Below are 72,089 nucleotides of genomic sequence, written 5' to 3'. Positions count from 1 at the left end.
AGACGAGATGAGAACCTCCTCCTTTTTTCAAAGTCGGTTAAAATAACCGACTTTGAAAAAATTGCCTCCACGCTAGGTTGACGTGCCTGCCAAGAGAAATCAAGGTATTTATGTATTGTGAACTATAATAAACATAACATCTTTAACCTAACCAAACCTGCGACATTGAACACAAAATAATTCGCATAACATTTGAATGGATAAGCCGATTTTGATAAAATATGGCTAAGGACACTTGGGGTAACATTACCTATTAATTCTTTATTTTATATCGTATTGAAATCACCTAGGTATTCACTTGAATAAGGCAAAACGTACCATGTCTATATTCCATGTCGACACTTTATTACCTACCAAAAACATACACAGACAAAAGTATTTTTGTCTGTGTATGTGAACTAAATTTTCTTCACATACACAGATAAAAATACTTCTTAATTAAGAAAATTTAGTTCACAATGGCGGGCTTATTGCCAAAAAGCAATTTCTTCCAGCCAACCTTAGTTGCACGTCAAATCTCGTTGGTTCGTTTTTCGCAAGTAGGTACACAGTAACCCTACTGTACTCGGGAGTGTGGGCAGACGAAATTTAGATGTCGCGGACGCTACTCCCGACTATCTAATGGCCGCAGCAATAGTAGTTCGTTAAACCACTACCAACGTTACCGGACTAAATTTAAGGTACTACCAACATGATAATGGGAGATTTTCTTTTGACGTTTAAAGGTTCCAAAATCGTCCGATAGATGGCATCCGGAATGTCGTTTTTTATGCGCTGCATTCTTCTGAGGGGACGGAAGATGTCATAAATGGTACAAAGCTGTCTTAAACTAGTTAACGTTTAATAGTATGCATAATATAACAGCTAGTAATCGCATATGGTTGAATTCACATCCATTGGATTTTTGTATTGGCTGAAAGAACTGGAATCCATGCCGGCTAAAAAAAATGCAGTGCTGATATATATTATGTGTTTGAAGTTTTAATAGCGCCATCTATAATCGGTTTTTGTCTATGGTTGTTGTCTATAGTTTTTGTCTATGGTTGTTGTCTATGGTTGTTGTCTATGGTTGTTGTCTATGGTTGAAAATCTCCCATTCTGCGGATCTTGCGTGGCTGGAGATTGCTTTTTGGACGTGGAAATATCGCGATTGCGGATGTGGATACCGACCGTGTTTAATTGAGTGGATGAATATCAAACTGCCATATGTCACGTCCACGCAAAATTTGGGAAATGGAGGTTTTTGTTTTCTCTATTATTTATTGGTCATAGAACTTGCCCCATGATTTAATCAGTTGACTTGTGACCTTAAGAATGTATTTTAATAAACAAATCCATTATAACACTCATAGAAAGGCGTAAAAGTTAATAAACAGTTTGGACTTATAGCAGTTTGATATGCCCATACAAGACTTATGCTGTTTTGATATGAGTCATAAGGACTTATAGTTGTTTGTAAAATACTAATATCATGGGCCGGACTCAGTAAGACTAATATAGTCTATATTCTATTAAATACAATGAAGTTAATCAACCAAAATTTATCGGTAGAAAAGTACCTACCTACCGTATTATATTCTACCCGATACGGCCCTGTGTTTACTACGAAAATGCTTTGTGATTGACACGTGGGTTGGAAAAAAAGGGGTTTTAAACTTACTTCGACATAGTTTTCTGTCGTTTTTTTTGCTACACTCTTCAATCTGTTCCTTTTCCGAGCTTTATCAGGGTCCACAATCACAATTTCTTCAACATATTCATTCATATTCGTTATAAAACACTGGGAGCACACACCATAGGCTCGAAATTCTCACCAAGACTGACGCCATGTTGAAAAAATTACGCTCTGTGATTGGCCGAAATGGACTTGTGAAAATTTGTAATGCGAAACGGTTAGACTTAAAAGGATTTGAAAAAAACTTACTTTTTTAACGGCTTTTTTCTCATGGATGCCTTGCACTTATTGGAACTTGAAGGGCATAGGCAAACTGACATTTTAACGGAGAACACGACCAAATCAAAAAGTCAATTTTTCGGGTAGGTGGACATATGGCAGTTTGATATTCATCCACTCAATTGTGCCATTGGCGTAATTTTCGTTTTGTATGTATTTCGAGTGTGTCATAGAAAACGTTACACCTGTGTTACTTGTCTTGTCCAATGTACGGGTATGTATTAGACTAGAGTAAAAAACAATAAGCAGAGAGGTTAAAAGCCAAAAACATTTGCAAGTAGTTAATATTATATTCTATACTTACCAGAAAAAGGAGGTCAATAAAAAATGCCCCATTTTCTGCTCCTCAAGATTCAATATAGATTTACGACTAGGATATTGCAATCCGATATAAGAAAGAACTCAATAAAACTCTCATAAGACCGGCGAATGACCGAACCAATAGAGAGGCCGTAAACAAATTATAGTGAAAATCGCTTTGCCCGATCCACCCTCGATTTGGCATAGAATATACAGTATGATCTATTAAATATGAACTGATAATATAGTTAGATTTTGGAAGCCTGAAGCATCATAAGATACATCCAGCAATTCTGAACAATGGTCGGTAGGATATTCACATACTTCAACATCATCATCAGCCCTTAATCGTTCACTACTGGACATACGCCTCTCCTAAGGAGAGCCACAACACTATGTCCTCGGCCTTCCTCATCCAGCCACTACCGACCACCTGTCTCGCCGTCGGTCCAGCGGGCCGGATGGTATCCCACGCTACGCTTGCCTGTTCGTGGGCTCCACTCAAGAACTCCTACTATTACTTATGGATAACAAACATCTCACCCCCTGTATACAGCCCCAAACAGGATGCCGAAATGTCCAACCGTAATAAAGAAACGCGATAAACCGCACAAAAAATGGTAGCCATGAATTCATTGATATGACATTTGGGGTTTTTCGCGAACAGCCGTTTATGGCGGAAAATATCTGAACGCATATTTCCTCCTTACAGTTTTATGGGATCATCGCCATCTTTTATTGGTCATTCGAATTCTTGTCAATCTTATTAGTGGGGTAGTTTTTTATCCGATCGCCGTTTAGGGTTATGGCTTTTGGCCGCTGGGTGTTCTAAAGTTTCGATGGCATTTTTTTTTGTCTTTCTGCTGCCGCTTCACGGGTTGGATATTGATGTACCTAAACGTCACTATACCTATCGTGATTAGCCATTAGCCATAAATAGTATAAAAAGGGCGCTAGGTATAAGCTATGAGAAAGTTAGTCGACGTCGATAACAAGTAAGTTAAGTTTAAGTATTAATAATAATTATAAGTAGGTAGATAGGTGTAAGTATGTTATTTTTCGTGAGCATTTATTTGTGTATGTTTTCACTAACCCGTCATTATCACACTACTACAATACGAAGGGGAGGACAGGGACACTTGAATTACAATAAGACAAAACTGATGTCTACAAAGAGAACATTAAAAACTGAAGGGTGTATTCAATAGGTTTTCATAAAGTTTGACTAACTTTTATTGGTATGGTATTGAGGGCGCTACTAGGTGTATAATATGCTTATATCACATTCGACGGTGGTTAACAAGAAAAGCAAGAGCCAAAGTTTTTCATGAGGTAGGTAGGTACCTTAGCATTTGATTGGTTAAATTGTTATTTAATTAGGTACTGATTTATATGTTTGTGCTAAAACATGGATTATTTGGTTTCATATTGTGTAGTGAAGAAGATTGTTATATTCTAATAAGATTCTTATATTTCATGTAATCATTAAAATGTTAATATTACACAAAAGTTTCACTTCATTGCCACAAGCTCAGATCTGTTGGTCAGACTGCAGTGCTTTTTAGACCAATGCTGTACATCCATTAGGTATTATTGAAAATTTTAATATCAGAAATTGCCTCGCCAGGATGGCAAATACGAGTATTTCGTAGAATTTTATTCTTTGAACCAATTCTTTTGTTTCGCCGCTGCTCGCGCGGTACTGTGGAGTGAGTGTCGCTTTTTGTCTTTTTTTAACGAAATTGGATTGCTTTTTAATAAATAGATTGGCTGAATGGATGATCATATTTTATTTGAATAATATGAATGAATGATTAGATCATACACTCGCGAGCATCGAAAAAACCCAATTCCAGCACATCTAAGTGGTATTTTTATTTGTATTTAGGTACCTATCTAGTCATCATTGGATAAGTTAAAACGATCATAAAATTTTATAAAATTCCTAATACATACTTAAGTATACCAATAATGTCATTATGAGACAACTGAACAAGTCATGATGTTCGATATTGTATTTTTTTGCATACTTATAACATTTTTAATTACTTACAACAACCCTTTCGATAATATTTATCCTTTAAAAAAAAACTCAAAAACGATCGCGATCCACAGGTTGTGTTCAGACCCTGTCAGGGTTGTCAATCATCGGCCGGCCCCGCCCGCAGCCCGCAGGTTGACAGCCCTACAATTTATTTATTATTATACTATGAATCGTCGTGTTTATTTTATTGGCCACCTGTCAATGCTCTTTTGTTTTGATTTTGGAGTCTGTAAGTAGGGCTATTAGATTGTATGGGATTTTTGATACCTAGATACCTACTCGTATGTATAGAAAAAATAAGGATCATAGTGTAAACGGTAACAAACTGATGTTAAACCTATTATTTAAACTCAAGATCTAATGCCAAATACTTTACTGTGTTTTCTCTGTCTGTCGGTTGAATGAATGAATTCACGAAATTCTCACTTAAAGATATTAAATAAAATAAAAATCTAAGTATGTACCTACATATTATATCCGCAGGGAAAAGTATTTTCATGGTAGGTATATACACTATTATTATTAATTTAATTCAGATAACATAATCCATATAATGTGTAAGTAACAATATTTCCTTATAAACTAGTATAGTACTTAATATTAACACATTTATTCATATTTACACATTCTACATAAATATTATTAATTAAATTGGTACATTTAGTTATTATTGTTGGTACAATGTTTATCTTAGAAACTATATTAGTGCTTATGCTACTTTTATTTACACAGAAGGCTAGGTATATTCCCTCCAATAATAACTACCTATGTGCAATCTAAATGTTATATAGCATTTAGGTATGATACAATTTTATCTTCTATAATATTCGGTACCTACTTTTTCCATCGGCATTTTGACCTCTCAAAGTTAAAGTTCCCAATAACTATTTCAAATGTCAAAGCGATTTCACACACCTGTCAAAAATCTAAGCCGAAATAGACACGTGACGTCAAAATTGACGTGCATAGATATTTTTGACAGCTAAAGTTAGATTTCAACGTTATGGTTAATTACATATTAACAAGTCATCAATCAAAACTAATTATTGAATCGTGTTTTGATTGTATTTAAAATACTCGCATCATCATATTTTTTTAATGTTATTCGAAAGTTTTTTACCTTAGTATATCAAAATACCGTTTGAGGTAAATATTATGCTAAAACATTGAACTAATATTACAGTGAAACCTGGTTAAGTGGGACCTGGATAAGTGAGAAACCTCCATAGCTGGAACTCATGCTGAGGTCCCAACACTTTGACACTGAATTACCTCTGTTAGTGGGACGAGGTAAGCCTCTATAACTGGGATTTGTTCTTTCGATTTATCATCATAGTTACCTCTATAACTGAGACAGCGAGTAAATTTTATATGCATAAACCTCTGTAACTGAGATAACATTGTTTGTTTTACTCATTCTTATTCTACCCACAAATTCCACACGTAATTCCAAGTACGTAAGTACAAATTTTGAGCTTCAGTTCAGTTCAGTTCAATGTATTTATTAATCAATTACCTTCAGTTTTAGTTTCGCTTTCCTATCATACAGATTTTTTAATTTGAAAAATGCCAAAACGAAAGCTACAATCGTTATCAAAAACTGAATTTAATATCCTTTTATGAAAGTGGGAAGACACGCGAAGAAGTTTGTGCTGAATTTTGATTAATAAATAAAAAATATTTATTAAATTAATTTTATTTAATGATCGATCCTGTATTACTGAAATAACCTTTATTCTCACCTCTATAAATGGAACCCTCTGTAATTGAAACGATATTGCAGGACCCTTGAAGTCTCACTTAACCAGGTTTCACTGTATATTCATGATATCAATTTTTATATAGATGTATAATTTATCTCCTCTGAAGTAGTCTAGAAGTTAGAGCTACGGTGTAATCTTCGTAAACAAATCCTTGTCATTCTTGTTAGGTCTTTCTTTTTCAAACGTAGGTAAGTTAAAAATATCCTCACTCACTTCTTCTTCTTCTTCTTCTTCAGGTGCCATCTACTATCGTAGGTCGGCTATCATTATGGCCACTTGGGCCCGGGAAGTCGCAGCTCGGAATAGCTCTATGGTGGACATATTGAACCATTCGGCGAGGTTCTGTAGCCAGTGGGTTTTTCTACGGCCAGGTCTTCTTCACTCACACGCTTTCAAATATCAACAACCGCAAATCTGATAAAAACCTTTAAAAAATTCGAGTGTCACCGTTCAAATCGATTCCAGAATCAACGTCTTTTCGCCAAAGCCGCCATGTTTTTTATGCGTTCGTTTTTTGAAATTCAAAAAAATCGAACACTTGCTCACGATTCGACGGCGGAACGACATCAATTGATATGGGTTTATCTCTGCGGGTTATCCTTATTTAATCCGAGTTTTTATTTTATTTGTAATAATGCATCGGAGAGTTAACTGTGCGATACGCGGCGATGTGTGAATGACAGAGGACGACCGCGTCTGTTGTTGGGGTAGTGAGGATGAGACGTCTCTTGATGGAAATTTTGCTTTTATATAATTTACTAAAAACATTACCAATAACCGTATTATACAGTATTCAAACTTTGTCTAATTTTTGAAAATTTAGGAAACATTTGGCTATTTTTTTGAATTTTATAACTGAGCACTATTTAAATTATTCATACTTCAACCTGTTCCATATTGGCAAAAAGTATTTTTCAGGTAACGTCTATCACAAAGTACGGTAGCTGCTCATCAAAAAATTTATGTTTCAACGCGTAGGGTATGTTTCTTTGAAAAACATGTTCAGTATGAGTAGTAGATAACATTTAATTGTGTTAGTAACATTTCCATATACACCGTGTATGTTTTAAATCCATATTAATTCATTAAAACTTGACTAATTTGACAAGCGGATGCTGTAGGCGTATCTACACTTACCTTACTTTAGCCTAACATCGTATTGTAGAAGGCTCTGCTGGTGGCCAAGGATTATATCCAACTGCCTCCACAACTTGTTTACAGCTGCTTGTGTCTACTATCCTGTATCCTTCAGGTACCAGCTCCAATCAGTATAGGGTTATCGAGAAAAGGATTATTTGGATATTTTGAACAGTATTGTGGTAGATAGGTTGTTTTCTGGGCGCTTCTTGTTTCGGACGGCACGTTAACCCGTGGGTGCTATTTTCGTCAGTGGATAAAGTTTTAGTAAGATTTTGCTTCATAACGCACATGATCATAAAAGAAATTCGGTAATTTATTGGAGGCAACAAGGATAATACTTAATGAAGACACATAGTCTTGAATTTATTTTATCACAGTCAATAATACCTACTCAGAGGTTTACGTTGGCAGTTTATTAGAAATATTGAATAAATAAATTTTGGTATCGATAGCGCTACATTTAGAAATGGTACCTTCAGAATACTTACCATTGTTGCCTTGTTTTTAAATAAAAAAAACATAACATTATTAACATGACAAACATTTATTAACATTTGAAAATAAGAAGCCAATACGTAGGTAATAACGTGAACCTTGTGCGTACATTAAACCTACTCATACCAGCTTACAACAATCTATATAAGTCCATAACTTATTTACAGATCGAATACCTTACATTTTGTATTTTATTTGCCTCATGATAATCTTAAGGGCATGTCAGAATTCACGTCAAACGTCAAGAGTTTGACAGCCCTTTCGCTTTTTGATACGGTTCGTTATTAAGCTTCGCCTTAAGATGTTATTTTCGATATGCAATTTAGATCTGTACTACTTTGTGCGAAAGTTGTATTTTGCTTGAAAGGTTGACTTTGTTAAGGGGATGCGATTCTCCGATATGTTCGAATGTATTTCAGTTTGGCAGCGAGGAGTGGAGGCCAATTATAAGGTGATGGTTTTGATATTACACGTTTTAGACTTTGATTTTCAATCGTTTTGTAAATGCATCTTTGATGTGATCCTCGGATGTTTATAATTAAAATGGAGATCTGTTTTTTATTATTTTGCTGATTCGATCAGTGGCTAGGGATTAAATTATCGTGCTTTGTGATTATGATTCGTGTTTAATTTTAGATTGGCGAAGTCGTGGGAATTTGTGATCAGACTTTCAGCTGTTGGTCTCTGAATTGTTTTACGAAAAAAAACATATATATTTTTTTTTAAATATGGCTTTTGTAAAGTAGTTCTTGTAGTTTAAAAAGACTTCAAGAAATGTACTTTAAATCAGTCCAATTTTTAAAGTTTATGTTTTGAGTTTAAACGCTACAATATTAATAAATAAAAACTACAGCAGAAATCGAATTTTTTACTGTAAACTACTCCAGATCAATGCAAATTTGCTATAAAATTAAAATTCGAACTACAAAAAACAACAACAAATGATAAATGCATTTATATTTTGAAGATGACAATACAATCTATGAATACTCCCGAACAATCGATACGTATGCAAAACGGTCCGAAAATGCATAATCAATTCTCAATGAAGGAGATGATACTTTTCTTTGGAATTGTATCTGGGGGGGTCACTCTCTTATCTAAATTGACGAACGAACGAACGATAATTGTCACGCAAAAAACTTAGTGACCCTGACTGCTATGCCAAAGGTCCCGGGTTCGATTCCCGGCTGGGGCAGATATTTGTTGAAAGACAGATATTTGTACTCGGGTCTTGGGTGTTGATATTTATATTTAGTATCTATCTATGTATTTGTGTAGATATATCACCTGTCCGACACCCATAACACAGGTTCTGCCTAGCTTGGGCTCGGATGGCCGTATTTCCCCACATATTTATTTATTTATTATTAATTGACGCTCAATACAACGAGATAGACTCGTGGTTAGCACTGCAGTTTTGTTCTTCCGAAGCTTTGGACCCACCACTCTATCTCGTTGCATTAAGCGTGTCGATTGCGTGACAATTCTCGTTCGTTTGTTTTAAGATTAAGAGAGTGACCCCGCTGGACTTTTTGTCGTCCAATTATGGACCAATAGCTTCTCTTAACTTATGCAAAGTACTAACTGTTGTTTATTGTATTGGAATATCGAATCGTACGGTTGTGCGAAAACCTTCCTACTGAGGAGAACTGGTGCCTCAAGCGGCATTGCTTATCTGTGAAATCTAAAGTAAATTGCATAGATCTGATCTGACCATTCGTTTATTATTTCTATGGATTTGACAGACGTTTGAAGGATAGCTTTAGAAAATGGTTAAAATTAACAGTTAATTTAACAATTACTTAATTAACAATTAATCACTACCTGTACCTACATACACAGTGCGCTACATTTAGTGAGAAACATTAATATTGTTTGGATTCTTAACTTCTTGAGATGAACTGTTTCTACCACAGCAGGTACCTACATATCTATACTACGATTATGAATACAATGCATAATTATATACAATACAATACACTTTATTTGCAACAAGAACTAAAACTTAAAAAATAAACAGTACCTAGATACAAAGAGACTTTTTACTTACAGCAATGTCTACCAGACAACCTTTACCTACAATAAAGTCATTTCAAAATATCTTTTCATGTACGTACCACGCACAGTATAGGGCGGGCACACACATGGCGTAGGGAAATGAGTTGTGCTACACGGCGACCCGGCTGCCGATACCTGTGCGGTCGCCCTTATTTTCATATTTGTCTTGCGTATTATTGTTTATTACATCGATTGTTAGGGTTGCCGCGAGGTTTTTGAGACAAAAATATTCGACGCATGTTTTAAATTTAAGTAAATTTACCAACATTCTTAAATTAGCACAGTTAAATAGCTAAGTACTTGCTATAAACTTTAATTCTAAAAACAACTTTACTTCTTTTATCAGGTCAAACAACTATAATTTAAGAACTAATTTAAATAACTTTTATTTATCACTACCTAATGAAATCTGTTGAATTGAAAATTGCCCAACTTCTTAGCAATTTTCATCCTCCAGTGTCTCATATTATCCCGATCAATTCAGTCTATGCTACTTACTTTAAATCCGGCTATTTCGATCCACATGATTTGCCCGCATTTATTCCAACATAAACCATAACTAATTTGACAGCCCTAGCTACCGTTTGACGTTGCAAAGTTTATCGTCCATATTTTTTGCTCTGCAGATTTTGTCCCATAAGCATGGTATTCAAATTAGACGGGCCCATTGTCCGAGCTACATGTAAATATTCTTCGACGACGCAAGCTTAGGGCCTGTGCACATGCCTCTTTGTATATTCAGTTAAAAACGAATGATTTTGAATAAGTAAGAGATGCACTAAAAAAGTCATCATGAGGGACGAATGAGTGGCCCGAAGTCTGCTAAATTTTATTGACTGACCAATCCATTCATGGCCTTACCTAAAGTCTGCTTAATTTTATACATGCCCGACTGACAATGCGACAATATTCTGACTAGCCAACCATTTATTTTCACCATGGTGACAAATCCTAGACCCTCTTATTTTTTTTATTTCCTACAAGCTAACAGGAAGTGAACAGCAGTATTCGTAATACTGAGTTCAGTTCCATATATTTATACTCTTATTATTAACAAGGTTTTTGATTTATGACCTTCGATCGAATTTATACATAATTCCATATTTAAACTGTTTTTATTTCAAAATCATAAAGTTTCAAACCATATAGGTAGGTTCTTACTATTTTTTACTGGAAAAGACAGGACAATGTAAACGAGCCTTAATAATATCTCATTGAATAATTATCCTATTAGGAAATGTATCTTTGGAAGATAGCTCTATTTGTGAGGGTAGATATTACTCTATTGCTATTGTATTTTTATGCAAGACTAATCTATTTATGCGAATTATAAATACAATCACATTTTGTATCTACTCCTCCTTAAGTAGGTGCAGAAGATTTTGAATGGTAATTCCTGGATTGTCTTTGCATGATAGTTTTTTTTGTCGTTAGATATAAATTAACGATTAAATAACAATTGTACACTGTAATTATGAATTTATTTAGCCATAGAAACTCTATGTAATTATTGCAAATAATGTTCATTTTTACATTATTTTCTACTCAAAAGATCAATTCAATCACATCCACCTTAGTATCATGCGATAGGTGGATGTGTTTGAATCGACATTTTAGAATGAGTACAATACACTGTACACATCTAGAATATAGTCTAGATGACTGAGTAGATTTCCACAATCACAATTTTTACCTTCAAGTGGTATATTTAATTGTAAATATACTGTTACCTGTGGAATACATGCATATTTTTATAAAACACTGTGCTCTACTTTTACTTGTAGGATAGGTACACAACGTTACTCACATTACTCATTAAAAAAGTATCAAATAATAAGTAAACAGACGCTGCCGCTCAAAGCGATCTTTTCTTACCACAAAAAAAAAGTTAGTAGAGGGCCAACCGGGCATTTTTCCCCATTTCCTTCAAACAGACCACAGCAAAAAAAAGTTGGCAACACTTTCTGTGAACAAAAGGGTATTTTTATTTTCCAAATATTAAGGGACATCGTTAGCGGTCACTGTTTGTTAAATATCCGAAATATTCGCGAGCTTTCAACTGAGTTTTTTTTACAAACGAGTTTGTTCTGTGTAAGTGGAGGGGGGAGGGGTTGAATTTTTAAAGTTTTTTCGTTGTGCCGTTTTTTGAGGTTTGCGCCCCGTTCTGTTATATATATATTATAATATAACATTATTTGTCATAGCTCTTGCCTGTGAGCTTTGCTTTGTCTTTAAAAGTATTCGTTTGAGAATTCTGTTTTTTATTTATTATTATTAAACTATCATCCCACTTAAGTTTTCGATTATAACTGTTGCTGCGTGGCTACGTTATTGATTGACATACCTACTTACAAACAAATAAACAGAGAGTTGATTCTATACATAGATAAAATATTATTCGATTCATCTTTCTTCCACCCATAAATTCCAACTGGATCCAAATTGTTTGCACTATGGTGCATACCTTCCTCTTTTTCTGACTGTAAGTATAATTCGTCAGAATTTTCTTCAAGTACCTAATACCGAAATCAAAGGCAGTCGTTAATTCATTAATCCAAATCGGTTCAGCTCTAAATAACTAATATTACAGTAGGACGTCAATGTTAATGACAGATTCAAACGAAAACATTTTATTGAATGGAAAAAATCTCCTAACATTAAAGGAATAAAGTTAAGTTTTCGGCGTGAAAGATAAAGGGTGGGTTGCATCAACATCCCGGTTATCGTAATAGTTAAGGTTAAACTTAGCAATGACAGAGTCGTTACAGTTAACATTTTACTGCAACGTGTTGCACCATCACTTCGTTCGTCATTGTTAATGTTATTAGGGTTGCTAATCGTTTGAGACATAATTATCCCCAAAGTTATTGTGGGAAACGTTTTTATGTAGGGCAATACCAAATCTAGCTGTCGGACTCACAGGGGTATAATCGTGACAGTTCTGACATTGCGAAAAAGAGACGCTTAGCTACATTAAGCGTGAGAAAGAAACGTTAAGCTGTAAATGTTTTTTGTCCTTTTTGCTGTGGCGCCTGTTTACGTCAGTTCTCTGTGCCAAACAATGAAACAAATGAAAAATCTGTGCCAAACAAAGGCTGACAGTTACAACAAAATTTTCTAAATGCTATTTATTTTTGATTTGCTAGTGATTTGTGGGTGTTTATTAAGTTTATTAGACTATTATCATCACTTAACGAGTGTGTGACATGGGTGGGTGGATTTTGTTCGGTTGTATAGAGCATAATGAACGAAAACACGATGGAATGATGGATGAGATATATTTTCCCATGTAAGTAGATACTATCAAGTTTAACAAGCTTACATTCATCATAGTACTATCTATTGGCTCGATTTTAATATAAAACGATACTAATTTTAATACTGTAAGGTCTTTTAGTATCAGTTTTAAGTAAAAATTACGAGGTACCATATCATAACAAATCACATGGTGTTGCAAGTTATTGAAAATTTATTTTACCCACAAATATTATAGTATGCAAAGAAAATACTAGAAATTGTAACGGACTCGGGTTGGGTTTACAAATGGGGCGCACGAATTCGGTTTTTGTGAAGATTGTATTTTGTAGAAGTCATTCTCCTCTTTCAAATGAGGTGCCTCTCATTGTGAGGAAACGTTCGTTTCGTTTTTTTCTTCTATGTGTGATTTCTTCTGTATAATATAAAGTTTATTGTATTGATACGAAATACGTGTTTCCTTTAAAAAAAACCCCATCACATATTTGGCCCACGATTATAATGCTCATGCTCATCCATTTATCTCTTTCATAGGTTTCCGACAGAAAAAAAAATATCAAGAAAATGGATAGACATTACCGGTCGCACAAATTGGGAACCAAGGAAACATACAAAAATTGTGTTCGGCACATTTTGAAGAGGATTGTTTCGATTGGACGAAGACAATGAATTATACAATCCACTCAGTTTGTGTATATTAAATAATTATATTGAAATCAAATAAGTATGAGTAAAGTTTTTTTTCTTATATCGTCGGTTGACAGGAAAAACTCACTAAGGCTGATTTTTCAATATTCAGATAAATGTTATCTGGGTAATACAAACATTGAGAAACATTGAGACGCAACAGCATCAAAATTATTTCCCAGCAAAACTTTTGTCTGGCTATTGAAAAATTAGCCTTTAGTGACTTTTTCCTATCAACCGACGATATACTCAAGTTTTGTTTTTGTTATTATGATAAGTTAAATTTCCCCATATTTAGGTTTTATTTTTTTGTCGGCAACATCTATGGTTTGAGTGAGAAAGAGAATAGTGCACACGGCGATTGCGAATCTATTTGTAGTTGATCTGAGGTCGGACTGAAGCCGTCACAGAGTACATTGTAGCCGTCATTCTCTGTCAAAGCACTCAAAGTCAACATGTCATAGGACCTAAGTCTGTTATTCCTCCAAATATTGACCAAAAGATTATCATCAATAAAACCCGCGACAAAGTAGACTCAGGTTTATTATTAATTAATTCTTAACAAGTTGAAACGAGCAGGTAAACGCAGCGTGGGACGCCCTCCTGCCCGCTGGACTGATGACCTTAGGCGGGTGGCGGGTAGTGGTTGGATGAGGAAGGCCGAGGACCGAGTGTTGTGGCGCTCCTTGGGAGAGGCCTACGTCCAGCAGTGGATGATTATTGGCTGATGATGATGATGATGATGAAGTTGAAATTAAACAAAATTAAAACTAACGATGTAATCTGTTGAAATATTTTATTTTTATTAACATTCCTGTTAACTGCATAGACAGGTTCCTCTTCATCAGATGATGAATCATCATTAAAAAAACCGGCCAAGTGCGAGTCGGGCTCGCGCACAAAGGGTTCCGTAGCTTAAATCAACCTATCTCAAAAACTATAAGAGATACTTTGATCAAACCAAAAATCGTTGAAAGAGTTAATTAGCATGCATCACCTCTATTTTTTTTAGAATTTTATACCCCGTAGTTATAAAAATAGAGGGGGGGGGACATACTTTTTACGACTTTGAGAGCTGATATCTCAAAAACCGTTCACTTTAAGAAAAATGTTTTTTTAGAAAACTTTATATCATTTTAAAAGACCTTTCCATTGATACCCCACACGGGTATGTACATCGAAAAAAAAATTTCATCCCTCAGTTACATGTATGGGGGGCCCCACCCCCAATTCTTTTTTTTACTATTTAGTGTCATATTTTTGTAGCGGTTCATACAACACATATTCCCATCAAATTTCATCACTGTAGTACTTATAGTTTCCGAGTAAATCGGCTGTGACAGACGGACAGACGGACAGACGGACATGACGAAACTATAAGGGTTCCGTTTTTGCCATTTTGGCTACGGAACCCTAAAAACCTAGCTGGTGGTACAGGGTCTCTCATTTTGTTACATAATATATGTATTATGCAGCTATGGCGTAGCCACTATAATGGGCTGCACTCTTCTTAGTTCTGTCCTTATTTTCATTGATAAATTGCTGTATTTGAGAGATTTCTGAAAACAAGGTTATTCAATTAAAGAGTTACGTAGGTTACTTTGATATTAGATTGCTGCGCTGGACCAGCAGCCGGCCGGTAGCTGGTAGTGGCTGGATAAGGAAGGCCGAGGGCACAGTGTTATTTCGCTCCTTGGGAGAGCCCATGGCTAGAAATGGACGCTTATTTGGTGGTGAAGATGATCATTACACCTACAACATAATAATAGGTGCATTGGTACTTACTTCGTCGTTGGAGGCAGTAAGAAAGGTTCTAGTTTTAAAGCCAACACACGAGCCACATTTTTGAGACCTGGAACCTATCCAAGAACGAGTTCTCATCCCAAGTTGCGAATCTATCAGTTCTCTGAAAGTACACCTTTCTCTTAATATTTCGTAAGTTCCGTACTTACTCCACCTCAATCTCAATTTCTGAGGAACTTGTTTCAAGCTCTATTTCACATAGAAGCGACATGATAAGAATTATTTAATATTAATATTTGTACGTAATACTGTTACTTTGAGGTTATACAATGCGTTTGACAGCTACCTGACTTTAACAAAAGCAGTAACCGGCCAACATTGGGTGGTTATGGTTATCGTTAAAGTTATGACGTCATTTTAACCATAGTTGAATGGTGCAACCAATTTTTCGCTTAACCGATGCTTTGACAGGCGATGTGACGTTTGTAATAGTTAAAGTTAAATGGTGCAACGCACCCAAAGCATTTTGTTTTAAACGCAAGTGTAAGAAAATCATAGAGACGGTACAGAATACTCAATCATTAATGGGAAAAAAATACACGAATATCATTTTTATCTGCACCTTATGTACACATGGTATTCATTAGCACTTATTGGGTCTAGTAGTTAAAGTGTTGGTTTAACAACAATGACACTTGGATTCAGTAAAAAGAAGAGATTAACATTTCTTTTACAAGACTACTACGCCATTAAGTATAGTTCTTACAACCTGCCCCGGCCGGGGATTGAGTCCAGGACCTTCAGCATAGCAGTCAGGGTCTAACCACTATACCATTCGGTCGTCAACTCGTCACACCACTGTACCTCCGCTACACGCAACGTAGAGACAGCAGCACAATCTAATGAGTATTTAATAACTAGTGTGCGTTTTTTTCGCTCTTCTCTTCGATAGTTACCAGTTCGAGTCCGGTACGGGCCATCACTCCGTACGATTCGTATGCGCTGCTTGCGGCTATCTCTTTGTTTTGTAGGTTTCCTGCAGTATAGTGGGTTACGGCAGGCAAGGAATATTACATATACCCCGATTTACCTACCTACAAAAATAAACCAAAAAAGCAACCATATTTTATATACTGAATAATTTTTCAGTGAATTTTCTTACAATAGAGAGTTCATCATCATCTACATCAACAGCCAATAATCATCTGCTCCTGGACATAGGCCTCTCCCTAGGAGCGCCAGTAGAAAGTTACCTTCTTATTAAATGTATAAAGGAGTTCTGACAATTCCAAAAAAAGATAGGTGACCATTAAGATGTGTGTCACTTCACTATTGTATTGGTGCATAACTGTCAGAATAAAAGTGTGTGTTGAAATAAATAAATAAATGAAAATAAACTTCAAAGTTTCTCCAAAGCGTGGTAAAACACTGCAAAATCACATCTAAATTTCTCGTACACTGCACACTAAAGTGAAGACCTTTCAATCATTATTCGTTTACGGCATATAATTATTTAGATATGCTCCTTCGAAGACAAATTCCGTCTGATGAGGCCTAAAGGCATGACGTCCCTTTTTTACCCACTTTTTTACTAGAAAAAAGGTTATTTTAATTGCTGAATAAGATTTATTAATTTGCTCGCAAGAGGCGTGCTGCGGTGGACTTTGATGTTTTTCTGTGTTTTTAGGTTAGGTTTGATGTTTTTGACGTGTGCAATGTGTTGAGAATTGAGATTATTTCGAGTTTGACAGGTGGATTTTTCAACCTGCTGAGCATATTTTTAATATCTAACTATTATTAAAGTATTAAACTTCATTAAGTAACTGTTACTAGTAACTTTACTCGCGAGCAATGAAAAAAATCTAATAGTGATATGGCACCACATAACTCCAACCTTAAAGTCTGTTTTTTTTAATCTCAGGTACTAAATTAACAGGTTCTGAACTGCTCATCAACAGTCGATTGTCCCGCCAATAGAACGATACACGTTGTCACTTAATCGCGGGACAATCGACTGTTGATGAACCGTTCAGAATCTGTTAATTTAGTATCTGAGATTAAAAAAACAGTCTTTAATCATGTGTGTACTCACACAAAAATGTCTATTAACCTGCTTGCCAATCGAACCAAATTTCTTTCCCCGGCTCGCCGGCAGTCCAAGCCCCAAGCCCAACTAAAACGGTTAGAAACATGTAAAAAACCCGCGTTACAAATCCGATAATGTCCGGACAAAGTTGCACGAGTCGTTTGCCGCGGTGTAGCCACGAAAAACCCATTTTGACGCTCGATATACCCGCCGTATCAAGATGAGAGCAATTAAAGGTTGGATGTAGCAGATGGATGTAGGGATGAAGTTTCTGGAGACTGTGGATGTGGTATCTTTGTGCGAATCACGAATATTGTCGACTCTAGTCGATATGTAATTCGATAGCAATTTGTATGATATCTTGATCAGCGTCCTTGTCGATAAATAAAAACCATAGAAACTCCAGTGAACCGCTTATCGGATTACTGTCTGCTAGAGTCGAGAATATTCGTGACTTTAGAATTGGTGATATGGTATCTAAACATACTATAAAATTTCCCCTAATACATAGGAACTGAAATAGATTCATACTGATACGTATAACCTGATGATGAAGTATATCATTACCTACTGGAATAAAAATCATTTATTCAATCCAAGGAAATTGCGACACGGCTCATCGACGCCTCCGGCGACCAAAGGGCTGGCTGGCACATACCTAGGACAAAGGATAAGCCTCGCCATTCAGCGGGGCAATGCGGCCAGCCTCTTGGGAACCTTGCCAAACGACGGCGGTGACCTAGAAAATATTTTTTATCTTTTAAGGTAGGTAGTTTTATAACATCTATTAATATTTTACTTCGTATCTAAGTTATCCAAGTGTCAATCTTTGAAAGAATAGGGAGTGCGTTAGTTTTACCAGGTACTAAAGTGTATTTTTTCTGCCAACTTCAGAACGACCAAGTTATTTGTTCCCAAACTATAGGTACCGTCCACACAAACACCACATCCAATCCCCACTGGCATCCAGCCCGAATCCGCCACCAAAACAGAATTGCGCATAACGTTTTTACGGTATTCGGCGGGAGCGTATGACTAGACGCGCTGCGCCATTAATCCGGGCTTCGGGATGCGAGCGCCGATAAAAATTACAACGACATGTTACGCTACATGTGCTAGAGGTTGAGGAGGGTAGGAATTAGGGCATGCAATACCGGAACTATTTTCAATACCGGTATTGAGTTCCGGTATTGCAACTCAATACCGGGATCCCGGTATTAATACCGGTATTAGATTTCCTTGTAATAAACGGCATATATTGTGATTAAAGGTCGTATAGGTCAAAATAAAACGAGAAAAAGCAATGAAATTCAGTATTTTGTAATAGATTTACGAAAATTGAGTATTAGAGTTAAAATTTTACAATAAATTATTATTTTTACATCCAGTGTCCGTTTACGCATGGACAACAGTAGATATCAAACGGCCGAAAACTGCATCAAACGGTTGGAAAAAAGTGCGCTTTCACAGTACATAAGAATACTATATCTTAATCGCTTTATTATAGTCTATAAAAGTCCGATTCCGGTATTACTTCAATACCGGTATTAACTTTCAATACCGGTATTGAAAAAAGCGTGAATTTGGTCCCTGATACCGGTATTACGAAAACCGGTATTGCGGTATTGCATGCCCTAGTAGGAATCTGATAGATCAGGGGTAAGGGGTAAAGGGGGTTTCTGAATCGTGCCACTAAAGTTTTATGTAGGAATTTGAAAGCTTGTAATTGTGCTTTTTTAGTCGAAGAGGCGTTAATAGTAAGGACGTCTATTGTGTGCAATATTTCTGAATCCTGCAACTAAAGTTTTATGGAGCTCTACAAAATTTAGCACCCTACTATACTAATCCAGCTACCGTACCACCAGCAGCGACACATTAGCATGTTGTAGAGTAATTGCTAGTGTTCGATGGTGATAACCCCACTGGTCTAGTTCTAGCGTTTGTCACCTTCACTCTATAGTAACATACTTAGTACATTTATGTAGTAAATTTGTATAGCTACTTACACTAATGATTCTGCTATAATCTGAGCTATAATATGTGAACCCTAATCACACATTTCTGCACGTCAAGAAAAAACCTTAAACCACACAAAGAGTCTCAATAAAATTAAACGCTCAATGCTTCGGGCATTTTGAAGACAAAATCATAAAATTACCAAGAAAAGTCACACTGTCAATCGGACCGATCAAGCGGAAAGCGGTGCGTCTCTTTCTGGCCGGCTCACCTAACGCGATGCCGGCTATGAGAGAACGAGACGGGTGTAGCAAAAAAGGATGTTAAGTTAGCCACGCCCCTTTTATCGATCAGATAGTGAAAAGTCGTGGAACTTGTTTGCTCTCGCGCATGCGATTTTGATCTCGTCATGGCCTCATGTTATATCCGCGATAGTACGTGCTTCAAAATAATCTTTATTGCTTTTTCCGTGGGAGCTCTAAATCTTCTTTTAAATGTTTATGGACTCATGACTCATAATTACTTGAGAGCTAAAATTAAACTTTCATTGTGCGGATTGTTTGTTGCGATTTCAGATGTGAATGTCGGATGTTTTCTTGATGACGTTTTTATAATTGTTTTTGTATAATCTTGTCGCTTGTTTGCTATAAAAAAAAAAACAACGGATATAATTTATTATTATGTCTATACTTAGGTATACCAAAATTGTTAAGTATTTCCTTTTTTTAAAGTACTCAAATATATTATTTTAATTTTAATTTGATCATGTTAAACTATGATACATCAAAGTAATTCATGAATTCAGGGGTGCTTAGTTACAAACATTTATTCGCACCTCTAATAATATTAAATTTATCACCAAACTTTCTAATAATTCCGCTACCGCCCCAGAGATGGCGCCACATGTATCTCAAACTCTAATTTCTGCGCCGGCGCATCCGTTCTCACTGCCATCTACTGGCAGTAGAACTAGCGTTCAACGTAAAATGAACGAAAGCCATTTTCGATGACCTGTTGCTTCTCACGAATTCATTATTGAACAACGGTCAACATTATATGGTTGGTATAATTCGATTATAATAGCAATGCCTTGATAGGTGAGCTTTATTGATGCCAGTGCCATGATTATGGAAGATACATACTTTATGATAACTGATCGCCATAAATGATGCTAAAGTGTGGGTAAATTATATTCGATGATGCTTCGGTCTTTTGAGGATACATTTTATACATAAGTAGGTACTTCTCACAGGAATGGCAAGGAGAGGACGCGAAAAAAAACTTTTACCTACGCCTACCAACCGACATAATAATATGCGTAAAATAGTAATAGGTACCTAATAAAAATAAATAATGTTATCACGGACATTTTCCCAAATAGGATGATTGCTTGCTTGATTTTGATATGTGTAATTTTTATTCCCACTTTGTTTTCAAAATCAGAAAATTACTATCTCATCTTGAAGCTAAAGCTCGAAAGCCTATTGGCGTGGTCTTCCATCATCAAGAAGTTAGACCATTAAGTAATATTTCACAGACGAAGCTACTTTTCACTTTGTATCTTGATCTTGACCCGTTCATCCGTCCAAGAACTATCATCAGACCATACTGATCTGCTTCATAACTAAAAATTACACAATAATGCCACCAATTTATTTATCTAATCCAACTCTCGTTATCTGCAGTACTCGAGGGGTCACTCTATAATAAATGAACGAACGAACGAATGAACAACGAGATAAGATTTAAGTAAAGTATAAGGTTTCTATATGTGAAAACCTTTAACTGGCATGTTTGTTACTATTAACTTAACTATTCCTAGTTCTATAATTCCATGCTGTTGGTTTTCCATGCTTCATTAATAAATAAATAAATAAATAAATAAAATAGAGCCGTGAGATCAGTAGCGGTTCAGTTTTATTTTTTACCTATTATTTCAAAAAGAAGGTTGCACCGATCAGAACATTTTGCCTATGGAAAATGTCACTCGCGCGCTGGCCCCAATTCAAACATAATATATATTATGACAGATGATTAATAATGATTATGTTACGTCCACCAACCCGCACTAGGCCAGCGTGGTGGACTAGGCCTAAAACCCTTCCTTCATTGGAAGGAGACCCGTGCCCCAGCAGTGGGGACGTAATGGGTCGTGATGAGGATATTACGAGGTTTTAGGGCCAGCGCGAAGGTGCCATTTTCTTGAGCGGTAGGGCCTGTCCTTACCCTAGTAATATATAAAATGTTTCTTACTAACTACAGATGAATCTCTCTGTATTAAGCATGCTGATTGTGTGACAATTCTCGTTCGTTCGTTCGTCTATTTAGAAAGTGACCCCCCAGTACCTGGTAATTCACGAATGCGCATTTCTTTAGATGTGCTGTATAAGTTGTTCACTTAAAGAGCGGAATCGGTTATAAACACATTCAATGCCGTGAAGAGGCAACTTAGATAAATAGAATATGACGACCGAATGGCGTAGTGGTTAGTGACCCTGACTACTGAGCCGATGGTCCCGGGTTCGATTCCCGGCCGGGGCAGATATTTGTTTAAACACAGATATTTGTTCTGGGGTCTTGGATGTGCCCGTAAAATGGCAATAGGCCCGCCCCCTATTACATTGGGACTAACATACACTCTGGCGAAAAGTGGGTGCAGCAATGCACCTCTGCCTACCCCGCAAGGGAGTACATTAGTACAAGGCGTGAGTGCGTGTTTTTTTTTTTTTTTTAGATAAATAGATAGGTAGCATTTTTCTTGTACCTCTTTGGTTACTACCTATATTCTTATTATATGCGTAAGTATACATATTATTTATCCGTATATTTAATTAGTATTTAGTTGTATATTATACGTATTCCTATAATTTTATTTAGTTAATTATCAAGTGACTAGTTTGTTTTGAGTTATTTCTTCTTGCACCTCCTGTTGGTTGGCTTGTAGAAAATATTTTCAGCACTAAGCACACCTTCTAATTGTCACAAATATCTGTCATATGTCTTAAATTTGTGCACTGAAGAATATTATTATTATTATTATAAATTCTTTATTGCACATAAAAACATTGTACGAAGGCGAACTTAATGCTAGTAGCATTCTCATGAATAAATAAATAAAACTCAATAAATAAAATAAAGGTGAGACCGTTGTGAGACGCACCAGTATCTTGACGATATCATGCTCTAAAGATACCACTTACATATCCACATCACGAATCGATTTAAGTCTGATTATTATTAGGTGCGTTTAAAATCGAATTTGTGATCGTATGGAGATGATATTAATACCTGCGTCTGATGATCTTGCTTGATGGTGGGATTATTGCTTTAGTTATATCAACTGACTAGCTCGCCTCAGGATAGGCTAGATTATGTTTCTCTCTGGTTGATAAATTAAATAACAATAGGTTACTTAAGTAACGCATAAATTCTGACGCTTAAATACTGGTGTATATAATAACGCGGACTCGGTTGTACCCTCATATACAAATATACATTTTCCCACCAATGAAAAAATCGATGCAAAAAAATTTGTGATTCATAGAACAGCTATCAAAAGATACACAAAGATATTTAAACCTGAAATGGGATAGTGACATCATAAAGGTTTACATATACTGTCAAAACATTAAATAAAAAATACAGTTACATTTATAAAACCCTAATCAAAAGAGCTCTTAAATAACAAATTATGCAATTACGATGCAATTTCTTACTCAAAACTCGGAAACAAAAAGCCGAATCCACGTTTTTTGCTACTTAATCCCCGTCGATCGAAGGGAGAAATTGTGGGCGTACCAATTCTCACATTAGGCAGGATTCGAACCTGGAACCAAAAAAATATACTAAATCAAACGCTCTGCTGGTGTTTTGACATCTTTTGTACTTGGAACACAGGTTAAGCAGTTCAGCGGTTTTGTGTTGTAACAGTTTTGAAGAAGAACCGTTTATGAACACCAAATGTGATTTATATGATTACACTGGAAGAGATTTATAGTTTTCTGGTGAATTAAAACTGTGACAGCTGGACCAATCTTGAGGAAGGTTTTCGAATATGGACAGAGGTAGCAATTTGTTGGCCTTCATCTTATTAATAAGGGTGGATTCCACAATTATATTTATATAAATAAGTGGTAAGTGTATTTTAATATTCACCAAAAAAGGATCGTGTGTAAGTACAGAAAATTTCCCTTATTTCCAATCAATACTGTTAACACAGAACCATTCTTATTAATTTAATAAGTAAGAAAAACCAATCAAATTCCAAACTGCAATTTAAAATAAGAACAATATTAAAACTAAAACAGTCACTAACAGAAGCCGACAATGACACAGCCAGACCTCCGTGGGTATAAAAAAAAGTAAAAAGGTCGGTTGAAGCTGTCATTTGGATCAATAAAAGATTAATTTTTACTGCAGTCAAATCATCGGCTTCGCTCCAAGAGGATTGCTCGCTACTGGTTGTGAGGATTGTAGAGATTGAAACTTTTTGGGTAGAAGTGGCATTTGTGAAATCATTATAAATTTACAGGCAACAATGAAAAAATTTTTATTAAAGACAACAAACAAGTAAACAGATGATTAAATTGAAACTTATGTAAGTAGTGAACTTACCTATACCTAGATTCTTCTACAATAAAAGAATTAAATCCTTGCAGACTACAAATAAGATCCTTTATCATCCGATTATACCTACATTATTATATGGTAAAACATCATCATCATCACGACTCATCAAGTCATCACGTCCCCACTGCTGGGGCTCGGGCCTCCTTCCAATGAATGAAGGGTTTAAGGGCTAGTTCACCACGCTGGCCCAGTGCGGAAACATAAATAAAATTTAATATAGGTAAAAACGAATAAGTATAGTGTTTATCAAAATAGTAAATATTAGGTACATTTGAATTGAATTACCTTTAGTTTCTGCTTTGATTATTAAAAGTGAACAACTCTATTCAAGTTCTAAAGACAACAAACCATAATCCTTCCATCCATAATAATTCATTTTAAAGTTGTTATTTGATTTAGGTGTTTCACAGTGGCACGACTTAACGTCCCAATTTTTATTGATTTATTTTTAATTAATATAAATACCGATCACCATCGAAATCCTTTAACGGTCTTACTGTCTTAGGAACGCAATATTATAATGCACTTGGTATTGGGTTCCTTTGGTGAAAAATTTATGAAAACATGATATGATTTGACAAAAATTTGATACCATTATTTAAAAATAAGAATCTCTAGGCGTTTACAGTATACAAATAGTTATCATAGTTCATAAAACAGACGTAAAGGCTTTCCAAACGACTTTCACTTTAAAACAATTAAAAGCCGGTCCACATACATTACAGCTAAACAGGACACAAGTATCGCTATCTCCATTAATCCAACTGTTATTACAACGAGGCTAGACAAACAGTGGCAATTCAACACTATTCCAAGTCCACAAAAGTCAATAGCAGGCGACATTACAAAAAGTTACATTGATCATACTCTTCCGCTAGCGTGGGCAGCTACGGCATCGGATTAAATTAACAAGATTAGATTGGACCTAATGGCTGTGAGACAAGTAAGGCGTCGAAGTAAATAATTAGTGAGTCAGATGCATGATAACGCGACCAATTCTCTATTGAGAGGAAGACGTTAATAGGACGGAGGTCATAGACCGTAATTTTATACCGTCTCTCTATGAGCAACTATCGTAAAAATTTGTTTGCGCTTAAGCGTATGACTGACTCAATTTGAGTTTAGTTGTTGTGCTCTTTGTGTACTGACTGTAATGTTGTTAATTTAAGTATTATCGCCGGTATGGGACCATTTACTTCAATAAAGGGTTTAACGTGTAATTTTTATGATTTCACTTTAAAAATATTGTATTGTAGTTCCACAAGGCTCTGTATGGGGTCCTGTATTATTGCATATGTATTCATTTGAAATTTTGTATTGCAGTGTGATCTTTTTAATATAATTTTGTTGATAGATTTATTAGAGAAAAACTTAATCATATTTACAAGTTTATAAAAAACTTAGTAATAAATAAAATTTTATTTCTGCATCCATGCAATGGAGTCTTATTCTTGATAGTCATCCCACACCTTCTCGATTTATCACGACAAAATTAATAGATCGACATTTTCTGACTCGCATCCAATCATTATGTCGTCGTGCACGTCCTGACTTATGCAAATGGGCCATCAATACATCTTGGAGATAACCCGGCCTGTATGTCAGATCAATTTGGTGTCTCATTGTATGTTAAATCGTTGGACGTTAGTGTGACAAAGGCCTCGGAGGAGAGGAAATTGGACTGAGATGCGTCCTTTCTGTCGACACTCCCATTCTTAATTGTTCGCTGATAATTTATTCGGTTGGGCTCAGCTTCTTGATGAATTGAATTATGTTTGTGCATTATGTTGAGTGTTGTGTAATTATGCAGCAGTTTTGTCATATCATGTTGTCTACATTTTATTTATAGACATTGTAATTACGACGAATAACCTATCAATATTATAATAATTGATTAAAAAAAATTTAAAAAATATGAAGCAGTGAATTTCATCAGGATAATAACCGATACAGTCAACAGAATAATACAATAAATATTATAAAGCATTGAATAGGATTCTCCTCTGCAGCTTTTCTTTTCACACAAAGCGTGTTAAGACCAGTACCTCCATGGCTGTTGAGGGTATTATTCGCGGTGAAATAATAAATCAATCCGAGCTAAAGCTCTTAGTGGCACCACCTACATTGTGGAAACAAAATGTGTCGCCGTCTCTAATCCTTTAAGTGTATTCTTATTACGACTTTTTTCGATAGATTTAGGAAATTTTAGAAGTGACAAGCTTCTTCCTTCCTAGATAAGCAAAAATTTAAGAAAAGCGGTAGCAAGACGTATTACAAAAATATGTGTTGCTCATGGCTCTATTTTTGAGAAAGCTGTGTGGTGATGACATCGAACATAACTATTATCCGTCAGATTGATTAGTACTTAGTGTAACTATAATAATAACTAATAGTTTATGAATTAAGTACAATAGCCTGCATAGCTTATTTATTATAAAAAGAAAAAAATAACAATTCATAGGTTAGGTACCTACTTATCCATTCAGATTAGAATTCAGCTTATCGACCTTTTTTTTGCCTACCATTAGTGGCCACTCTGTAAAATATCCTAACTCTACATTGATTGTAATGATGCCTAGACCGGATCATTCGATTCATTCTTCATCATTGACAATAACGTCTCTTTCAGTATCGATTTAGATAAATATCATCATCATTTTCCCGCAAAGTACTTACCTTACGCACTATGGCTAGATAGGAAGCTTTTTTATCTAACTCCCTTATATCCTAAAGAGATTGTAATAACGTCACATTTTTATGTTTCATTTTTGATATTTTCTAAATCATGAAATACCTATCAGCGTACTAAATTATATAAAAAAACAGTTACTTACCAGTGTTTTAAGATAATAACAATGTATAAAATTAATACACTATTGTGTCAAGTGTTTAACCTATAAAGTGGTAATGATTAATATTTTATATGTAGGTAGGTATCTACCAACACGATTTCAGTGGACCACTAAAGCCTTATATCAAAGCATGCCTTTTAATTTATAAACGACCAGCGAACGTTTAAAAGAAGATTTTATTAATACTATTAGTCAAAATAAAAATTGTATGCGTTGACAAATTATACTCTGGTTTTGTCATTCAATTTTGAAAAAGATAGTTAGGCAGATTAATTGAGTGTTTATTTTATTTGTGTTTGCATTGCTCTCGTTTGATTTAAGCCACACCATTTTTAAATATATTAGCTCTTATAAATAGGTGGGTACTCTTGATTTTTAATCATACTTAGCTTGATCCTTTGTATTGAGACAAAAAAGTTTAATTTATTATTATGTTTCTATACAGGGTGTGTCTTTTGAAGAGCTATGTCCCCTACTTTTAGATGTGCATCTACGAAAGACTCACCCTGTATATTTAATATGTACTTAACTGAAAATGTATAAGGATTTTACATGTCTATAATTTATTATATGTTAGGAAATATCACTTGTAGTAGATTTCCTTACAATTGGTTGATATTATCCATATCTATTTTTTAAATACCCAATGTAATTTAAATTCCATCCAGAATAATAAGATCATAAAACCTGTTCCGATCAATTGGAAAGCATAATGTATTTTCAATTTACAATCTGTACAGCGCCTCAACCCTGCAATGTGAGTAGGTGTCAAAACTGCTCTCATAAAGCATACATATTTGCATTTAAAGATGCACATGTATTTGTGTGATATTGCATTGTTGCTGCCACAATGGAGTTCTGAATCAAAGCGTATAGTTGAGGGTTAAAAATATCGCAGAATACGCCCGGGACATCCGTGATATATTCCAGTGTAATGTTTGGAAGGTAGGGGTGTGCAACCTTTTTTCCAATAAGTAGGTTACTTAGAACCATATATTTATGATTTCATAAAAAAAAATATCCTCCATTAGCAATAATTGTAATTACTCTACACAATGATACAATTATAATAACTAAGTATATAGAGAGAGACTGAGTTCCATAGACACTGACACGGCCTTCATAGCGAAATAATCAATGTACGAGGCCGGGTTATGGTAGGTATAGTAAATCGTCTCATAATTCTTAGGAATTTTACTACTTCCACCTCCTTAAGGAGAGGTGTAATTAAGTAAATTACATACTGCATAATTATTATGTATTTAATTAAAAATTTCTAAGGATGGACTTACTAACTTACTAAAAGCATTCCCTTCCAGTTAACCCACGGTAGGCACAGGAAAATTATGGTTACACCTAATTGAATATTACAACATAAATTGGTGACCCCGACCAAAGTTCCCATGTCCCTGCAATCTGCGCGCGCGCACGCGTAGGCGCTCGGCGTCACACCGCCGGTCATTAGCTCCCTCTCACTCTCTCGCCGGTGGAAATGTAGAATGCCTACTATCACTAGACACTGAGATCGAAGATCTTGTTTATTTGGATGATATCCTTGTTGGCGTAGATAGCGCTGTCTATGAAGAAGTTGTATCCCATGGCATTAATTTAGGTCTAATATTGTTTAATTTATATTTTTTATAACTAGGACTAATTCTACGCTGGTATACATGATACTGTATAAATAAGTGATACAATTAAGAAACTACCATACATCACTGGACTTCACTGGAGATAGACTTGCAGACAAAACAAAATAAAAAAATCAGAGAAGGTCATTATTATATTGACGTTTGTTGAGATCGTTTTTTTTGTAACCCACAACAGTATGTCGCAAACCATTGTGCCGTCTCTAAAGCAAATGACACGGCTCTTGATTAATGAGATAAATTTATAAAGACTGAATTAGAATTCTAATCCGTTGATACTGAAGCACTTTCAAAAGAAATTAATTAATAATTTTGAGGAGTGTGTGACAGTGTTTATAATAATACTGGCTGAATCATACCCACCTGGGTTGTTGACAAAAAGAATTAAACGACTGTCAACGCCCCCGCATTCGATGTTTGAATTCGAATGATACGTTCGAAAACACTGGCTGAAATTAAAGTGCAATGCGTACTATTGAATATGTTTGTGACGAGGGAAGCGTGCGTACCGACGGATGTCAAATTTATTTAACAGTTAACAGCTTTCCGACCTCAATGCTTAAATAACGTACTGTCCAATCGAATCGCAATCAACTTTCAACTTTATTCAAACCTAGTTATTATTCCAATTCTAGTGTTGGCTGAAGTTGTAATGTTGTCTTTGCATTCTGAATGGGGTATTGATGATTGGAGTCATTCTTACGAGGATCATCTGCTCCAGGAGCCAATTAGGCAGTTTAGTGACGATGATCGAGCAATTAATATTAATAAACGGCTCAAAGTGTTCGCCTTAACTGTTTGAGAGAAGAACTTCTTTTAATATACTTCCATACAATGAGGTGAATGATCTTAGTCTTTAGATTGGTTTAATTTGTATAAAAAATCTATAAAAATATTTTACTAATTAGGTACTCTAGTGAGATGACATTTTGAATTTGAATGTACATGAAAGTTATTTAATTTTGAAAACAATACATAATATTAGGTAGTATAAAAGCCAGTTGATCTCTTTGAAAATACTGCATAACTCAATTAACCCTAAAGTTGCTGCAGAATTACAAATTTTATCATAATTTCCAAACCCTTTTTAATTACAAGTCAATCTTTCGATCAACGTCTGTTGACTTGATCTTACATCAACGTTATTTGACATTTAGACAGCTCGACGAGGCTGGTATGATAAAGCGAGACAGTTCTATGCAAAACCTCAAATGAAAGAGAAGGACGAATGAAGATAATCGATACGGATTAAGAAAGTTAATAAGTTAATAGCAGGTGCTGTTACAAATTATTGGATGAGCAGATGTCGTTTAAAATTGCCATTAATTTTAATATTTATTTTAGATTACTACGCCATCGTAATAGAATTTATTAATCGAGATATTGTCGCACAAAAAGTTTCTATCACTTACTTATGACGTACCGAGGTATAAGAAAAGAAAAGCAATCTAACAAGAGGAAAACAGGCAATAATATTTCGATGACACAAATACCAAAGTTATTGTTCCAACTCAAATATTCGCAATAAACGAGATTGAATTTTTTGACAACAATCAGATTAGGTTATTTTTTTCTCCCTCTATTTATCATGTCGCTTGTTTTCCTTCGATGTTATTTATACGTTTGTATGCGAATCTTTGGATACCGAATCAAAAGTTTTTTTTGGAGCTCATCTCAATCAAACTTTTTAAATCGTTGTTTCGCATCTTCTGCCGGCCCCTGATGTTGAAGTGTCATGTTTTGAGTTCGTCACGTCTTCGGTCCAATATTGTGTGTTTGCGATTTGGATGATTAGGTATAAGTAGTAATATTTTATTAGTTATTTCACAAATAACGTAATAATGATCACCTACCTGTAAGGTGGAATATATCAGTACATAAAATTTATCTCAGATAGCTATACTTTATGAAAGTTTTATAAATTAAGTACCTTCCCAGATTATAATTATGTACCTAGCTGCTACAATTATACTTTACATATTTTTCTGTTCTCTCAGTACTCTTTTCTTGTTCTTCTAGCCCGCAAGGCCTGTTTTTTCAAATATCCCACCCCTGAAGGGTTGAAGTAAAGAGACATAATTTCATCTTCTCATCACAACTTTTCATGCTTCGAATTTTGTTCGAGCTCACTAAATTATTCTTTGCCAGTATCAAGTTTGGATATTTTCATTAAAAACTTAAAATAAGTTGTGTCTTAGATTCTATGTAGAGGTGGGTGGGGTTGACAAAGTTAGATTGGGTGGCATCGAGTGATGGCTTCAGTCTGACAGATATGTCGTAAAAATACGAACGAAGGGTTAAGGATTGTGGTACAGGGAGAGTAAATATACACAGACAGTTGGCGCATCATAGAACGTCCGTAGTCGTGCCAGCTTCGGTGATCAGAACTGATCATTGTTAAGCAACGCGTGCCACAATCACTTATTGAATGGGTGACCGATTTTAAATGATTCGCTTCCGTGCTTCGGACTGCACGCTAAGCCGTAGGTCCCGGTTGCTGTTTCGGCAGCAGTTGTAAAGCCTAGTCAGAGGCCTTCGGGCAGATCTATCCGTGGACTTACCACAGATTCAATAGTTACTCTCGCCTGAACAAAATTTCAAAGTTTAACCCACTTGTTGCGAGAAAAGCATCCCATTTAGTATTCTTTGTTTACTTAAATACAATCACACAAGTGTGTCCACTTCATCGGCAATTCCGACGCCGTTTCTCTATACATTTATGACAATTCTTTTGATGCGATACGTACGATTTCTATATGTGGACGCTAACCTTAAATGACCATTAGTAAGAATAAACGCTCTGACTGTGCTACCTTCTGAACGCTGTCGCCATTCTGTACAATGTAATCTACCGTCGAACCTCGAGTAATGAGATTTTTAGAACAAATACAGACTAGACTTGGAGATAGATTTATTTTTATCTGTCTCATAGAAAAACATATAACTCGTTGGCTCGTTCGGTTGTGATTGCTGTCATTTTTTTCAAGAACAACATAAGTAAATGTTGTTGTTTTTTCATAATTTTAAATCGTAATCAGTTCAGATAAATGCATTACGTAGTCAATTCACTCATTAGCCATCACAGTAGGGATTATCAACGTCAGTCAAACATTTCAATGGACAGTAAAAAGAATGGCAATGCCGATATAAAATCCAAATACCATAAAATCAAACGCAAAAAGTATGATGCACCTGTTGAAGAAAAAAGTAAAAATTGCAATCCATCCTTTTTTTATTTTTTTGTCCACCACCGGGGTGCCTCAAGGACCGAAATGACAATAAAGAAATAAGGACAAAAAAAACGTGGATCGAAGAAGACATACATTACAACAACGATAATTATAATTCAAGTCGGACACTTTTTTTAAAGGACAATACAAATTGACGATTATTGCTTGGGAGCGATATGTTTGCGTCGTAACGGTATGTTCTCTTTTTAAATAATTCACGATGTTTCTCTCTTGTTTCTTAATTCTTGTGTGTATGTGCCAGTTTTTTTTTATTATAATAATATAGATAATGTCAAACGAATTCAGAATGCACATTTTTTCGAATGTTTACTAAATGTCTAATCTGCAGTACACCACCATCCTAATCCTAACTATCCTAACTAATATTTTAAATGCGAAAGTAACTGTGTCTGTCTATCTGTTACTCTTTCACGCCAAAACTACTGAACGGATTTGAATGAAATTTGGTATACATATGGTCTAGACCCAGAGAAAGAACATAGATTACTTTTTATCCCGGAATTCCCACGGGAAAACTTTTTAAGGCGAAGCGAAGCTCGCGGGAACAGCAATTATAAATATAAGAAAAACTAGAAGCTATTGGAAGCCAGCGTCAAAATTAAATATTTTTATTTTGTAATATGAGTGTTATTGACACGGGTCGATCATGCCATGCCGCAATGAACAGTTGCGCGTTCGGACGGAAAAAATAACAAGAAAAAAAATTACATGTAAGTATAAATTTTAATCCTAACTGATCATTGTTGATGTGCCTATTTCATTATAAACAACAATTTATTCTTCATCTTAGCTTAGGTAGACAGCTGGACTTTGACCAATGGTGGAGTTACCTACGGATAAAAAAACTGGGCCTAAGTAGCCAATCGGGACTTACCTAGGACATAATGACATAATTCTATGAACCGCCTATCAAGAGGTAGATATTAGAAGTAGATAAGTATGTATATTATTACAGTCCAACTATAAAGTCGTGAAAACGTAAGTGGATCCTACTAATACTAATAGTACTAATTGCTTAAGATCGTACTTAATCGATCTGTTATATTTATTAAAAGACAAATCCGTTAAAAAACCATAATCAATCTGTATTTTATTTTTAAAATGTATTTAAAACACACACACTCACGCCTTGTACTAATGTACTCCCTTGCGGGGTAGGCAGAGGTGCATTGCTGCACCCACTTTTCGCCATTGTTATGTTTAGTCCCAATGTAATATAATGTATAAGAACAAATATCTGTGGTTAAACAAATATCTGCCCCAGCCGGGAGTCGAACCCGGGACCTTCGGCTCAGTAGTCAGGGTCACTAACCACTACGGCATTCAGTCGTCTTAAATGTATTTTTAAGTATTATGTATGTATTTATGTATTTATTAAAATGTATTTAAAAGTAAGTAAATAACTGATGATCATAAAAAAGATCCCGACGAATTGAGAACCTCCTCCTTTTTTTGAAGTTGGTTAAAAATTCTTAGTAAAAACGCACTCTTTGATGTCAGGACTTAATAGTTTAACTGTATGCTGTTAACATTGTCTTAAATTTTCTTCTTTCAAAACTTATGATCGGTGGTGATGATCTGTTGGGAACTATTGAGATACTGGGTCCGGTAGCCGATGTGTAGTCGATCGTAAGATCTGATCTTCCTAAACACATTCCGATGAAATGATTAAACGACAGGTAGAACAAGGGGTCAATAATACCAATACTACCTACCATAATGATCTACGCAGAGGTACATAATATTAATTCAAATTACGATTAACTTTAAAATATTATACGTACTTCAACAATTGTTGGTATAGCAAACTTCTCTAGCTTGGCTGAAGCTACCTTCGGACTATTAATAGCTACTCAAACATAATTTGTCTTGTATTTCAATTCCAAATAGGTATCTACATACTTTAAAAAAAAATACAAAAAGCAATCAAACTTTCAAATCAATCCTCCTTCAACTACCGAAAATCCTGGCCGTTTGCTTCTCAAAAAGAAAAAAGAAAAAGAAGTTCGATTTTCAAATCCCGCCAGTGTTCCGAATTGGACGCGATCGGCCGTCACATTAGCCGCGTCAGTGGGGTCACTCTCTAAGACGAAAAACGAAGTTTCGGCGCGAGCCACGACTCTATCTCGTTGTATTAAACATATCGATTGCACGACAGCTCTCGTTCGTTCGTTTTTCGTCAGTATAGAGTAGGATCCAGGAGCCGGTCCGATAAATCGGCACCTATCTCTACCTGGACATCTGGTCGGTCAATAAAAATAACAAATGACTTTATTCGATCCCGCTCATCGGGTTCGGAATAAATCGCGGCTTTCGGAGTAGGCTGCTGTGTGTAGGGTTGTAGCTGTGATTTCGTTTTCAACTTTCAAGTTGCCTGTCAGTTGCGTGTAAAGGTAAAAGTCCGTCTATCGATATCGGTATCGCGCGTTTCGGTCCAAAGTGTCATACCTATAGTTTAAAAAATATAGCATGAGTCCTATGACGTCTGTTTGACATATCCTTATGCCAAGTAAATAAAGTTGTTTTCCCTTGAAAACCAACAAATGACAGATAAAATTTATGGATTTGACAGCTGTCATAGGGCTCAAGCTATATTTTACAAACTATAAATCTATTCAGAATCAACGTCGACTTGAAAGGTGCTGGGGTTGACATTCGGGTTTCTGGGCTGTATTTTAAGTAATACCTATAATTACTGAAAAAGTACTGATGAGCGATCCAATAGAAGGGCACCTGAAATGCTTTTATTTAGTTCAGTAAGTATGTCAGAATATGAATAATACAAAAATGAATTATAAAGTATACCCATACACCCTTAAAGAGGAGGGTTATATTTTACTTCCAAACTAATGTGTCTAATTGTAAGTACCTACGTACGTAGGTACATAACTTAAAACTTTACGTAAGTAAATAACTTAAAAGCCACAATCAGAATAGAGCTACAGCCCTACACCTTACAGCCTGTACGATAGGTACCTTTGAACATGAATTTAAGGTTCCAAAACGTCACATTATCTATCGATCGGTGGAGCGAGGTTGGTGTGTTTAAACAACAAATTAAATTTATCACAATTTTAATTTATCTACCATCGATGGAGATAAGAGAGGTTTTTTGTCGCTTCGGAAACGGGTTTTGTATTTTGACTGATGGGGAAGTGTGAGGCGGAGAATTTAATGCACGATTATTATGAATAATAAACATTTTAGAAGCTTTTATCGACCTACTGTGACAATTCTGGAAAAAATACGTATTTTATAAGGTTTTCTCCTAAGCTACTCAATTAAGTTATTCCACTACCAAGAACAAAGTTTAAAATTAATTAATTAAACATTAAGATTTTAATGCTTAATTATCTCCGTTTGAATCGAAGTAGTATAAATGCTGAATTTATTGATTTTCGATTGATCATTGGTTCAGATAGCCGTTTTAATCGTTAGCAGCCCGTTTTATTTATAACCCGATATAAGTAATAATGTTACTGGATGCGCTAAAATCTAAATGTTTCACGGTCCTCACCCAATAACAATTGAATGACTTTTATTTGTTTGCACTTTACCGCCTATCAGATTACACATCGACAGTAATTAGTTTAAAAAAAAGTGATTCGCCCACTGTTCGTATAAATATTATATGTATATTTTTTAATAGCTATTGATATTAATTCTAAGGCTCAAATTCTACCTTAAATTTATTTGTTTAAAATTTATTCTAAAAGGCACTGGCAATTTTTTTGTTATTGACATCACAAAGTTTTAATTCTGTGCTTTCAGAATCAACGTATTTGCCGATGCCTTATCCAGTAGCTTATTTATAGTTCGTTGTCTCCGATCCTGGAGCATAAAAGTTGATCACATTCCACAGATTGGCGATTAAGTAAGCAATTTAATCTGGACTCAGAGGCAGCCCCGGCCCTTATTAGTGTCAACACGTAATTATACTGAAGACGGTCGAATGGCGTAGTGGTTAGTGGCCCTGACTGCTATGCCGAAGGTCCCGGGTTCGATTCCCGGCTGGGGCAGATATTTGTTTAAACACAGATATTTGTTCTCGGGTCTTGGATGTGCCCGAAAAATGGCAATAGGCCCGCCCCCTATTACATTGGGACTAACATAACACTCTGGCGAAAAGTGGGTGCAGCAATGCACCTCTGCCTACCCCGCAAGGGAGTACATTAGTACAAGGCGTGAGTGCGTGTTTTTTTTTTTTTTTTCTTTATGTATACTTGTGTTGCTTCGAGTGATAATAGGCTGCTAGGAAGATAATGAGTTTATTTATTTATTTAATTCTTTATTGCACAAATATATAATAAATGCACAAAAGGTGGGCTTAATGCTAAGAGAATTTTCTACCAGCCAACCTACAGGAGGTACAGAAAAACTGGTACAAAGATGTGCAAAAAGTGTTTAGTTGGATTGTAGTGGTGGAGTTGTTTTGGTTAGATGGATTGGTGAGAAATTGACAGATAGATGGATAGATGCATGTAAGTCTTTATTGCACACAGATAGAAATTACAAATAGTGCAATTAGCGGCCTTATTACTAAAAGTAATATCTTTTAAATATATTTAACATTTGTTGTTAAGGCCCTTGCGGACAAATCAATGAAAGGTAGTTTATGTATTTACTTTGTTTCCCATCTTAAAGTAGATTAAGTATTTCTAGAAAATATAATTATAACAAGATGAAGTCGACGACTTTAAAATCATTATTCTTATTTTACATACTATTTTTAACAAGCAGCATCTGACCATAAAAATCAATCTCCCGCCATCTTCACTTACTTACCAAGAATGAACCGAAGCCTTGTCTTCGCATACTCCAACGTACATCACGTACGTGACGGAGTCACAGAGCCTATGTATCACCACGCAGCATCAGGGGGCATTCACTTCCCAGAAGCATGACCTTTCAAAGAAAGGACATTATAACTGCTAGTTGATTGGGAAACAAAGGGTTTCTAATGTTAATGGCAGCCGAGATTTTGATTTGTAAGGCCAGCAGGTCGGGTTGTCGATGGCACGACAGTGAATGCTAGTGGCGAAAGCTTAAACAAGAATTTATTGCATCTGATCTATCAGGTAGTAGCTATAAGGTTTTGAAAACATTTAGCCCCAATTTCTCCAGAATCGGTTATCTAACGGACCAGGCATTAGATATCAATTATACGTCATCTCCATATAAAATTCTTGACAGATGTGTCAAAAGTCGACCACTAATGGCTGGTTATGCTCTGACCGACTATGGAGAAATTGGCACTTAATCTATTAGTGATTTTGACAATACCAAAGGAAAAATTCTCTGAGGTTGAACTTTTTAAATCCTCCCACAGTGTCACCAAAGGTCAACTTCCGTTGATATTCAATAATACAACTCTCAGTACCTTCCTTTTCAGTTAAGCTCTTTACTTTTGCATTCAACTTGTCAAGTTATTACTTATGCGATGCTTTATGCTACAAAATAGCTTCAATTTCTTGGAACGGGTCGCCTACGCAGCCTGCTCTTAGATAGTGGAAGGCAACATATTAATGTTTTACAGTCATATGTTCATTGTGTTCGCGAGTGTGGTCACGAGTGTTATTAACTGATGCTTTGTTTGTTTTGAGCAGTTTGTTTATATTGAAAGGTTACTCTACTGCCATTACCAATTTGCCATGCGAAGTAACGAGTAAAAACTTTGAAACTACAATGCAATACTTACTTCAATATATTGTTAAAAGGTAGCAGAGGTACATAATTATATTCGTTTGAATAAGCCATGTGTACGAAACTAAACCTCCGTTTGAAATCGGAGAAAATCCAAAACAAAGAAACCTCCTTTCCAAAAAAAGGAGTAACGACCAAAGACCTTATAATCTATTAACACCCGAGCGGTGGTAGCTCGACCTGTGTATAGATTTTAAATTTATTTCCATTTAACGAAATATTAAAAAAACCAGGTATTGGTTACACGCGGAGGGTCCGCAATAAATAAATATCCACATACTTTGACAAATGACCAAACACTGCCTTTATGGAGGCGGTGTCTCTGACGCTGATACCTCGTACCACGGACGAGGCGTATCGCTTTACTGTCGATACTTTCGGTTTGTTCTTTAAGTTTATTTGGATGATTTTTTTAAATGAATCGTATTATGCAAAATATTACGTTTGATGAATTATCTTTGAGACCGATAAGGAAAATAAAAAGCTTGAATTATGATAGTAAATTGTAAAATAAAAACGATAGCATAGCGACATCACATCTCAACAGCTACAATAGTACAGGCAACAATTTATAAACTCATATCAGATTTGTTTTAAGACTTTGTAAAACACACGTGGAATTCATATTAGTCGATTAATAAATTCTGGGAACTTGGAATAAGACATAAATTTTAATAAAATATCCCCATCATTTGTAATCTTTGTTGTGATCTAAAGTGTTTGGACGAGGCACGGATTCGTGGCTCATGGTATTGTTTTAATGTCATTATAGATTTAAGATTGCTCTCCTTGTGTAGGAACTACTGCTCCCGAGGACAGTTTGAGAAATAAACGAAGGTTCAGTGCCTCGGAATGATCTAAGCAAGTACCGTTAGTAATCGTGTATTTTTGTGCAGTGTTTTTTTTTGTTACCATAATTGAAGCTGATGTTTTCATTGAGTGCTTAATTCAATACCTAAACAAAAATAATATATATGAAAAAAAAACGTGAACTAAGACATACCCTATAACCTACCTAGATTAACCACCTAACTGACGCATCTCCAATACAATGGGATAATTTCGCATACAGTTTACTTGCTTTTTATTGGCGGTATAAGTTATATAAAACTGCGAAACATAAAAACAATTGCAAACCATTCGTAACTATACAGTCATGATAACATTAATACTAACAAAGGGTTATATTACAAGAAACAATCAAAGGGCCATGAAGCGAAGTTCTCACAGTCGCGAAACTTTTCTCTTCATTACCTAATTAGCGAGCTCCGCAACAATAATCAAAATAATGACAAACTTGCGGACCGCACACATTTCGATTACTAAACCATACTAATTGCGGCGGATAGCGTAGAAAACGTTCACAGGGAAAATTGCCCGAGACCAAAATCACACTAATAGTCTGTCTGAACACATCCTCAGCCCAGCCACCGGTGTTACCCGACATCCAATCCTATCTTGGCGTCGTTGCTGTCACTTTCATTCTTATCCTTTTCACTATTCACCTCTCTTTCTTCACTTTAGTTTTATATTTTTTCCGTTTCTTCAGATACGTCTTAACCGCCGCCTACTAGATTTGCGAGATTGATATCTGTGGTTGCCGCGTACGTTTCATTTTCGTCTGTAGCTGGTAGAGTGTATTGGTCAATAGTTGTTGGTGGTGCCAGTCGATGTTGAAAGAAGGCTTCCTTCGGATGATTCCTTTGAGTCTCATCATCAAAGACGCCGCCAGCATCGATGCTTGATTTGACGCCGGCTGGATTTGCCTGAGTATCGACGTAATTATGTTGTTCTGCGGTCGCGTTTATTTTATTCGATTTTCACGTCTCAGTTCGTTGGCTCCGCAATAAAGTGGATGTCTGTTTGTTTATAGAAGCAGGTGATGGGTGTGCACTGCGCTTTGTTTATTTTGTTACCGTAATTTTTACATGTCGTTGACAAGTCAATGGCCAAAATCTTTCGATTTAACAGTGTCTTCTTTACTTGCATTATTTTGGATTATTTTCAGGGTTCCGTGCCCAAAGTACGTGTACAGAACCATCGGTTTGTGGTTTGTTATATGCCTGACCGGAATTATCATTACCTCTACAAAATCTACCTGCTGAGGTACAAAAATACTGCCACATAGAAATTAAGTATCTCATAATTATATTATTTCTTACTTTTTAGTGATTTAATAAGTTTTTTTATCCAATCTGCCTACATGGTCAGTTTTATTAAATACATTGGTAACAAAAGTTATAGTAACCGTCCATACGGCTCGAAGGACCAAAAAAACAAGTGAAGGCCACAATACGGTAGCCGCCGGACCAGTAACAGCTGGTGGTCAATGACACTAATAGATGGCGCTAGCGAGCGGCTCAATTTTACAAATTAGAGAGAGCACGCACACAGCCTACCTACCGCGGGACCTGGCCAGCTTCTGTTCTGCTAGCAAACGAATAATGAGAACATACCCTTATTAGCAAGCCTTTAATAAGACGTGTTATTTGATACAGTTGTTATTATAACTATAAACAGGTCTGATTCAAGTTTTTTTTACGGATTGAGTTAAAATGAAGAACAAAATCGATTGATGAAATTTAGAGTAGCTACCTATAGAGCATAAAAAGATTTCAATCGTAGAGGAAATTGTCAAATTGCAAACGGTATTCACAAGTCAGGCTCACCCGCCTACCAGCGAAGTTATCAGAATGAAAATAACCCACTGATCAGAGAATTCAATCAAAGAAGGATCAATGATTATTGCAATTTGCAAAATGATTCAGAAGCCTTCCTCGATTATGACTGACCACCCAATGTTGATTATTGCACGTTTCCAATACGGTAGCCGGCTCCAGTTTGAGATTGAAATAATTCGCGTGTTCTTTTTTATTTGATTTTGTGGACATGATTTTGTATCTTTGTGACGGTCAATATTATTGCTAAAGGTCAAATTGGAAAATACTAGTATTATTTCTACTTACAAATCTTACAATCAAATAGCGCTTATGAGAATAATTCAGCTCATGATATAATATACGTATATAACAAAAGTCTTAGTAATTAATTACCAATTAACGAAAATATATATCACATACACCAATTCATTTTATTAAAAACCACTTAAGGTTTTTAATATTTCTTAAAATTTAGTAACATAACATCACAGAGTAATAATCATTATTGATGACGGCACTGATAATAATAATAAACATAATAAAACACATTAAGCGAAACCAAACAGTGAAACAGAACACCCAAGTAGGCTCAAAGAGGACCCTGTCAAAGACTACGGTAATGACTACATATTAAAAATGTTTTATTCACGCCAGAAACGATTTACAGTACAATCTCACTTGATTTATAATTTGTGCAAGAGCATCGATAAATTATCACCTCTCGCTTGGTTTACTTGGAATTGGTGTATGGGATTACGATAGCGATATATTTCCCATATCTCACAACCTGAAAAAATGATCATCCCACAACCACCGCCCCAATATCCACCTAATAAATTTATTTGACACAAATTCACCACTGAATGTTGGAGACGACAGCATTAAGCTTGCCTTTTTCCGTTTAGGAGTATAATTTGGTGGCATGTCATTTACCTAACTGATTTTTTTACTGTTATTTAATCAGTTATTTTGTGAAATATGGAATGCATGCAGAGGTATATACTTAGTCCAAAGTTCCTGATTAGGTGCAGTAAAGAGCAGAGAAACCTAACCCCCGTCAGAAGCATTGTTATTATGAGAGGGGGGTCAGGTTTCTCTGTACCTGACCGTACTAGGTTATTTTATCAATTTAGTTATTATTCATTCTATACCAAACAACGGTTCGATGGATCACTTTCAATAAGGCTCAATCCAGCTTATAATCCTCTTAAATAAATCCAAGGATACACAAAAGATTTTGGATACAATAGACAAGGTTTTTTCCAAACAATGTCTTGAGCGTTTCAAAGGGAACGGATGACATCTTCGCCTATTGATACAGTCGATATAACAAACTTATTTCTGCTGGTGAAGAAGACTTTATTTTACATAGTATTAGGACTGAATTCTCTTTGAGAAAGAGAAAAAATAAGAGTTGCCAAAAAATTTGAATCAAAAATTTTAGCGTGGGAGTCGTAAAGAAACTTATCGATACAAGTGTGACTTTTGTTGTTTGTAGTATTGATTGTTTTTTTTTATATGTGTTAAAAAGGAAAGAACGGATGTTTCAGCCAAACGTAGTGATACTGTGAATTTGAATGAAAATAAAATAATAGTATATAGGTAGGTACGTATCATCAGCCAATCCACTGCTGGACATAAGCCAAGGAGCGCCACAACATCCTCGGCCTTCCTCATCCAGCCACTACCGGCTACCCGCCTGAGGTCGTCGGTCCAGCGAGCAGGAGAGTGTCCCACGCTGCGTTTGCCTGTTCGTGGTCTCCACTCGAGAATTCGTTGATTTAAATTTTATCGATGAGTCAACGATGAATTTGTGACCAAATCTCTTAGCTGAAGACGGCATTAATATTCATCTAAACTCAATTTTAATATTTTTCATACATCGTTTGATGTATCTTTGCTCAGTGAGGTTCAATTACCCAAGTCTACATATTTTGTGAATTCGACTTTTTCAATGGTTTTAAATTTTTGAGCAATTTCTTACAATATGTCTATTGATGTTTTTTTCGTTAATCCCGCCATTGTGTCTCCCCTTATCTATTTCAGATTTCGTCTCGCGGAAAGCAATTCAGCTCAAAGCCGCAGGAGTGATTTTGAAAATACGTCAAGTGTGTTCCCGTCTTAAGAAATTGTGGTTCTGTATACATAAATGGTATCAACGGTTCTACCTTTTTTGGCATAATATTTTTTTGCCTAATCTCGTATTGCATAGTAACGTTTGGTCAAAGTCTCGTTACGCCGAAAATCGTATGGCATAAATCTCGTTTAGTAAAAAGTTATTTCGCATAACATTGTTTAGCCTAATAATGGTATGGCCAAATCTTGAATCGCCTAATAATGCTATGGCATAGGTTTATACAAAGTAATAATATTCGTTTGGCTTTAACTTTGACGGAGCGTCTCCCTACATAGCGCAAACTGGTGCCTTGTATTGTTTCCGCTGTTTGGAAAACGCTCCGCTCCGCTTCGCTGCGCTCCGCTTTGGTTTTTATGAACATGTGCACCTAACACGCTCCTCCTCGCTTTGCTCGTCGTCGCACCTATTTTTAGGTTTCGATCCCATGGGGTTTTTAATAATTATATTGGTCGTTAACTTTCGATTTTTTGATCATACAATATCGTGATTTTCGGGATGTAGGAGAAAAATACCACAATTTGTACATTTACTACATACTTAATATATTATTTATTAAGATAACATTAGGAGAAACAAGATTATACATAGGTATAGACGAACATAAATTTGAGCAAACGAAACTTAGGTGTTTAAAGATTGTGCCTAAAGAGTTTTAGACGAAACGAGCCTTATGCCACATAAGTCTTGGCAAAGTGATGGTTCGGCCAAAAAAGTTTAGACCATACGAGTTATGCGAAATGAGTTTTGGTCAATAAAGATTATGCCAGATGAGCGGAACCCGGTATCAACTTGATCGGTTAATTTAACATTACTAAAGATAACCTAGTTTAAAGAGAATGTTATATTCTTAAGAAAACTAAAACAAAAAAAGTAAGTACCCATGTTTGTTTGGCATACAAATCTTATAAGGAGAGAATAGATATAAAGCTAAATAAGTTAACATGAACCTATGTAAAAACTATAAATTATAAAAAAAAACTTCAGTTGTTCACAGACTTGTTAAAATATAAACACGCAGATACAAAAGTAACCTAAAAACAACAAAAATCCCAATCACCACCTAAAAACGCAACCTATCATTACAACATCAAAAACGGCTCATCCGAACTAACAGCGGAACCACAGCACGTCAGTCACGCAGACGAGTGTCGCATCCGAACCGGTTCTTTATCAATCACGCTGGCGAACAGCCCCGGCCGAGCATCGAACCAGGAGTCACTTACGCTAATGGCCCCTCCACCTCCGCCGCGGTATGCAAAGATTCCCGCGCCATAGAGCAAGGCGGTGGGTTTTGCAGATAGGGCACTGTTTTGGTTTTTCACACGATTTTGACGCATAAAAAGTTACATTCTGTCAAAATCATATAAAAGTACCGATAGATAGAGTTATTGAAACTGGCAGTTAGTTTTATGCAACAGCTGTGTTATGCTGTTATACGGTTGACATTATTATTATAGTTATTACTTTATTTGCCAAATTATAAGCAACACATTAAGCCTTGGGTTGCTGTTACGGCAGCAGTCGTTAAGCCTAGTCAGAGTCCTTCGGGCAGTATGAAAATATCTGACAGTGGGGTTGCCGACAACTCTCTGAGCACAAACTTGCATGTGTCCACCAACCCGCACTAGGCTAGCGTGATGGACTAGGCCTTATAAAACGCTTCCTTCATTGGAAGGAGACCTGTGCCCCAGCAGTGGGGACGTGATGGGTCGTGATGAATCACAGCCCTGGTATCTGCCAGCAGTATTTTTTATATTCTTTGAAGTGCCACATCTGTAATTGTTACTCTTCATCAATAATAGCTATTTGTCGATTGTCTTCGTAATGGGGAGGGCATGATTGTGAACAATGTAGGACAAAATCATTGTTTACTTACATGCATACTTCCATTTGTATCTTAGTATTTGTTTCATTGACTGAGTACCTACAGCACTCATACCTACTTAAAACAGACAATTTTTTATTACACTCACGGGCAATGTAAAAGTTCCACTCACAAAATGCCAACACATCTAATTTAAAATTTGAACAAAATATTACCGTTTTTTGTTGCTAATATCCTCATGATCCGTTAAATGTACTTCAATGATGCAGAAGGTGCATTAAGCTCTAGCCTTTTCCGTTTAAGAATAATTTGGTGCCTTTGTCAGTGGAACCTTTTCATTGCCCGTTTGTGCATTAAGTTATGAAAAACATCTTTGTTTATCACAAATTGAAGGTCATGGCGCTATGTATCATTGAGTACCTATGAATATGACCGAATCCGCGTTGTATGCTATGTATGAATTAGAAAGCTGTCATGGTTATACAGGGTGTTGCAAAAAGGGTATACTAAGCCGAAACCTACCATGCTGCACATGTAGGTTTCGGCTTAGTATACCTTTTTTGAAACACCCTGTATTTTACAAAATATAATACCTAAAGTCTGTTTTTTAATCTCAGATACTAAATTGAGTGACGTATCGTTCTATTGGCGGGACAATCGACTGTGGATGAACCGTTTAGAATCTGTCAATTTAGTATCTTACATTAAAACAGACTTTATGTAGCTTCACCAATTTTTATATACACTAGGTAGGTAGTATACAGGGTGTTGCAAAAAGGGTATACTAAGCCGAAACTAGCATGTGCAGCTTCTTATTATGCTGTATAAGCTGCTATACTAAGCCCAAAACTGAAATCAGAATTTCAAAATTCGGCATTATTTTTTTGTCATTATCCATAGAAACTTAGTTTGTCACGTGACTTTTTACTATGGAGAATGATTAATTTTTTTTTTCGCGAATGTTTAAATTCTGATTTTAGTTTCAGGCTTAGATATACCATGCTGCACATATAGGTTTCGGCTTAGTATTCCCTTTTTGCAACACCCTGTATAAACTAGGTAGGTACTATACTTTCCACGCATGCGCCAGCAATAACGTCGCATAAATACGTTCCCTCAGAAATATTGAAATAATTGCCTTCATTAAATTTTAAGACAAAGAGCGTTTTGTAAAACAACGAAATAATTTAGCATCTTTTATGACAACGCGGGTGGTTCCACATCAAAGAGATGCATTTCTGATTTCGTTTTACTTTATTTCATGCTACAATTATGATAATAATTAACTGATATGACATGGGAGATTTGCAAAACGACTGTTGACGAGTAGGTGGTTTTATTGCAGTTGGTAAATCACTTTTAGGTGGATTGAACATGGAGCGGTAGTAGCTCAGTTGGGTAAGCGCCCACTTTTCACGCCAGAGATGCGGGTTCGAAACCCGGCCACATGTACCGATGAGTTATTTTGACCTTAAGTAAAATATACCTATTTAATATGCCCTTACAGTGAAAAAAAAAATCGTGAGGCACAACTAGATCTAAATAAAACACTTCTAGAAGCTGTCACGCTTGTCAAGTGACTTAACCATTAGTTAAAGTTGACTTCGGACCACGAACACGCAAGCCTAGATAAACTGACCACCTCAGACAGTTGGCTGGATGAGGAGACCGAGGACAGAGTGTTATTGCGCTGCTTGGGAGAGGTCTACGTCCAGCAGTGGACGAATACGGGATGATGATGATGATTATGATGATCACTAAAGATAAAAAATCTCGGTCTTACAAGAGGAACCACTGTTTTTCAGTATATTATGGATAATTGGATTTAGCTGAAACTGTTAAACCGGGAAAATGTACACTGTGTTCTAATTCGAAATTGAGATTTAAGCGGCTAATTAAGAGGACATGGCACGGAAATAGAATGTATTTATTAACTCAAAATGGCGGACTGTCATAATTTCTGAACTGATTTGTTTTAATGTTGTCTCTTGTTTTACAAGTTTAGGCTTTATTAAATCAAATGCTTTGCACTATGTAGGTTTATAGGTATATTTATCCGTCTTCGCCTGTTGAATTTATTGTGTAGATTTACTAAAGTACATTTATTTAACTGCAGGTACAGTCACTTCGTGATCAGCCTGTAATCATGCACCGCTAGACCTAGGCATGGAAATGGGCCCATCCTGAAAAGAGCCACAAAAAATTGGCTCCGGTCTTCCTACATAATTATATATGCACTCACGACTGTAATGCCCGAAGGGGTAGTCAGAGGTGGCTCACAAGCGAGCCACTCACTTTTCGCAGCACATTTGTACTCACGTGAAAGGTCCCGGTCTTCCTTATCCATGAAATTCAGGCTACAATGACTGGCTATCTATTTTTCTTCGTAAAAGACAGTGGCAAAGTTATCGCAAACTGTCATTTTCCATTTACACCTCAAACACACGCGACGATATCAAGAGTTCGTTAAAAAAACGTTTATCAGTATAGAATTAATGCATTCGACAATTAGAAATAACTTTAAGTTTTGCTGAAAACCATTATTTTATGACTCAATGACTCATGCAGGGTAATTGGAAACCGGCCAAGTCCGAATCCGATGATACATTCACACATTTTCATTGTGGACGTATTAGCGAGTGCAACGCTTGAATAAATTATTCCGTTGTTATTTTAGGTGTGTAACTGACCTATAATTTAATTGCTGACCGCATTTTAATATAATTATTTATAGGTATTATATCTACTTACATGCTTATAATTAGTTTTCGCAGGTACCTATGCATACAGTTTAGAGTGTTGCAAAAGTGCTATAGTAAACCGAACTCTCGAGCCGAATTCTGAACAAATACTTTTGCTCTACATTTTTTGAAAATACGCAATGAATGTTTTGTCTTCTCCATAGAAGATTTGTTGGTCACTTTGTTGATGACTATTTAGCTTGGTACCTATTAGAAAAAATACATGAATTTCCAAAAAATATTGAGAATAACGAGCTGTGATGGGTGTCCAACAATTATTGTTATCCCAAAGTAACAAAAGTTGATCAGAATGAAAAGTTCTGTGACATACTCTCGGATGTGCACCTACGAAAGACTCCTGTATAAGGTGAAGGTACCTACTATTGTACTCTTCAAGATTCGTCATAACATTGTGATGTTTAAAAATATAGAAATCAAAATAAACGCATAAATTTCAGGATGAAATTCAATGGTACATATATTGAATGCAATCGACACGACCGCCTACGTGATTTGGCAATAACACTCGGTACTGTCGCGAAGAAAACGGATAGTACATTATTTATTTATTAATTTTTTTATGCCCTTATGAAACTAAACTCTTCCTTCATTGGAAGGAGACCCGTGCACCAGCAGTGGGGCCGTGATGGGTCGTGATGATGATGAATGAATAGTTATGGAGTTGTATAGGCGAATTGGGATTTGTACTTAATTTTATAGGTTCACCCTAAGCTATTTTAGTAGGTACGCATACAGAACGAACAAAAGTTCAGTATAAGGTATAATTATTGCTTCACCTATGACTCCTTTTGTGCACTCCTAATTTAACTAAACATTTAAATCTATTAATTGTTGCCGTATTTAGAAACACTTATTAAATTTAATGGTTAATAATAAAAACACTTAAGTCAATACGAAAAAGACGATCAGTAAGTTTAGTTTTTAATTAACATTACGTTTATTTATTTATTTATTTATTTATTGGCATCACACAACAGGTACATTACACAACATGCAATAAAGTTTAATGACGAATCTGAGTACCAACGACAGTTAGTCTAAACTGGCATAAGTAATATTTATTTATATACCTATCAAAACATCTCAAAATCAGTCTTAACTACAAATTTATCACAAAACCTGGTTGGCGCAAGCATACCACCTCCGCATTCGACAAAGATGGCGGCCATAAATCATAATTAGACCTCATCTAACCTTTCAACGACTGCCGATCGGTCGACTTAATCCCCGAACGAAATGCCATTCACAGCCGGACCTTTGCCTTCGGAAGACATTACTCATCGATACAAACGGCCATCTTGGTTTTTTGAAAAAAGAACGCGCGAGAACTTTCATTGAGAAGTCGACGGTGTCGTGACTTTTTATTGTGCTTATGATTTTTATGCGCGCCTGTACTTTTGTTGATGTTGTGCCTGTTTAAATACTTAAATAGAATTAAATGATTTATTTTAAATATTGGAGTAAGGATTGTGTGTTCCAGAGCTCAAGACAGATAGACATAACATAATAGTAGACGGGTACGGGCTGATGATGATGTTGGTGATGATGATGATCACTATTAGTATAATGCTTTATATTCTGACATGTGAAATAGCCAGTGGTTTTAAAGGAGTTGTCACAACTTCACGAAACGAAGAAGGAAATTACCATATTGGAAGGAGACTCGTGCCCCAGCACTGGGGTGGGGACGTGATGGGTCGTGATGATGACCATCTTGGCATCACAGTATGAATAAACGTTGTTATTAAATTTAGTTAAAGGTTATTTTCCGTGACTACACAGATTTGATATCCTAACCCAATCCCGTAGATAATCAAATCTGGTAGATCTATGATTTTCGACAAATAATTGTAAAATTTTCTTCGAATTAACAACATTTCAATTTCAATTTGAATTCCATATCGACGGAACATTCTAGAGCTGCCCACAGCCGGTGCAATTACAGCGACGCGCCGTCCATCAATTGATTTACAATCTGTCGCTCTTATTTATTAACGTATAAAATATATTATTATTTATTCGGTTTCTCTCCTCTTTCATGTTAGTTCATGAATCTCTCGTATCCGGCGCTCGGTAGTCGATTATTCATCGATGTCAAAATATCTTAAAATAATCGGTCGAGTTCGCATGTTGTATTGGTTTTTGTGCAGATAAATTGGCACCGTCGAACGTTGTGTGACGGCTGTTTTTGACTCCTGGCGGGAAATAGGAGTGTTATATGTTTTAGCGTCTATGTGTCTGTCTGTTTCGATTTGACGTCTTCTGTCTCATAGTTTAGTATTTATTATCAGGGAAGAGTTGAACGTATAGAATATATGATAGGTCAAACGCATAGCATACATCTTTATTTTATTTTACCGTATTCTGTGATAAAATGAGTGATGATGATGATGAGAGGTGAAATATAGTTTGACCTTAAAAAATACGAGCAAGGAGTCATGGAATCATCCATCCTTTACCATTAGTCAAAGTATTGAAATTAGAATAATACAAGTCTGCTAACCGCCTCAGTTCTTCAAAAAAAAGTATCAATGGGTTACCACGTGAGCTGACAAATCAGTTTCTGAAGCTACTAAATAAAATAATACTATGTAACTTAAGAAATAAAGTTTAAATTGAAAGAACGAGAAGCACAATTCAGTTATACGAATTTGATTAATAGTTTATGCTGCCAGTAGCAGTATTCTTTTTTCAAATTATGTTTTTTCTTCCATGTCCGGTCCAGTGGCCAGTTGCTTTGTGTTCGAATAATTTATCAAATATTTCATTAGGTATTCGATCTGATCTTTATAATATCGATTCGATCGTTGAAGGCCGGTGATGTTTCTACAAAGAGTTGATAGGTTTAATTCGAAAAAAACTCATTTATAAACCCATACTTCTTCTACTTACGAAAAATATTATTAAGATGTTTTCCTTCACCGTAAGAGAACGTAGTATAAATTGTTTTTAATTTCCTTATTTTTAAAGAATTCATTGGTGCATGGCAGGAGTCGAACCCACGACCTCACGAATGAGAGCCGATACCTTATCCGTTACACCACCACGACTCTATCAATATGTATTTTCCTATTATTATAGTTATAATTATGTATCGAACGGTGTTCGTTCAATGAAGGCCGATGTTCGATTCTAGAGATTATCTATCAAAGCGACAGTATCGCTGCGGACGCATCTACAGCGGGTGCGGCCAGACATACAGGATGTTCCACTTTTGTTTATCTACCTAAAGTAGTTGGTAACTTGGTAGTGTAAGGATCGAAGAATTTTGCGGTCTGGATTCTGATTCTAGTGGAGAATACATTAATATTCGTTATTACATAATGTAGGTCTTAATATACCTAGGTAATCTAGAAAATTTTGAAAGCAAGTTATTTTAAAAAACGTGTAAGTTAATCATTTTATAGAATTTAAAGTGCAAATATTTTTAATTGTAATTAAGTATTTACATAAATAATGAGATAAGAGATTGCATAAACAATCTTGATTAACACAACATTTAGCATTGTAGAAAAGGCAGGCAGATTTTTATTTACAGTTGTTGTAAATAACAAATTTTAAACAATGCTCGCGACGGGACGTAGAGGTTATTGTTGAAAGTCCAAAGATATTTTTTATATTAAAATCATCAACCTGTATACCTTAGCAAGAGGTGGCAAGTATCGATCAAGTTCCGTAGATCTGCCTATCGCCTCAATAATCCGTTTATCTTGATGGGGAGTCGGTCCTAATCATTTTTATCTCCCGGATAAAGTCGGAGTTACTACATTGACTGATAGATATAGTACGGTGGTAGATATTTGTCTTGTAGCACTTAGAATGGTAGCTGTGAGCCTTCGAACAAGATTGATATAGAACTATAGGATATAGTTACGAAATAGGTACTAGAAATATTTTTATAAAATAGGTAAGTACTTAAAAACAGCTCGGTAACTAGGACGCAATTGAGAATAGGTCGCTATCAGAAGGGCTAGTACGGGGCGCATTTAAGACGTAACAAGAGTTTTGCATCGCGCTCATTCATATCGCGCAGCCTCAAGAGCGAGCGCGACGGAGAACTTTTGTCACGTCTTAATAGCGCCCTGTGCTACACTGGCTGTGCTACAGGGCCAGGATACATAACCTTTTACAATACGAATATATAAAATAAAATTCAAATATTTACTCCCCATAGTAAAAAAATCATGTGACCGAAGTTTATGGATATTTTTTTTTAAGTAGGTACTTATCGGTTTTTTTTAAAGTCGTGGTGCAATTTTTTTAACGACTTCATTTGTTACTATGATTTGTGTGTAATAATCTTGTATAAAAGCTTTTTGGCTGTTTTTTAAGTATCATACTAACATTATACTTACTTAGGTATAATTCAGGAAACACTAAATTTAAAAGATTATGCTTTACACAGCCGTTATAATAATTTGAATAGATAATAGTAATATTATATTATCTTCATACATCTGTAACAAAAATTTATTCAGAGTTCGTCTCAAACTTCACATACATGGACGTAATATTAAATTTTATCCAGGCCAAATCAGTAGATGCATTTCATACGCGACTGGCAATACTGAGAGTCTATTCTCCTCCTCAAAAGACAGTCGCTAATAAATCGGTAAGTAAGTGTCATTTTTCAAGTAGAGCTCAAACACACGCGATGTTTTTGAGTGTCCGTTAAAAAACGATTAAATATAGATTTTTCCATTCAGTAGTTGATGTTCGGAAGGCAACCCTTTTAATACAATACTCCTTTTAAAAAAAAATTGATGTTAAAGAACTTGGCAATATGAATTCATTTGCTATAAAATTGCGTGAGCCCATAGAATAACAAGTACAGTAGTACTAGTACTCATTATTCTATGGTGAGTTTCGAATTTAAAAAAGTTTCTTCCTGGGAATGAATCCAGTTTTACGATTGCATATTGGTCAATTTCCTTTCAATGTGGTTGTCTGGAAGAGATTACTTTTAGTAATAAGGACGCCGATTGTACTATTTACTATCTTTTCTATGTTTATAAATAAATAAATCATTTATTTCGGATTGATCCATATTTTGTTAGTAACAATGAACTTAAGTTTATGAAACTGTTTCTGTTTGTGTGCAATAAAGAGTGTTTTATCTTTATCTTATCTTTATTGGTCGCACAACTTTGTGTTTCACATGAGAATCTAAGCTCAGTAGTATTTCCCGTTACCTATTTCAGATTCAAAACACTGGCCGGATCGTATGAGCTTTCATCTCCATTTATGGTGGAAGTTCAAGCATTGAAACTATTTCGTGAATTCTAATGAATGTTGCCTGTATTGCCAGTATGTAGCCTGGAGAGCCTTCGTGTGTACCGGTTTTAAGATGGCCGCAGTATAACTCACGAGCAAGGAAAAAGTTCCACTGACAAAAGTATAAAACTATTCCTAAACGAAAAATATTGATGTACATTTTTGACTGTGCATGAGAATATTACCAACGATAAACGTTAATATTTTAATCAAATACTAAACCGAATGTTTTTAAAAATTTCGGTCATTTTGGTGTTGAGAATTGGTAATTTTGGAACTTTTTCTTTTCTCGTGAGTGAGTGTTGTAAATAATTATCTAAGGTCATTTAAAGATTGGTGTTGATACTCGTACGACGTATGTCAACGATTTCTGGGTTTGACAGTTCAAAATGAAGACCTTCTACTCTCCAGATAGGTCCGAAACCTTTGTAAACTTTTTTACAAAAGCGGCAATTTTAATAAAAACGCAAAACATATCTACCTTGACACAACACAAATACTGATTGATTCCATTGCATATTTTACGTCAATCTAACACGAGAATTCATAAGCGGCGTCATTTGTAGTTCCAAGTCGATTTTAACCGATTACTACGCTCATTTCTCACGACGGCCTAGAGGGGTCATTCTATATAACGAAAAACTAAGTTTAGGAGCGCTGCTGCGCGAGCCACGACTCTATCTCGTTGTATTAAACGTGCCGGTTGCACGACAGCTCTCGTTCGTTCGTTTTTTGTCAGTATACAGTGACCCTCCAGAATCCGAAACATCTCAATACGTGTGGCGTCCATCAAACATAACAATCGATTCTTTGAGTCGATGCATGGAGACAAAAAATCGGTCAGGCACGAATCGGATTTTTTGAGTGCACTCCGTATGTGAAACGTGAATACTACGTGAACTATGTGAAATATTTGCTGAGCCTAGAATATAGATTCAATAAATATTATTCATATAATTATTATAGTTGGTACTTGTACCTATTGTAGGGAGAGAAAAAAATATATTTGCAAGGAAATTTAGTTTTCATAAGTTTAAGATAAACTGAAGACACCAAAAGGAAATTGGTACAAACCAAAAGAAAAAGACATAATACCTATTATTATTTACATAACATAGGTAATAAATTTATTTCATAATCAAGTTACTAAGTTGATATTCTAAATTAAAGAAATCTATGGATCTCCAAAACGACCCAATCTGTAGTGTTCAATCAAAATAATGACTTTATTTAAGATTGACAATGAAATATCACGACCACTATTGTGTACGAAAGATGAATGGTAAATAAATGTGAAATGAAAAAATAAGCCATAGAGGTATGTTGTGGAACGTGGACACAGGGTATCGGTCGATTAAGATTATTATACTATATATTTTTTCATATAATACACTCACGGGCAATGAAAAGGTTCCACTCTGAAAAGCACCAAATTACTCATAAACGGAAAAGGTTAATGACGCCTTCTGCAACATTGAAGTAAATTTTACAGAGCATCAGGATACTACCAACTAAAACAGTGATATTTTGTTCAAATTTTAAAGTAAATTTTTGAAAAAATTGGAGTTGTTTGGTGTCGGTATTTTGTGAGTGGAACTTTTACATTGCCCGAAGTGTATTTAGATGACTTACTTGACCTAGTGTGCTATGTCCTCTAGATAGGGCAGAGGGCGTCCAAAGTGACTCTCTATCGCAACCTGTCTTGAGCTTCGCGTTTGATTTAACTCCAAGACTCCCTCTATTCTTCGCTTCGTCCAGTACCGTGCGTCGCCAGGTCTGGTATCTATTAAGCTATACTGACTGAAATCCAGCTGCTAGATTCTCTTGTTCATTGAGGAGTTCACGATGGATTTTAATCAATGTCAGATTAAAAAGTGTATATCTGATGATGATCTGGCTCATATAATTATATCTTCTATTTACATCGGTAGGTACAAATAACTTTTATATTCTATTTTATAAGATGGTTATTATCATTATTATGTTAATTTTCTCTAATTATTAAAATAAATGTGGTAAGTTGTCGATTAAGTTAAGTGCCGAAAGGTGGACTCTTAACTTTGCAAATATGCTTTAGCCAAAAGGATAATTATAGTTACATTATTATACAAAGCAGATATTTTAGGGCCTGACCACTGCGCAAAATTCTCACCTAAACACACGTGAGTTCTCACGAGAATGACACAGGCAGTCTATTCTCAGTCGCAATTCTAGTTAAAAAGTCTCTGAACTCGGCCAATAACTCGGCCCGGACGTTATCGTTCCGAATCGGAGAGTCGCTCGTATCTTTGTAAATATAATATATGTTTCATATAATATATACACATGTTGTATGAAATATGAAATGTCCTCGCTGGCTACCTGTCGCGGTTTATTGGACGCGCCTTCGACTCAGGGTTGTCAATATTTGTGGCCTAAGGGTTGTACGTACAGGTATCTTCTATTATATAAAAAAACACTCACACCTTGTACAATATTGTACAATAATATCTAAATATATTATATACTTGTATATATTTTGACTTTAGCATTTATTACAGAATCTACAAGCATAATATTTATAAATAAAACTTCCTTTTCTGCGAGATCTGCTGCTTTTAGGAGAGGAAAACTTCTTACTGCTTTCATAATATTTAGACAATTGGCAGATATTAAGATAATTTAATGAAATTCATTCAAAATATTGAAAAAGTTCAACACCTGTAACGCTTTACCTAACCAAACATTATTTTATCGCTCTTTCTTTCTTTAACTTACTTCGCTTCTCGTTTTTTCAAAGCTTTTGAAAGCTTTATATCCATAACAGTGACCCATAAGGATCAATTTCCTCCTCAGCAGTTGCTGTGACCCGTCCCAAGGTGTGAAAGGGACGGAGAATAAGTATTAGCATTCAGGCAGCGCAGGGAATCCGATATGAGTCAAAGTTAGTGTTTTATGATTTTAGATTATTCTGTAAATGTCAAAGTCGCCGCTGCGGTGCGTATGCGCAGATGCAGAGCTAGGAAGGTAGTAGAATGGCGTAGTTTTAAAACGATTATTTACTCTTAGTTTCTCTGTTTGTGTCTCTTAAACGATTATTAATTACTCTTAGCTTCCCTATTTTTGTCTCTTTTAGTCCACATCCATCCAAAGGTTGTTTGTTAAAGATAAGATAAAGATAAAGATAAAGATACAAGTGCACAAATAAAGAGTACTCTATCTATGTATCTAAATTTGCACGCCTTCGGCCGTTTCCTCCTTATATGAAGTTTGTCTTAGCAGCATCATTCTCTGATGTTTAAAATAAAGAATTAGGCGATAAGCAAATGCGCCAGAAAAATGTGACTATATATTTTAGATTTTAGTACCTAGCTTATCTTCGATAACTACTATCAATACACGATACTTCTCAAAATATTTTAAAGTTACTACTTACAGTAGGTACCTAATTAAAATGAAAAAAAAAATAGTATAAAGTTATACTTCGAACTTGATGTCAAGTAGGTAAATAGTTAAATAAAATAAAAGATTGCCAGGTCTATGTATTCAACACTCTACATCTCAAGACAACAATATGATAGTGTATGATACAAGTCTCATTGTTTTTGTATTATTTATATGTTTTGTTCAAGATTATACAAATTAAAACATCAGAAGGCGACAAGAACACTTTGTTTACGATATTTCGCATTTTATTCTTCGTGTTCAATGATTTAATAATGGCGGCTTGTGTAAAAGGACGGCGGTTTTATATGCGCTTACGCGTCATACATGCAAATCAGTTTCTATGGAACTTTAAACATTTTCAACTTTTTTTACAGGTGTGAGTGTCATAGCATATAAGCTTTTCAATGTATTCATTATTTATACAATCTTGCAATGACCAAATTTATCACTTTGAGGTAAAAAAATAAAATTCAACTAGGTACTTACTAGAAAAATATAAAGAATAAAGTGGGACCCAATCCGTTCCTTGTGGAGCACCGCTAGTGCATCTCTTACAGTCACGTAGCCACCGTGGCTGTAATTTCGAAAAGTTCCGATCATCACGTAACCGTCAAACGTTAAGAAAATATCACATTACTGCTCACAGGGGTCACTCTATATGACGAAAAACTAAGTTTCAGAGCGCTGCTGCGCGAGCCACGACTCTATCTCGTTTTATTATTCGTGCTGATTGTATGACAGCTTTCGTATGATGTTTATCGTCAGTATAGAGTGACCCCTCAGTGCTCATACCGGCCAGCGCTCACGATCTCGTAAATCATGACGGACGAGCTGGAAACAGCCATCTGGCTACCGCGTCACTATATTGCCCACCAAATGACCATAACTTCTTCGAAACGCTTAAATTTTGAGCCTTTTACGGTCCCAACAGCGGCATTTCCAAAAATCGTAAGTTTTTTATCCGGCGAAGATCAAGCAGTTAAATAATGTTGTCGATGGTATCATGTCTACTGAGTCACGGCTGCAATGACCTGTTCCAGCTTTTTGAAGGTAATTTTAAAATTTAACACGTTCGAGTCTTGATATTGTTGATTGTACAGAAATATGGCGGCGCGGCTGTGATTTTATGAGGTTACGACTGTTAAGAGTGCCATAGTCATCAGTCCAATGGGCTGGGAATCCAAGAACTAAGGATTGGAAGAAGTTTCGCTAAATTGTTAGGTAGTTGTTTGTGTCCACAAACGATTAAATTCTTAAAACAGAATTTGGAATAAACTAAAGTCCTATGTACAGTACAGTTACTGCTGCATAAGTAGCTGTACACTTTTGTACTTTGTCAAACTCACAAACTACCTATTACAAACTAACATTGTCAGTTTGTTATTTAGCTTGTTGACCGTACCTAATAGCTTTATACACAATGCACTCTCCTTGAAATCACAAAAAATTGCAATATTTCAGTATCATGCTGTTCATCTCAATTTTCTCCTATCGAAGCGTGATAATTAAATTGCCATGCGAAAATAAATGAGAGCAAAAACAATAACTGGCAAGAACGACACAAAAAAAACAAAATTCACTAAGTTAATGATGACGCGGGAAATAAATTTGGGACGTACCCATTGAAAGGGCTGAAAAATGAACGCGACCGGTAGTTGGAAGAAAGCCTTCGAAATAATGCAAAATATGAAAAGAATGGACCAGACAATAGGGCAATTGAAGGCGAAATAATTAAAAACAAACAATTAACACACGGGAATGTCTCGGGGCTGCCCAAACGAACATAGACCGGGAGTTCCGGTGGAAAAATATATGACATGGGTAGATTTTTAAAATTTAAGAAATGTTCTCTGAGGATTAAAATTGTTGCTGCCGCTGTCTTAGGTTTCGGCTTAGTATACCCTTTTTGCAACACCCTGTATATGTATATGTTTGTATACAAACATTCTGGCGCGGTAGCATCTAATAACTTTTCTCTAATTATTGAAATCAGCCCTTACTGTTAAATACACCAAAGTCACAAAAAATCTAGATTTTGTAGAGTATGCTGCATGCTGATATAGACGATGATATAGACGTTTTAATATATTTAAAATAGATAGAAACCTCGACAACTATATTACTTTCCGATTATTACCTGAAAAAATGTGGGGATAGCTACATTGAGTATTATTGAACAGAGAACTATTATAATTTATTTCGAATTCTGCCTTTTTTAACTAATACAAGAAAATACATACCTTTCAATACAAAGATTCGCTGAATACCAAAAGAGTAAACGACTCCTGTACTTTTATAAAACTGGACTTAAAAATCCTATGTATTGTTTCAGCTTTGTCTTTTTTCTCAAACAAAAAGGGTTGTGGGGCGCACCCTAAGAAATTTTTAAACTCCAATGAAAATGAGGGTGAGCGGAAATTTTTCCGTTAAGTTTTTCTTTTTTTTCATTTCGTTTGTTTTTTAAATACTTACTTATGATTTGGAAGCCTTTGATCGGCAAAAGAGGAAAAGTTGTTCTTTCTTTTGTAAGTTTGTACGTAACGAAATATTTTATCCCCAAATCCTTTTCATCTGGAATAATTATGTTTTTCGTGTTATCATAAATAATTTCTATAACTTTAATCATGCTTAACCTAGTAATTTCTATAGATTGGTAAAAACACACATACAATTACGTAAAAAAAAAACAATCAAGTTGTCATTTGCGACAGATCTCAATCAAAAATCAAAACACACTTGAAGACGCAGAAATAGGCGAACCCTAACATTGGTCACAAAGGCTAAATAAAACGTCGCCATTCACAGCACTTTGTCCCTTAATACTTTCACTTCTAACTCCTAATCCGATGCAATACCGCCTATTTTTATTTGAACACTGTAACCTTCGACGCAAAACAATAATGAATTGGCTGTAAATCTGAAACAACAGGAGAAACAAGTGGAGAACCTTCGAGAACCTTCGAGATTCTTCGAGAGTGCTCGAGTAAAATCCGTTGAAAATGACAAGTGAAAAACAAACGGTGGAGCACGATCGGGACGCGTCGAGGGCCAATTGGGAGATTGGACTATTGTGGGGACAGTCCGACTATGGACTTTAGATGGACACAAAATGCAAGACTTATTAGAATAATAATACATGACTAAGATGGAGTCACATAGAAAAAACAAAAAAAAACACGCACTCACGCCTTGTACTAATGTACTCCCTTGCGGGGTAGGGAGAGGTGCATTGCTGCACCTTCTTTTCGCCAGAGTGTTATGTTAGTCCCAATGTAATAGGGGGCGGGCCTATTGCCATTTTACGGGCACATCCAAGACCCGAGAACAAAAACATAGAAAAAAAAAGCTAAAAACTCAAACCGTACTGCCTACCGTGGTTACGTAGTTAACCTAAAACCACCCATTATATCGTTTTAAAAAAAATAATGTTAAAAATTGCCTCTTTAACTTAATAGGTATACCCTTTTTGCAACCCCAATCAAACCGACTTATAGATAATAACAAAATTAGAGTCACAAATAAACCAAACTTAAAAGAGGTAGTTAGAACAAGAGTGACCCCATCGACTCAAGCGTCAGTTTGAAATTTTCGAGAGATCACTGCTGCTCAGTGAAGTCGCGTCTAACAATCCTTTCAGTGCGTCGAGTGGCCTCGCTGGACCCTTTTCATGTTGTTATTTAGTTTTGAAACAATTGCAATGTCGTGATTTGCTGAAGTTTGGCGATTTGCGAAAAGTTGACTGGAAGAAATCACATTAAGCGATAAGACCCCCATTTGTTTAAATTCTTATTTCACATGAATTAGGTAAGTAACATAATAATTATGGACTGAATAGTCAAAACATGTCTAATATCTTGCCGTAGGGTATAACAGTTTGTCGAAATTTAGTTTTTGAGCTTTAACTTTGATACTGTTCTAAAATTAAATTTTACCAAAATAATAATTCTAAAGTGAGCAATAAAGAAAACCTGTAAAATAAACCTAAGTAGAAAAATATTAAATTTGTAAGCTTGCTATCAACGAAATAAAAGACAAATGCTTAAAACCATTGTAATCCTAATGGATTTTTTGTAATGCTAATTACAAAATAAAAATACTTCTCTTTGTATTTTTGTTAAATTACGTACCTATTGGCTTCAGATTTTTAACAGAAAGTAGAGTTCGCACAAAGAAGTAACAGTAATAAACTGGTAAGTAAGTATTTTTAATTAAAAAAATACTATAAACAAGTATAATGGCTATAACATTGGCATATTATTTAAACAAATCCATATTCTCTATATACAGAACCTACGGAAATCACCGACCAATACAGGAGGTGTAATAAACGCAAGGGCTTCATGCCATGTTCCCTGTGTAGTACCTAATTAAAAATGAAACATAAAAAAACGTGGAATTTTCTTAAAAAGTATAAACCTAGTCTACTTTTCTTATTTTTCTACGACTGCTAATCAGTACAAATTCATCAGACCATCCAATTCAAATGAATCATTTATTAACGTAATATTTACAATTTTTTTTTTTTTTTTTTTCTTAACCTCTATTGTCCCTCTGCTGGGCAAAGGTTACAATTATTAGTTAAATAAAAAAGTTTTTCATTTCTTTTGCCAACCACACAATAATAGATTAGCAATCTTTTCCATTATTTGCGCAATTTTTTCAAACGTCAAACTCGGTTTGTCCCCGGGGACCGACTTAACGCGGCGTCTCTACTCAACAACGCAGCCGCGGTACCGTAGTATAAATAGTCACTGTGTTACTATCGAAAAAATCATACCTTGTTTAATGGGTGTTGAGCATAACCAGGTATAAGTGGTTGACTTTTGACATATCTGTCAAGAATTTTATATGGAGATGACGTATAATTGACGAACCAATCCCTGGTCGGTTAGATAACCGGCTATGGAGAAATTGGGGCTTAATTTGACACATTTCTAATGCGTTACACAGGCAACGCTGTCAGCGTTTAGCATGTGTGTCCTAAGTGTTGATGGTAAGGCCCTCAGAGTCAAAATTAATAAATTGTTTAATGTTAATAACCTTGTGTAACTAAGTAAATCTAATCTTAAACCTTAAATATAATAAATATATATTTCTGTGTATACTATTTAAGCCTAAGACACCAAAATTCTGTTATAATAAGTCATATATGGCTGCTAGTTCCTGGGGAGTGGAAGCCAGTGTCTATAGCACAGGTCTATTCCTATTATAGGCAATGGCTGTCACCTTTTATGTCACCTTAAATTGAAATAGCCAACTTGTAACGTAACTAATATGTCTTACTAATTTAATTGTAACCCAAATATTGGCAAATAAATTATTATTATTATTATTATTAAAATCATTATACTGAGGATAGTATTTTCTTAACCGATCGAGGAGTGAAAATCTCGCAAAATTTGTATGGCGCGGAGCTAGTGCATGTGGCAATTCTCCCAAGCCATGCAATATTTATAAACTAGACTTGTCATGTTATTGGCACTTTTAACACAACGTGATAGAGTCGTAGTTAGCGTAGCAGCTGACCAATACTTAGTTTTTCGTAAGCCGGAGTAACCCCCGGGCTGCCCAGGTGACGCAGTAAAAAAGATAATGAAAGAAAACGAACCGAGAGGTGAAACTTTTTCAAATAATTCAACCCCTTGAACGTTGCTTCCCGGTCTAATATGTATGCCACGAAACAGCAGGAGGAGCGGGTAGCGTTTTTCGAACAAAATTTGTATATTTTTGTTAAGTGTGACGATTTTTTGCTCAATATACCCAAGATATTTACAGACTCTTACAGGTTGTACGATGTACGTATGCAAGACATGTAAGTATAGGTAGATACGACGTACACGTCACATCAACTATAAGAAAAATCATAAAAAAACAACTTAATATAATAAAATTAAAATTATTATATTATTTAATTAATATCTTACATTGTGCTCATAGTACTTAATTTAGATTGAGTTACTAGATCATGGAAGTATCCACCCGACAATGGAAGTTTATGATGTCGTTTATGTATTCAGTAACTCTCTGATAAATTTAACTACGTACCTATTTATAAAGTTTTCAACAGGCAAGTGTAGCGTGGGACGCACTCCAGCCCGCTGGACCGACGTCCTCAGACAGGCGGCCGGTAGTAGCTGGATAAGGAAGACCGAGGACAGAGTGTTGTGGCGCTGCTTGGGAGATGCCTATGTCCAGCTGTGGACGGCTACGGGCTGATAATGCCGATGATTTATAAAGATATTGCAAGTTTAAAGCTTTGTTTAAAGTGAGTACAAACTTAGATTACTTTTCCGCCATTTCCTCAGTTCCGTGGCCCCAGTGTTGCCAGCTCCGGGAGGAATTAATTAGAGCCGAAGATCGTGATTTATGCTTTCATTTTTAAGCCCAATGTCCTCTCTTTAGGAAGGGGTTAGCTCGGTGTATAAGATTATGGGCGTCTGATTAAAAGTTTGCCAGTAAAGCCTTGTTACGTTGACTGGCTCTGATGAATCGCCGGCCGATAGCAATGTTTGGGAAGAATTGGGTGGTTTCCAAGGTATGAAAACCAAAATTCAATTTAGTCTGTATTTTAGAGAATATAAAAAATGCAGACGCGTATAATTGTTTCCTTTTTCAACAAAACACATAAATGAAATGCATCTATGTTTTGTGTTGGGGTTGGCTTTTATCTTCTGTACAAAGCGGACTAATACCTAATTAAAATTTTGGAAACAATCCTATTTTATTAACATGTTGATGTTGACAGTCGGGTTTCCCACCTACCCGGCAACTCTCTCAGCACACTATTGCTTGTATTGGGGTCCACCAACCCGCACGGGGCCAGCGTGGTGGACTGGACCCTTCCTCCATTTAATAGAGAAGGAGCCCCTGCCCCAGCAGCGGGGGCGTGATGGGTTGTGATGATGATAATGAGTAAATGATGATCCTTAGTAACTCATGCTTTACATTTTAAGATCCAGCCGATTTGCATCATGCGTCGTACGTTTGACAATACTTGCCCTTTCACTGCAAAAGTGTCGGCGTCGCGTCTTACTAACTCAAAGAGCTTTTTATCTTAAACATCATATCTCCATCCCTCTCCTACACACGCCAAGTAAGCCGCGAGAAAGGGACAGCAAATCTCGCCAGTAGCCCTTTGATCTCGCCGCCCGCGGTCATTGCTTCGGATAAGTTATTTCTTGTGCTTTTTTCATATTGAAAAGTAAGAAAATATTTCGTAATTACGATACTACGTATTTGTGCATTTCGTTTATTTGGTCGTGATTTCAAATGGCCGGTCGATTCGGTTGATTATCGGCGAATCGGTTTTGGCGCGTCGCAATCGGCGATGTCGAATTTCTCAAGTTGTGTTGCTTTTACAATAAATATTGATCTTCTGTAGATCCTCCTAAAGTTTTGTTATGTTTTCTCGTTGTCTTGGTCCTGGCAATAGTCTCGAAAATGTAATTTTTCTGTTTGTTATCCAATAAATAAAATAAAATGTAGCTGTTTCTGTACTAAGCTAGGTTACTTGCAGGTAATGATGAGCAGTATTTTTTACCAGCAACAGAACGTAATACAGTGGCCACCTCCTGCGCAATGATTGAAATCAATTTCTTAGCGCCACGTCGACATCGATTGTGCACTGACGACCGATTGTACTATGAAGGTACAGTAACCGTACCACCAGCACTGTCTAAAATATTTTATCGTCATAGTTTTTAACCTCAGTTAGGTTACGTTACGTGTCATCGTCTACTTTACGTGTCTACGTGTTACTATATAAACTGTAACAAACAACTATTAACGTTATATTTTGCATTAAAAATGTATAAGTAGGTACCTACCTACATGTAGAGTATTATGGTAACACGAAGACATTTATAACGAGGTTAAAAACTATGACGATAAATTAATGCATTCAGTCACACAGTAACTGGCAGTTTCTATATCTCTATCTATCCATAACTGGTAGTTACTTTCATACGATTTTGACATAATCAAAAGTAACAATCTGTCAAAATCGTATGAAACTAACTACCAGTTATAGATAGATAGGTTATAGAAACCGGCAGTAAATCAAATCGCAGTAAGTTAGTAATTATTTCATTGCGGTGACAAACCAGCTCTCTGTTTCGTTCGTATTTCGTCAGTATAAGGTAATAAACCCTTCTGACACAATAAGTAAATTCCCCTTTCCTCACTTTTAATCTGGAGTTAATAAAAACATAAAATAAATAACCGAGAGTTCGTTAAGTGCTGTAACTCCTTTACACTGTATTACTGTCGAAGTTATCATTGTAAAGTATATTTTATTTTCTATTAAAAGCGACTCGATGAATCGTTGGTTCCCATCGATGCTTGAATCGAATCATTATTCGATTTCGTTACTTGTGAAGTGTGAGATTTGGATTAACTTTTTGTTGGGTTCATCGAACCGGCAGTTTGTGGAAACAGTTTTATAAAAAACGGTCTCAAAATCTCACTAAGCTTAATTTCTATGAGCCAATGTTGGGGGTGCTCGTTTGACGTATCGCCTGTTCCTTTTATACGTCGGACGCACCCAGCAGTCAGCGAGTGACCCTAATGTGACTGGCCAGTTCGTCCTCCATGGTGACTAACCCTAGTCCAAGAGCAGAGTTTATTTTGTCACCTGACCTCCTAATAAGAAGAAGCTAGTGACTTCACAATCTTTGATTGCCACTGTAATCAAATCCATTTCCAGTGCAATGTTTAAACATAGGTGTAAATTCTGAAGGTAGAAATTTTAAAGAATCGGTACTCGTTAGTTTTTTTTTTTGCAGTGGCAGCGATCTGGCCAGCATCTTCTTTTTAGTTTAATTTTAATTTTATATTAGTTAGTTTTAGTTAGACATTAATAATTATAATCTAATCAAGAAGTACTATGTAACAAATAAAATAAAACAATATTTTTTTTACTATAAATAGTATGCAGGTTCTATATTATGGTACTAATTATCAGATATTGCTACAATTTATCACATCCTTTGTGATTTGGGACGATAATCATTAGACAACAACTACCGAAATACGCCGGGACACTTACCATGACAATTTACAATCAATTCCTAACCGAAGTCGTGTCGTGGCCGAAAGTCGGCGAAACTCAAAGTGGGAATTTGAAAATCTATAATTATACTTTTTAAACATAATTCTTGCCGCGCAGAATTCTTTAAGGCCCTTTAGATGCCACTCGTGAGGTAGCCAGATACTTAAATCAGTCGTTTAAAACTCGTTTAATTAGAATGTCCGTCTATCTACTGATGACGCTATTGAAGTGAGCGAATTATTCCCAATAGCTTTGGGAATATGGGGCTTTGAAGCCGTGCATTTAGTGAAGGGTTATGGTTTTTTATTTAAGGTATTATCTGATTCTTTTCCATAAAGAAGTTTCAAGGGGTGATGATAGGAGCTACATTGAGTGTATCATCATCTGCTGCGGTACTACTACCACCGACACATTAGCTATTGACAATCCATTAGCAGGGTTAAGTTACGTAGTTAGATTAGACTAGCAAATTACGCTTATTGCTAATTAAGAATTGTTAATGGCTAACGTTTGGTGATGGTAAGCCCACTGGTTCCTTAAAAGTCCGGGGCAGTCATCGATTGAGAGTAATCTGACTGGATATTGGACAATCTTCAATCACCATGGTGGCTTACTGTAGTCTAACTCTAGTTTTTGTCACTCACACGCTGAGAAAAAGTATAAATATATTATGTAGCTGCAACGCAATAAAAAAATGGTATCAAATAAATGATATTGTGCAGCTCCAATAATTAACCACCGAAAAGGGCAATTTTAACATAATAATTATTTAAAAAAACCATCGAAGGATGTCCGTGAAACGGATGCTATGTGCTGAAACATTTCGATTGATGTTGACATCCGCGAATATTATCAACCTTTACGCGAAAATTGCTTTTAAATATCAGCATAGCGTGGATACAACATCAGACAGTGACAGGCGAGTGACACTGCTTCAGCTAGTTGTATGTCTAATATTATGTTATGTCCCGCTTATGCTAAATTTATACGTCATCGCCATCATGTATGTGAACAGTCAATAACGCGAGCAATGAAAAAGTTCCAAGTTTACAAAACACCAACACCAAAATTGGGGCTACTTATTTTTTGAACAAAATTTTAAAATTCAACAAAATATTTACGTTTTTAGGTGGTATTATTCCGATGCGCTGTTAACTTTAGTACAATATTGCAGGCGGCGTCATTATCACCTTTTCTGTTTAGGAGTAATTCGGTGCTATTTTGTCACTGGAGCTTTTCCATTGTGAACTATACTTGCGGTGAAAAACAGCGCAACACCGACATGCAAGGTCTTTCCACCTGTTGCGGGGCGCCGTATCCACACTATGCTTTCCCTTCACCAGCACATGTCCAGTGACAGGTGACCGTGGATGCTTGTCCGACATTATCCCTCACTTATCCGTACTTGAGGAAGCGCGGGCGCATATAAATATAATTCAATCGCTAATTGTTACGGGGCGCAGAGTTAGGAGTGTGTAGAGGTGGCAAGGTATTGTAGTGTTTTTGGCTTATATTTTTTATGAACCCATTGTGTCCGTCGTACCTACTTAATACTCATGGCCTCCAGTCCACGTCCACGTCCAGGTAATACGTCCACCGCCATCTTTTTCAGTATCTACCCCTGTCCCGGTGGCCGCTATCACGTTATAATGCTCAGTATATTGGTGCATCCAACCCATCAACAATCAAGAGAGGCGATTTATGCAAGTATTTTGGAGGATCTCAATCATTTAAATCACGAACTGAGTAAAAAAGTGTCAACCACAAAACCGACCAGTCTATCCATTCCTAACTCTACAAGTGTCAACCATTCGTCGTTCGATAAATGCCAGCGGGCCCCTTAATTCGACTTGACGCTACTAATTATCGACCGACGAAAACGAAAAAAGCGCGAATTTTTCATACTTCCCGGAAATGGCCCAGTGCCGGCGCATGCGACATCACGTTTTTGGCATTCTCCCCTATTATTATTATGTTCATCATCATCAGCTCGTAGTGATCCACTTCTGGACATAGGAAGAAGAATGTCAAAGGACAACTCTCTCAGCACAAGCTTGCTTGTGTTGGGGTCCACCAAGCCACTCTAAGTCCGCGTGGTGGACTAAAGCCTAAGACCCTTCCTTCATCGGAAGGAGACCCGCGCCCCAGCAGTGGGGACGTGATGGGTTGTGATGATGTCAAACGACTCATGAGGGCATGAGAGTCTGGGCTCCGCCAATAAATAAATATGTGGGGACATCTCACACACGGCCATCCGACCCCAAGCTAGGCAGAACCTGTGTTATGGGTGTCGGACAGCTGATTTATCTACACAAATACATAGATGATAGATACTTAATATAAATATCAACAACCAAGACCCAAGTACAAATATCTGTCTTCAAACAAATATTTGCCCCAGCCGGGAATCGAACCCGGGACCTTCGGCATAGCAGTCAGGATCACTAACCACTACACCATTCAGCCAAGCTCCAATATTTTCGATGTCTCGATGTTTCTATACCACAGGGCATTCTAGAATAATTTAGGAGTTAAAACTGTCGTTTCCAATAATTCCACGTCAGAACCCTAACCATCAAAGACACTGTTGCACAAGCACCTTTCCAAACAACGATTTATATTTATTCAAACACTTTAATGGGTCAGATAACCGATAAAACATGCCACAAATATATCAAGGCAGGTGTATTCGATTATGGTAATTCGATTTATATAAATATATCGATTATACTGCGATGCCGATCCAATGTGTAGCAACATACATTAACGTGACTTTTATTAATTGTTTAAGCCGCTTTGAATTTTAATCCGCCATCTTTTATTGATGTCGTTCGAATGACGAAGTCCATTTTACAGTGGCAAGGACCAAGGTTCGTGGATTTATAGCCAGTTTCAATAAGGGCAGTGCCCCATTGGCGCGTTGCTTCTTCGTCTATCTATCAATGCCTATTACTTCTCAAATAAATAAAACTCAATAAAAAATATGACTACAAAACCTAAAGAAACGACAACGTTGCAGAAATATGAAGCTACGTCCACCTGATAAATTCTCCACGCGATTTCAAGTTGTATCAATTTATAATAATTAACAATGATAATTACAAAGAATACATGTAATAACTTTTCAATAAAGATTAAGTTTAAGCGCTTAACGTTAAAGACACACACGGTGCTTGGTTTAGGGTTTGTTCCGTCTTGGACCAGGGGTTCACTCTAACTGCCAGTTTCAATAACTCTATCTATCGATAGCTGTACGTCTAGTACAGGTTTGGCATTTTTTATAAACTATAAAAGTTTACGTTTTCTTCTGTCATCTGCATACATTATCTGTCAAAAGTTGCATGATAGTTTCCGCTAGAGGCGCCACTTTTTATGCGGGAAAACGGAAATTTTTATAGTTTCTTACAATCTAACGAACCTGTACTAGACCCTCTGATAGTTAAGACATATGATTTTGACAGAATAGCTACTGTCACCTATAGATAGATAGAGTATTGCAACTGGCAGTAAGGCCCGGGTCTCCCATTTACGCCGCAGGTCGCGTCCAGCGTCACGCTGTAGGCCGCGTCACGATGCTCACTATAGAAATGTACTGATGCGGTCTCCCTCACACGCCGACGTCGTTGGCGCGTAGACGTAAAGAGCATCGTGACGCGGCCCACGGCGCGACGCCGGACGCGACGGCTTGATACTTATAATAATATAATGGTTTCATTGCGAAAGTAACCATTTTAGCTACTAAGTATATTTCATTGGTGCTTTTGTATTGTTTTAAAACCTTGTTTTTAAATAAATTCAAATAAAAATACAAGATTGGTACAACATACAACCTTTTATGCCAAGTATGAAAGAAAGGGTTTGCGTTTACATTAAATAATAAATACGGATACATTTCTAAGTAGTGTAGTACAACTAGTGTATCAATACGCTTATACTATTATCATAGGGTCAATGACAACGTCCCAGTCGGTCTCTGCCCACTCTGATGAATGGGTACTCCGGCGGCTGAGACTGGGCTGTTGTGCAGATTTGTTTCAGCTGTCTACTCCTGTCTACTCACGTCTATTCTTGTCTACTCTGCACTAAAAGGATATTATTGTAGGGATATTGATTTTATACTCTTGGAGAGGCCACAGATGTAAATCAGACTGTTTCGTAACTATAAAAATTTCAAAATGCAGGACAGATTTTTGTAATTGGGTCTGGGGTGTTCATATGTATACCTATCTATCTATGTACCTACCTGTTTTGAGATATCAGCTGTCCGATTTACCCATATTACATTTTCTGCCTAGCTACAGGTCTGATAGCCGTGTGTGAAAAGCCCTACATATTATTATATTTATTATTATAAACCAATTTCATATTGCCCCGGTCGGGAACAGAACGCAGAGCCTTCATAATCTACTATTTAACTGCTGCACCCATCGGTTGTGTGGACATCTCAGCATAAAATAATATTCAATAACCGTATTTTTTTGCGTAGGCGTCCATGGCGGATCAAATACACAGGATGAAAACAATTCTATATATTATAGTTTCAATTTCTTGTATTACTGTTATTGAGCGTTATCCTGTGCTCATACTGCCGTGTAGTATTGACCTTGTATCGAATTATGACTGCAGTAAATTTTATGTATGTGTATAAGTAGTAGAAAAAAATTGTATCGGAAGTTATACATACAATAAAAATAGCAACATTATAACAAAAAAAAAGTATACCTAATTATTTCGATATCACCACTACCGAGATGCCGCAACACAGCCGCGAAATCTGACTAATTCGCAAACGCCCGGTTCCCTTATCGCCGCGATAACTCAGCACACTCCTTTCCCTTAAAACGCGTGTATTTCTCATCAACACTCGGCCCATTCGCCTACAAGCGCTCGACGCAGGTAAACCATATTTCACGAGACAACTGTCACTCGCGTTATCAGAGGAGCATAAATTTATTCGCGCACGCGCACGTCCGCGATCGAACAACATTTAGCTTTTTATCGGCGAGTCTTTGATTTACTGCTGAGAAACAAGCCAATCCCTCACTCTGATAGAAGAAATGTTGCAGCTAGACGCGCTTGGTTTGGTCTTCTTATTTGTATGTCTGGGCTTCTTTAAAGTTTCTACTTAGTTAATGTGGTAAAAATATATTTATATCAACCTAAATTGTTATCCCCGAAGGGGAAGTAAATAGTTAAAAAATGATTAATTTAGTTTTAGTACATACCTAAAGGAAGTCCGATGAGTCAACTCGTTGAACTCTTTTACTTGAAGATAGTACCTAAATGTGTTTTTTATTGCTAAAAACTAACATTAAATAAATTCACTACTTCTACATAATATAATTAATATAAATGACACATGAATTCTATGCTTATATTATTATATCTAAATAAGTAAGTAGTTAACTTTTATTCTCAATATTTCAGTCGTAAGACACCATCCCAGTAATAATCATGAATGTCGAAATTTTCACTTTTACCGCAACACAGTGACGTGTCGGGCGCGGACGTGCGGCGTAGGTGTCGCAGCAAATGTAGGAATTATTGCCGCGCTATTGGGACTTCGTGTCGCACGTTCCCGGACTTTGTTTATTTTTGCAACATCCTGTATAATGTAATTTATTTAATGTATTTGTACACAAGTGTTACTATGACATAGTTTGGGAAATTTAATTTAACCTACGATACATAATGTTTATGTATTCACCAAAAACTAATTTACAATACAATACAATACTCTTTATTTGCACCAAAACAGAACAACATACAAAATAAAACTTTAAAATAAAAACAGTACAAAAAGGCGGCCTTATTGCTTATAGCAATCTCTACCAGATAACATATTTGGATGGTAGAGAGTTATAAAAATAAATAATAAATACTATTATAGAAATCTTATTAACTGCAGAGTTATATTAGGTATTGGGGCACATATTCCGAATTTACAGATTAGATCAAATATTTTTAGCATTGCAGTTGCAATTAATAAAAGTAACACATCGAATTAATTTGCAGTGTCAAAATGGAGCGCAGTATGCAAGACATTGTCATAAGATGTTTTTAAACTGGTTAAGTATAAACTTTAGTTCTGATAATTCAGTAAATCAAACCGTCTTGTCTTGCTTAAAGTTCAACCCAAGGACCACTAGGGCCGCCAATTTAAAAAAAAAAAAGTTTAACTTAAGTTTGAATGTTTTTTCCCAAATATCCCTCGTTTCACGTCCTTTTCATGGTAATTTCAATTTTTACCTCCCAATGCCAAGTACCTAGAATGTAGACCGACACAAAAGGCAAATTTTAGAGTTTGACATTTAGAAGTTTCAGTCGTTGTCGTTAAGCCTAGTCAGAGGCCTTCGAGCAACTTGAAAACATCTGACAGTCGGGTTGCCCACTTACCCGACAACTCTCTCAGCACAAGCTTGCTTGGGTTGAGGTAGACCTAAACCCTGCCTTCATTGAATGGAGTTAGGAGAACCGTGTCCCAGCAGTGGGGACGTGTTGGGTCGTCATAAAACAGAAGTTATGTTTTTTTTTTTCAATTGGTCGATATTGCATAACACTATCCATAAGCCTTTCTTTTTTCACCGCATTGCTCTTGAAATTAGTCCGATTGAACTCCGAATTTCGTTCTGAAAGTGATAGAGCGTCAAAATGCGTCCACTCCGATACGATCTCGATCGCAAATACCGATTTCTGAATACCGATTCGGTAAATGGCAAATGAACGGCTTGGAAAGCATAAATCTCCGTTTCAGAACGGTTACTTTATCTTGAAAAAAACATATGGATGAGATTTGTAATGTAATCGGTAGGTTTAGCACAACGTGTAGAGTTGTGGTTCCCGCATCAGTGATTCGAAACTTAGTTTTTAGTAAGCTGGAATAACCCCAGGTCGAATGCGACATTAATTCGAATAATCTTTATTCGTACCGTAAATTATATTGCGTTTTTTTGCTTCTTGAGAGCAATGTTTTAAATGTGTAGTTATAGTTGCAATTATGAGTGGCAGTAAATAGAAAAGACAAAAAATAGTTATTTGCTTAAAACAATAATAAAAAGGCGGCCTTATCGCTAAAAGCGGTCTCTTACACGCAACCGTCAGTTTCAGAAAAAAGTAAAGAAATTAGAGGGTCAAACCATAGGTACATAGGTACTATTGCTACTAACAAAATTTATAATAAATAATATACAATATAGTGCCAAGTACATACTACATCATATTCATAATACAAAAATAAACCCTCTATCAAAATGTCGCTAAACAGCGGAAATTGTAAGACACTTTAAAAATATAATCTAATTGTTGTATTACATTCACTAAGTGGGCATACTTACTATGAAAGTTGTGGGTAAATTATTATTATTACGCTATAAATATTGCGTCCAACA

General features: G+C 36.0%; 3 long non-coding RNA genes across 3 annotated transcripts; all 3 read left to right on the top strand.

The window, feature by feature from the left end:
• The first annotated feature begins 1,261 nt into the window (after positions 1-1,261).
• Positions 1,262-18,773, top strand: LOC125489711. Its single transcript, XR_007267196.1, has 3 exons — positions 1,262-2,078; positions 10,992-10,996; positions 18,762-18,773. It is a non-coding gene; the product is annotated as an uncharacterized LOC125489711 (long non-coding RNA).
• LOC125489710 lies at positions 12,455-14,206 on the top strand. Its single transcript, XR_007267195.1, has 2 exons — positions 12,455-12,666; positions 14,089-14,206. It is a non-coding gene; the product is annotated as an uncharacterized LOC125489710 (long non-coding RNA).
• Positions 18,774-36,138: 17,365 nt separating the features above from the next.
• Positions 36,139-61,253, top strand: LOC125489719. The gene is made up of 3 exons (XR_007267197.1): positions 36,139-36,265; positions 49,554-49,560; positions 61,242-61,253. It is a non-coding gene; the product is annotated as an uncharacterized LOC125489719 (long non-coding RNA).
• Positions 61,254-72,089: the final 10,836 nt, after the last annotated feature.

The sequence above is a fragment of the Plutella xylostella genome, chromosome 16 (assembly GCF_932276165.1).
Source record: "Plutella xylostella chromosome 16, ilPluXylo3.1, whole genome shotgun sequence".
Classification (NCBI taxonomy): Eukaryota; Metazoa; Arthropoda; class Insecta; order Lepidoptera; family Plutellidae; genus Plutella; species Plutella xylostella.
This window is presented reverse-complemented; position numbering and strand designations above follow the sequence as displayed.